At 45.5% G+C, this 70,984-nt stretch overlaps 4 protein-coding genes across 10 annotated transcripts; 2 read left to right on the top strand and 2 right to left on the bottom strand.

The window, feature by feature from the left end:
* The first annotated feature begins 9,414 nt into the window (after positions 1 to 9,414).
* On the top strand, positions 9,415 to 17,168 carry LOC131466379 (cytochrome P450 7B1). The gene is made up of 6 exons (XM_058639569.1): positions 9,415 to 9,552; positions 14,247 to 14,383; positions 14,502 to 15,113; positions 15,843 to 16,052; positions 16,123 to 16,301; positions 16,686 to 17,168. The coding sequence occupies exons 1-6, from the start codon at positions 9,476 to 9,478 to the stop codon at positions 16,986 to 16,988; spliced, it is 1,518 nt and encodes a 505-aa protein (XP_058495552.1). The 5' UTR covers positions 9,415 to 9,475; the 3' UTR covers positions 16,989 to 17,168.
* Positions 17,169 to 19,030: 1,862 nt separating this feature from the next.
* On the bottom strand, positions 19,031 to 25,188 carry si:ch1073-184j22.1 (adipolin). The gene is made up of 8 exons (XM_058639579.1): positions 24,687 to 25,188; positions 21,820 to 21,939; positions 21,621 to 21,744; positions 21,200 to 21,321; positions 21,008 to 21,119; positions 20,837 to 20,918; positions 19,712 to 19,790; positions 19,031 to 19,623 (listed from the first exon to the last, which is right to left on the bottom strand). Exons 1-8 carry the CDS (start codon positions 24,849 to 24,851, stop codon positions 19,525 to 19,527), a joined length of 903 nt encoding a protein of 300 aa, XP_058495562.1. The 5' UTR covers positions 24,852 to 25,188; the 3' UTR covers positions 19,031 to 19,524.
* A 1,567-nt stretch (positions 25,189 to 26,755) lies between these two features.
* Positions 26,756 to 39,178, bottom strand: pex5lb (peroxisomal biogenesis factor 5-like b). 3 transcript variants are annotated; one of them, XM_058633352.1, is made up of 15 exons: positions 39,086 to 39,177; positions 37,168 to 37,545; positions 34,992 to 35,087; positions 34,725 to 34,848; positions 34,074 to 34,250; positions 33,856 to 33,961; positions 33,704 to 33,782; positions 33,213 to 33,311; positions 32,758 to 32,877; positions 32,230 to 32,373; positions 31,803 to 31,873; positions 29,868 to 30,080; positions 29,598 to 29,763; positions 29,371 to 29,528; positions 26,756 to 28,961 (listed from the first exon to the last, which is right to left on the bottom strand). In XM_058633352.1, the coding sequence occupies exons 2-15, from the start codon at positions 37,180 to 37,182 to the stop codon at positions 28,763 to 28,765; spliced, it is 1,767 nt and encodes a 588-aa protein (XP_058489335.1). In that variant the 5' UTR covers positions 37,183 to 37,545; positions 39,086 to 39,177; the 3' UTR covers positions 26,756 to 28,762. The 3 variants fall into 3 exon arrangements, with proteins under 3 accessions (XP_058489335.1, XP_058489508.1, XP_058489418.1); XM_058633525.1 differs by lacking the exon at positions 33,213 to 33,311 and having other exon boundaries at positions 39,086 to 39,178; XM_058633435.1 differs by lacking the exon at positions 34,992 to 35,087.
* On the top strand, positions 39,068 to 58,533 carry smg7 (SMG7 nonsense mediated mRNA decay factor). Of its 5 annotated transcripts, none has more exons than XM_058632943.1 (23): positions 39,068 to 39,203; positions 39,926 to 39,957; positions 41,556 to 41,673; positions 42,033 to 42,165; positions 42,546 to 42,717; positions 42,800 to 42,871; positions 43,452 to 43,602; positions 43,685 to 43,820; positions 45,364 to 45,523; positions 46,832 to 46,991; positions 47,104 to 47,174; positions 49,359 to 49,443; positions 49,534 to 49,653; positions 49,730 to 50,150; positions 50,238 to 50,379; positions 50,677 to 51,083; positions 51,262 to 51,612; positions 52,585 to 52,731; positions 53,254 to 53,340; positions 53,490 to 53,640; positions 53,770 to 53,940; positions 56,418 to 56,578; positions 57,053 to 58,533. In XM_058632943.1, exons 1-23 carry the CDS (start codon positions 39,178 to 39,180, stop codon positions 57,164 to 57,166), a joined length of 3,588 nt encoding a protein of 1,195 aa, XP_058488926.1. In that variant the 5' UTR covers positions 39,068 to 39,177; the 3' UTR covers positions 57,167 to 58,533. The 5 variants fall into 5 exon arrangements, with proteins under 5 accessions (XP_058488926.1, XP_058488961.1, XP_058489137.1 ...); XM_058632978.1 differs by having other exon boundaries at positions 49,383 to 49,443; XM_058633154.1 differs by lacking the exon at positions 52,585 to 52,731.
* Positions 58,534 to 70,984: the final 12,451 nt, after the last annotated feature.

Here is a 70,984-nt window from a genome sequence, read left to right on the forward strand (position 1 = left end):
GTCACTTTTGGATGAAATCAAAGAGTTCATGCAGTCCAGAGGTGAGGACACCGTGCTGCTGGAGGACACTGAGTGGATACTTGACCTTGCATTTTTAACGGACATTACTGGAAAACTGAACAGTTTGAACTGTGAGCTGCAAGGCAAAGGTAAAACTGTCGCCGATATGATAAGTGCTTTAAATGCATTTAAAGCTAAGATGAACCTTTTCTCTGTGCATTTACAGAGAAAAAAAGTGCCGCACTTTCCCTCTGTGCAGATGGTGCTGAAAGACAATGCTTCTGCATCTGAGGCTTTTGACAAAGTTGCAGAAAAGTACTCTCAGGTCATAAACAGAGTTGGGCAAGAGTTTGAGAACAGGTTTTGTGACCTGGATCAGCTTGAGCCATGTGTGTCGTTCATTTCTAATCCGTTCATGAACGTGGACATATCATGCATTGCTGAGCAGTTAAGTGCAACATTCAGCCTGGATGCTGAACAGGTGGAGATTGAAATTGTAACACTGCAAAATGACCTCCACCTCAAAGCCCACCAGGCTGCACCAAACTTTTGGTGCCTTGTTGACACAGAAAAGTACAGTGGTGTATGCGCAGCAGCTATGAAGGTTGCAAGCCTGTTTGGTTCAACTTATCTTTGTGAATCAGCCTTTTCTGACATGAACTTCATCAAGAACAAACACAGAACAAGCCTCACTGATGCACATCTGCAAGACTCACTCAGAGTTGCAGTGTCAAGTTACACACCAGAGTACAACACACTAGTTGACAGCATGCAATGCCAGGCTTCCCACTAACTGACAAAGAAACAGATAACAGATTTGGTGTCCAGTTCAAAGTGTGACATGATTTATTTAAAAATTTGAGAGTTGACTTTTGTATTTTACATGAGTTATTATTTGTACAAACATGGTGCAAAGTAATTCATGATTTGTTAAAAAATGTTAGTGGCTAGCTGGTTAAAATGGGATATTGTGATTTCACAAGACTGTCTTAGAAGTGATCATTTGAAAATGTTCAATTTGAAAAATGTGCACTTAGAGAAAATATAAAAATAAAGTGTTGCATGTTGATATTTATCTGTTTCTATATATATTTATTGTGAGAAATCATTGAGATGATCAGTGTTTCCACAAAGATAAATATTAATTATTAATAATAACATAGAGTTAAAGGTAAATTGAGCAAATTGGCTATTTCTGGCAATTTATTTAAGTGTGTATCAAACTGGTAGCCCTTCGCATTAATCAGTACCCAAGAAGTAGCTCTTGGTTTCAAAAAGGTTGGTGACCCCTGCTGTAGACACTCTCTGTACTGTAGACACTCTCTGTACTGTAGACACTATCTGTTACTGTAGACACTCTCTGTATTGTAGACACTCTCTGTACTGTAGACACTCTCTGTATTGTAGACACTCTCTGTACTGTAGACAGTCTTTGTTATTGTAAACACTCTGTACTGTAGACACTCCGTGTTGTAGACACTCTCTGTACTGTAGACACTATCTGTAACTGTAGACACTCTCTGTATTGTAGACACTCTCTGTACTGTAGACACTCTCTGTTACTGTAGACACTCTCTGTACTGTAGACACTCTCTGTATTGTAGACATTCTCTGTTACTGTAGACACTCTCTGTACTGTAGACACTCTCTGTACTCTCTGTTACTGTAGACACTCTCTGTACTGTAAACACTCTCTGTTACTGTAGACACTCTCTGTACTCTCTGTTACTGTAGACACTCTCTGTACTCTCTGTACTGTAGACACTCTCTGTACTGTAGACACTCTCTGTACTGTAGCCACTCTCTGTTACTGTAGACACTCTCTGTTACTGTAGACACTCTCTGTACTGTAGACACTCTCTGTTACTGTAGACACTCTCTGTATTGTAGACACTCTCTGTTACTGTAGACACTCTCTGTACTCTCTGTACTGTAGACACTCTCTGTACTGTAGACACTCTCTGTTACTGTAGACACTCTCTGTACTGTAGACACTCTCTGTTACTGTAGACACTCTGTACTGTAGACACTCCGGTAATGTAGACCCTGTACTGTAGACACTCTCTGTGTTGTAGACACTCTGTTACTGTAGATACTCTCTGTACTGTAGACACTCTCTGTATTGTAGACACTCTCTGTTACTGTAGACACTCTCTGTATTGTAGATACTCTCTGTTACTGTAGGCACTCTCTGTACTGTAGACACTATCTGTAATGTAGAACCTCTCTGTACTGTAGACACACTCTGTACTGTAGACACTCTCTGTTACTGTAGACACTCTCTGTATTGTAGACCCTCTCCGTTACTGTAGACACTCTCTGTACTATAGACACTCTCTGTTACTGTAGACACTCTCTGTACTGTAAACACTATCTGTTACTGTAGACACTCTCCGTATTGTACACACTTTATGTATTGTAGACACTCTCTGTTACTGTAGACACTCTCTGTTATTGTAGACACTCTCTGTTACTGTAGACACTCTCTGTTACTGTAGACACTTTCTGTAATGTAGACACTCTCTGTACTGTAGACACTCTCTGTTACTGTAGACTCTCTCTGTTACTTTAGACACTCTCCGTATTGTAGACACTTTCTGTATTGTAGACACTCTCTGTACTGTAGACACTCTCTGTTACTGTAGACACTCTCTGTACTGTAGACACTCTCTGTATTGTAGACACTCTTTGTACTGTAGACTCTCTGTACTGTAGACACTCTCTGTTATTGTAGACACTCTGTACTGTAGACACTCTGTGTTGTAGACACTCTGTGTTGTAGACACTCTTTGTACTGTAGACACTCTCTGTATTGTAGACACTCTCTGTTACTGTAGACACTCTCTGTATTGTAGACACTCTCTGTTACTGTAGACACTCTCTGTACTCTCTGTACTGTAGACACTCTCTGAGTTGTAGACACTCTGTTACTGTAGATACTCTCTGTACTGTAGACACTCTCTGTTACTGTAGACACTCTGTACTGTAGACACTCTCTGTAATGTAGAACCTGTACTGTAGACACTCTCTGAGTTGTAGACACTCTGTTACTGTAGATACTCTCTGTACTGTAGACACTCTCTGTTACTGTAGACACTCTCTGTATTGTAGACACTCTCTGTACTGTAGACACTATCTGTAATGTAGACACTCTCTGTAATGTAGATACACTCTGTACTGTAGACACTCTCTGTTACTGTAGACACTCTCTGTTACTGTAGACACTCTCTGTACTGTAGACACTCTCTGTACTGTAGACACTATCTGTTACTGTAGACACTCTCCGTATTGTAGACACTTTCTGTATTGTAGACACTCTCTGTTACTGTAGACACTCTCTGTTATTGTAGACACTATCTGTTACTGTAGACACTCTCTGTTACTGTAGACACTCTCTGTAATGTAGACACTCTCTGTACTGTAGACACTCTCTGTTACTGTAGACACTCTCTGTTACTGTAGACATTTTCTGTATTGTAGACACTCTGTTACTGTAGACACTCCCTGTACTGTAGACACTCTCTGTAATGTAGAACCTGTACTGTAGACACTCTCTGTTACTGTAGACATTTTCTGTATTGTAGACACTCTCTGTTACTGTAGACACTCCCTGTACTGTAGACACTCTCTGTAATGTAGAACCTGTACTGTAGACACTCTCTGAGTTGTAGACACTCTGTTACTGTAGATACTCTCTGTACTGTAGACACTCTCTGTTACTGTAGACACTCTCTGTACTGTAGACACTCTCTGTATTGTAGACACTCTTTGTACTGTAGACTCTCTGTACTGTAGACACTCTCTGTTATTGTAGACACTCTGTACTGTAGACACTCTGTGTTGTAGACACTCTGTGTTGTAGACACTCTTTGTACTGTAGACACTCTCTGTATTGTAGACACTCTCTGTTACTGTAGACACTCTCTGTATTGTAGACACTCTCTGTTACTGTAGACACTCTCTGTACTCTCTGTACTGTAGACACTCTCTGAGTTGTAGACACTCTGTTACTGTAGATACTCTCTGTACTGTAGACACTCTCTGGTACTGTAGACACTCTGTACTGTAGACACTCTCTGTAATGTAGAACCTGTACTGTAGACACTCTCTGAGTTGTAGACACTCTGTTACTGTAGATACTCTCTGTACTGTAGACACTCTCTGTTACTGTAGACACTCTCTGTATTGTAGACACTCTCTGTACTGTAGACACTATCTGTAATGTAGACACTCTCTGTAATGTAGATACACTCTGTACTGTAGATACTCTCTGTTACTGTAGACACTCTCTGTTACTGTAGACACTCTCTGTACTGTAGACACTCTCTGTACTGTAGACACTATCTGTTACTGTAGACACTCTCCGTATTGTAGACACTTTCTGTATTGTAGACACTCTCTGTTACTGTAGACACTCTCTGTTATTGTAGACACTATCTGTTACTGTAGACACTCTCTGTTACTGTAGACACTCTCTGTAATGTAGACACTCTCTGTACTGTAGACACTCTCTGTTACTGTAGACACTCTCTGTTACTGTAGACATTTTCTGTATTGTAGACACTCTCTGTTACTGTAGACACTCCCTGTACTGTGGACACTCTCTGTACTGTAGACACTATCTGTTACTGTAGACACTCTCTGTTATTGTAGACACTCTGTACTGTAGACACTGTCTGTACTGTAGACACTCTGTATTGTAGACACTCTCTGTACTCACTGTTACTGTAGACACTCTCTGTATTGTAGACACTCTCTGTACTCACTGTTACTGTAGACACTCTCTGTACTGTAGACACTCTCTATTACTGTAGACACTCTCTGTTGATGTAGACACTATCTGTACTTTAGACACTCTCTGTTATTGTAGACACTCTCTGTTACTGTAGACACTCTCTGTACTGTAGACACTCTCTGTAATGTAGACACTCTCTGTATTGTAGACACTCTCTGTTATTGTAGACACTCTCTGTACTGTAGACACTCTCTGTATTGTAGACACTCTCTGTTACTGTAGACACGCTCTGTACTGTAGACACTCTCTGTTATTGTAGACACTCTGTTACTGTAGACACTCTCTGTATTGTAGACACTCTCTGTACTGTAGACACTCTCTGTTGATGTAGACACTATCTGTACAGTAGACACTCTCTGTTACTGTAGACACTCTCTGTACTGTAGACACTCTCTGTTACTGTAGACACTCTGTACTGTAGACACTCTCTGTAATGTAGACCCTGTACTGTAGACACTCTCTGTATTGTAGACACTCTCTGTACTGTAGACACTCTCTGTTACTGTAGACACTCTCTGTAATGTAGACACTCTCTGTACTGTAGACACTCTCTGTACTGTAGTCACTCTCTGTTATTGTAGACACTCTGTACTGTAGACACTCTCTGTTACTGTAGACACTCTCTGTATTGTAGACACTGTACTGTAGACACTCTCTGTATTGTAGACACTCTCTGTATTGTAGACACTCTCTGTTACTGTAGGCACTCTCTGTTACTGTAGACACTCTCTGTACTGTAGACACTATCTGTAATGTAGACACTCTCTGTACTGTAGACACACTCTGTACTGTAGACACTCTCTGTTACTGTAGACACTCTCTGTTACTGTAGACACTCTCTGTACTGTAGACACTCTCTGTTACTGTAGACACTCTCTGTTACTGTAGACACTCTCCGTATTGTAGACACTTTCTGTATTGTAGACACTCTGTTACTGTAGACACTCCCTGTACTGTAGACACTCTCTGTACTGTAGACACTCTCTGTTATTGTAGACACTCTGTGTTGTAGACACTCTCTGTACTGTAGATACTCTCTGTATTGTAGACACTCTCTGTACTCACTGTTACTGTAGACACTCTCTGTAATGTAGACACTCTCTGTACTGTAGACACTCTCTGTATTGTAGACACTCTCTGTTACTGTAGACACGCTCTGTACTGTAGACACTCTCTGTTATTGTAGACACTCTCTGTTACTGTAGACACTCTCTGTATTGTAGACACTCTCTGTACTGTAGACACGCTCTGTACTGTAGACACTCTCTGTTATTGTAGACACTCTCTGTTACTGTAGACACTGTCTGTATTGTAGACACTCTCTGTACTGTAGACACTCTCTGTTGATGTAGACACTATCTGTACAGTAGACACTCTCTGTTACTGTAGACACTCTCTGTACTGTAGACACTCTCTGTTACTGTAGACACTCTGTACTGTAGACACTCTCTGTAATGTAGACCCTGTACTGTAGACACTCTCTGTATTGTAGACACTCTCTGTACTGTAGACACTCTCTGTTACTGTAGACACTCTCTGTAATGTAGACACTCTCTGTACTGTAGACACTCTCTGTACTGTAGTCACTCTCTGTTATTGTAGACACTCTGTACTGTAGACACTCTCTGTTACTGTAGACACTCTCTGTATTGTAGACACTGTACTGTAGACACTCTCTGTATTGTAGACACTCTCTGTATTGTAGACACTCTCTGTTACTGTAGGCACTCTCTGTTACTGTAGACACTCTCTGTACTGTAGACACTATCTGTAATGTAGACACTCTCTGTACTGTAGACACACTCTGTACTGTAGACACTCTCTGTTACTGTAGACACTCTCTGTTACTGTAGACACTCTCTGTACTGTAGACACTCTCTGTTACTGTAGACACTCTCTGTTACTGTAGACACTCTCCGTATTGTAGACACTTTCTGTATTGTAGACACTCTGTTACTGTAGACACTCCCTGTACTGTAGACACTCTCTGTACTGTAGACACTCTCTGTTATTGTAGACACTCTGTGTTGTAGACACTCTCTGTACTGTAGATACTCTCTGTATTGTAGACACTCTCTGTACTCACTGTTACTGTAGACACTCTCTGTAATGTAGACACTCTCTGTACTGTAGACACTCTCTGTATTGTAGACACTCTCTGTTACTGTAGACACGCTCTGTACTGTAGACACTCTCTGTTATTGTAGACACTCTCTGTTACTGTAGACACTCTCTGTATTGTAGACACTCTCTGTACTGTAGACACGCTCTGTACTGTAGACACTCTCTGTTATTGTAGACACTCTCTGTTACTGTAGACACTCTCTGTATTGTAGACACTCTCTGTACTGTAGACACTCTCTGTTGATGTAGACACTATCTGTACAGTAGACACTCTCTGTTACTGTAGACACTCTCTGTACTGTAGACACTCTCTGTTACTGTAGACACTCTGTACTGTAGACACTCTCTGTAATGTAGACCCTGTACTGTAGACACTCTCTCTATTGTAGACACTCTCTGTACTGTAGACACTCTCTGTACTGTAGACACTCTCTGTACTGTAGTCACTCTCTGTTATTGTAGACACTCTGTACTGTAGACACTCTCTGTTACTGTAGACACTCTCTGTATTGTAGACACTGTACTGTAGACACTCTCTGTATTGTAGACACTCTCTGTATTGTAGACACTCTCTGTTACTGTAGGCACTCTCTGTTACTGTAGACACTCTCTGTACTGTAGACACTATCTGTAATGTAGACACTCTCTGTACTGTAGACACACTCTGTACTGTAGACACTCTCTGTTACTGTAGACACTCTCTGTTACTGTAGACACTCTCTGTACTGTAGACACTCTCTGTTACTGTAGACACTCTCTGTTACTGTAGACACTCTCCGTATTGTAGACACTTTCTGTATTGTAGACACTCTGTTACTGTAGACACTCCCTGTACTGTAGACACTCTCTGTACTGTAGACACTCTCTGTTATTGTAGACACTCTGTGTTGTAGACACTCTCTGTACTGTAGATACTCTCTGTATTGTAGACACTCTCTGTACTCACTGTTACTGTAGACACTCTCTGTAATGTAGACACTCTCTGTACTGTAGACACTCTCTGTATTGTAGACACTCTCTGTTACTGTAGACACGCTCTGTACTGTAGACACTCTCTGTTATTGTAGACACTCTCTGTTACTGTAGACACTCTCTGTATTGTAGACACTCTCTGTACTGTAGACACGCTCTGTACTGTAGACACTCTCTGTTATTGTAGACACTCTCTGTTACTGTAGACACTCTCTGTATTGTAGACACTCTCTGTACTGTAGACACTCTCTGTTGATGTAGACACTATCTGTACAGTAGACACTCTCTGTTACTGTAGACACTCTCTGTACTGTAGACACTCTCTGTTACTGTAGACACTCTGTACTGTAGACACTCTCTGTAATGTAGACCCTGTACTGTAGACACTCTCTCTATTGTAGACACTCTCTGTACTGTAGACACTCTCTGTTACTGTAGACACTCTCTGTACTGTAGACACTCTCTGTAATGTAGACACTCTCTGTTACTGTAGACACTCTCTGTTACTGTAGACACTCTCCGTATTGTAGACACTTTCTGTAATGTAGACCCTGTACTGTAGACACTCTCTGTATTGTAGACACTCTCTGTACTGTAGACACTCTCTGTTACTGTAGACACTCTCTGTAATGTAGACACTCTCTGTACTGTAGACACTCTCTGTACTGTAGTCACTCTCTGTATTGTAGACACTTTCTGTATTGTAGACACTCCCTGTACTGTAGACACTCTCTGTACTGTAGACACTCTCTGTTATTGTAGACACTCTGTGTTGTACACACTCTCTGTACTGTAGACACTCTCTGTATTGTAGACACTCTCTGTACTCACTGTTACTGTAGACACTCTCTGTATTGTAGACACTCTCTGTACTCACTGTTACTGTAGACACTCTCTGTAATGTAGACACTCTCTGTACTCACTGTTACTGTAGACACTCTCTGTAATGTAGACACTCTCTGTACTGTAGACACTCTCTATTACTGTAGACACTCTCTGTTGATGTAGACACTATCTGTACTTTAGACACTCTCTGTACAGTAGACACTCTCTGTAATGTAGACACTCTCTGTACTGTAGACACTCTGGTATTGTAGACACTCTCTGTACTGTAGACACTCTCTGTATTGTAGACACTCTCTGTAATGTAGTCTAACTGATGATATCACTGTGTTAAACAGCTGTTTTGTTATTTATTTAAGTGATCAAGAAAATAGAGACTGAATAGACCTTTGATAAACTTTGTGCTCTTAGTTCCACCTACCACACATGTTCAGACGATCTCATGTTCAAGGGACACTCACTCACTCACTCACTCACACACTCACTCACTCACTCACACACACACTCACACACACACTCACTTACACACTCATTCACTCACTCGTTCACTCACTCACTCACTCACTCTGTGGCTGTGTGTATCTCTGTGTGAGTGTGTGTTTCTGTGTGTGTGTGTGTGCGTGAGTGTGTGTGTCTGCGTGTGTTCCTCGTTGTTTCGCAACGATCTCATGAATATGAATGAGTGGGCGTGTCCTGCTGTGTATATAGAAGCGGAGTTTCCTCGCGGACTCAGAGTTAAAGATGTCTCCGCTGCTGCTGCTCGTGCTCGGCCTCGTGTTCCTGCTGCTCCTGATGATCCGGACCAGGACCAGGACCAGGTGAGTGTCTGTCCACCATACACACACACACACACTGCACGCGACCTCAATCACGTCCGCTGCACCGTCTGTTTGAAAGAGCAGCTGCGTCACTTCCTGTTTATACTTTCTTTACTTTTTTAAAAGGATGAAAACATGAATGACGACATTATTATTGATCCTTCCTTAAAGAACAACACGGAGGTGCAGGAAGAGAACATTATTAGTAACACTTTCAGCTCTGACGTGACTTTTTATAGCTTGTCTGACGTCACATTTGACCGCATTCACTGAAAAACGACCTGCGTCAGCTTCTTCTTCACGATCATCAATAATTCATTTATCTTCATTAACTTAATGTTAAGTTACATTAAGTTAATGACTGACACAGCTGTGAATGGCAGCAGCTTCATCATCAGGTCTTTCAATTGAACCCAAAGTATATGTCTCTCTGTCTGTGTCTGTGTCTCTGTCCGTCTGTGTCTCTCTGTCTGCTTCTGTCTCTGTCTGTCTGTCTGCGGTTTTTCTCAGGGCAGTTTAACTTCTTTACGTTGTCATGATTAATACGACAACAGTTAGTTTATTTGTGTCTCTTTGACAAACACACAAACTCCAGATACGACAACAGTTAGTTTATTTGTGTCTCTTTGACAAACACACAAACTCCAGATACGACATTAGTTCGTTTATTTGTGTCTCTTTGACAAACACACAAACTCCAGATACGACAACAGTTAGTTTATTTGTGTCTCTTTGACAAACACACAAACCCCAGGCTACAACTGTCCAAACCCATGATTAACCCTGTCATCATTTTAACACAGTCTGTGTTTGACATGAAAACATGAACAGTTCAGTGTATACATGTGAACGTGTTCTGTGACTCAGTGACATCACATAACCCCGCCCACAAAACCTGAAAAAGTCAGCATGCTCCTGAGGTTGACTGTGTTAACCACTGTGTTGTTATAGTACAGTAAAAATCAACGTCTTCAAATCTTAGTAACGATTTTTGAAAACCGGAAGTGATCTCACTCGGTGTCAAACTAGCGCTGACATTCTCAGTCGACTCCCAGCATTCACCGTAATTTTGACGACACAGGCGCAGGATGTGAAGACGAATGACGGCTCACCTGACCGCATTTTTCTGTCAAAACCAAAATAAGGGTTTGGGTTAATAAATAACCCTAACCCATAAGTAAAAAAAATACTTATTATCATGCATAATAAAGTAAAAAAACAACTTATCATTCATAATAAAGTAAAAAAATAACTCATTGTCATACATAATAAAGTAGAAAAATAACTCATTATCATACATAATAAAGTAGAAAAAGAACTAATTATCATACATAATAAAGTAAATAATAACTTATCGTGCATAATAAAGTAGAAAAATAACTCATTATCATACATAATAAAGTAAAAAAATAACTCTATCATACATAATAAAGTAAATAATAACTTATTATCATGCATAATGAAGTAGAAAAATAACTAATTATCATACATAATAAAGTAGAAAAATAACTCATTATCATACATAATAAAATAAAAAATAATAAAACTCACTGTAGTCTAGAGTCATAGGCACACCCAGCCTCACTTTCAACATAACACACACTCGTATTCTAAAATGGCCATTAAATAATATGAAAACAATATAAAACATCTTTCAAAAAGAGAAAAACAAGATGGCTGTTGATCTCGTTTATTTAGTTTAAATGGATAAAGGTTATTGTTCAGCTTTCAGAAATGAAAGGCTGGCCTCATCTCTTCCTCATCCTCACAGCTCTCCATTAAAGCAACCTCCAGTGACGTGAGCGCGCACAGAGCTCAGAGCCAGACAATAACACCAGTTAACTCTGTTGAGCCTCCCTCAGGTCTACTCTTCATGTAATAACTGCGCCCCCTTGTGGCCAAACATCAGCACTGAAGTCATAACTTCACAAGTTCTCATTTTCAATGATTATTAACACTATTGTGATTTGAAGCCGTGTCAGTGTTGACTGTGCGTGATGGGATTCTCTGGTGGCAGGACAGTGTGCATTCACACACTCGGCTAAAATAGTAATAATAATAATAATTATGTATCACGTTCTCCCAAAACAACCAGCTGTTATAGTTTCACTTGAGAATAAATGTCAGCGATACATGGCTGTAGAAAGAGAACGGTAGCCTATAATAGTGCATGATAATAAGTTATTATTTTACTTTATTATGTATGATAATAAGTAATTTTTTTTACTTTATTATGTATGATAATAAGTAATTTTTTTACTTTACGATGTATGATAATAAGTTTTTTTTCTTTATTATGCATGATAATAAGTTTTTTTTTACTTTATTATGTATGATAATAAGTTTTGTTTTTTACTTTATTATGCATGATAATAAGTTATTTTTATTCTTTATTATGTATGATAATAGGTTATTTTTATACTTTATGTATGATAATAAGTTATTTTTTACTTTATTATGCATGATAATAAGTTATTTTTTACTTTATTATGCATGATAATAAGTTATTTTTTTACTTTATTATGCATGATAAGTTATTTTTTTACTTTATTATGTATGATAATAAGTTATTTTTTTACTTTATTATGTATGATAATAAGTTATTTTATGCTTTATTATATATGTTAGCACACTACTTTTATTTTGAGGTTGTTACATGCCACTTCCACTTCCGGTCTGTCCGCCGTCATATTAATAAATGAGAAACAAAAAACGAAAGAAGGAATTTGCAAAAAACTAATTTGGGCCGTTAATTAATTGTTTTCGTTTTTTGATGTTGAGAGCAAAATCTGTTTTTCTGTATTTGATTTAAAACGGATTGGATTATACTTCAGTACCCTGACCATATGCTATATATGTATGATTTACATATATTTTTATGGTTTATTGTCCTTTCCACAGTTTCACATTATATACAATAGTTAAAGTGAATAACACACTGATTAACTACTGTTACAATAATATGCAGATATATTTGAATAGCTACATTATGTTGAGCTGTACTAAAGTGTTTGTCCATTTTTCAGATCTTGTTCAAACTTATATTCCACACGACTCCTCTACTTCTCTTGTCCAGGTTTGTGATAGGCAGCAGGCAGCTGTGTGATAATGAGTGATAAATAAACATTCTCCAGGATCCTTCTTAACAGCAACACACTGAATATTTATCATTTATTTATTCAAGGCTCCAGAATATAAAGGCATAGTGCTCAGTACAGTGGTGTTATTAAGGGCTTGTGTGTTTGTTTGTACATCAATGGGGCGAGTTGGCACAGTATCTACATGCGGATTATAGTGGACCAGTCTGGACCAAGTCCAGGGCCAAATGTTTGTCCCAGTCCACCCCTGGTCTCAGAAATGAATGTTCATCACATAACCAGAAACTGGCTGCAGTCTGGTACTGTCATTATGGGATTATGGGATTATGTAAACAAACGTGTGTCGTGTGTTTGTCTCAGTCTCTGTCTGTGTCTCTGTGTGTCTGTCACAGTTTTAAAGGTTCCTCTCTCTGCTGTTTGTCTCGGGGCAGTTTAACTTCTTTACGTTGTCATGATGGTAAATATGACAACAATCCATTTAATTGTGTTTGTCAAACAAACACACAAACTCTCCTGCAGAGAACAGGAGTTTGTGTGTTTGTGTTCTCTGCATGCTGATAGAAGTGTTTCTTCATGATTGATATAAAGTTTGCTTTGGTCGTTGTCGTGAATCTTGTCGTTTTAATAAGATTGGGATTTAGCTGATCTGTTAAACATGTTCTGTCTCAGTGAGAACAAGGAAATCAGTCAGAAATAATACAGGTCCTAATATGGATCCTTGAGGTGCACCCTAGGGCCCGATTGGCAGGGGGCCCAGACAGAGGGACAATCAAAACCTAAAAATTGGTCCGCGTTTCAAGACGATTTACGCTTCTCAGGGCGTTCTGAGGACAGTCTGCTCCGATCGACAGTCGTGCTGGGGGCAGGCGGGCGGGAGAAGCCGCAGCGAGTGCACATGATAAATAATCTACCAGCTGATCTTAATCTCTGCAACACTGAGAATAACTCCCATTCCACTGTGTAATATTCACAGGAATGTGAATGATAAAAATCTGAATATGATGTTTTTGTTGACTTCACATAGACTGAATAACATAACATACATGTTCTGTGACGCCTGCACCCATGGATGTTTGAACATTTCATATTTGTCTTTCTACTTTTTGTTTTGGTGACGCGACGTGTTTTTGTGTTAGCGCGATGACGATGATCTCAGATACAGGAGTGAGTTCTGAAGCCTTTATTCTGACAAACGTGACCATCGTCTGCCTTGTGGGCGTGGCCTCCTCAGTCTCCACATGCTTGTGGTCAAGTTTCAGCTTTTCTTTTTTTGGATTCTCTCCTCAGGATCAGATCACTTCTCAAAGACCGGTTCTCCAAATAATCAGCTGTTGGCTTCATGTCCTTGTGGGTGTGTTGTATACTGGAGTTCAGGTCCCACATGAGCAGGTTCTGCTGCAGGAGATCACATGTCTGTGCGAGCTGATAAACTCCTCAACACTTAATGGAACCTTTAAATGTTTAAAAGTCAACGTCCTGTTGTTGTTGTGGTTGTGGAGCTGAATATTCTTCAGATTATTCTGAACTTAATCTGGTGCTCGAGTCTGTAAACCACATCAAACCTCACACAGGGGTTTCCTCTCACGTGGGTTTCAGACGTGCTGGTGAACCACCGTTGATTGACAGCTGGATCCCGTTCTTGGGAAAAGCTCTGGAATATCGAGCAGATTCCCGGAAGTTTCTGGAAGAAAATTATAGAAAACATGGAGACGCGTTCACGGTGCATCTCGCCGGTGAGTCTTTAAACTCCGCCCACTCCTGATTGATTGATTGATGGATGGATGGATGGATGGATTGATTGATGGATGGATGGATGGATGGATTGATTGATTGACTGTGCTCTCCCTGCAGGTCGGTACATCACCTTCGTCATGAATCCTATACTGTATCCGTACATCATTAAACAAGACTCTCAGCTGGATTTCCACGAATTCTCCGACCAGATTTCTTCGTTTGCGTTCGGGTACACGCCGCTGTCTCACTGTGGCGTTCCCGGCCTGGAGGATGAGATTCAGCGAGGCTTCCAGTTACTGAAGGGAGAAAACCTGGACTCCACGTTAGAGGCCGTGAGCGCCAACCTCATGCAGGTGCTGCGGCAGGACCACCTGGGGGCGGGGCCTGTGGGGGCGGGCAGCTGGAGGACCTCCAATTTATACGAGTTCTGTGACTCCATCATGTTCGAAACCATCGCCCTCACGATGTTCGGGAAGCCGCCGGGCGCCGGTTACCGTGGCGACATCCAGGCTTTGAGAGAAGACTTCCACAAGTTTGACGACATGTTTCCGCTGCTTGTGGCGCGCGTTCCTGTGAGGCTGCTCGGAAATACCAAAGCCATCCGCGACAAGTTCCATAAGTACTTCCTGCCGCAGAGGATGAAGGCGTGGTCCAACGGCATGCGCTTCACGCAGACTCGAATGGAGCTGTTTGACGGCTGTGACTCCATGAAGGACACAGACAAAGCAGGTACAGTGAGGACTACACTACCCACAATCCCCAGCTGCTCCTGTTGGGGCACGAATGAAAATAGTTGAGTTCCCTGAGTGTTTTTACAAAATACAAGTGAACATGAGTGGATTCAAAAGATGAGTTCACAGAATTGTTCAGTGTTTCCTGCATGAGCACGGTCCCTGAACTAAAATACCACTGAACGTCTGACACTGAACTGAAATACCACTGAACGCCTGACGCTGAACTAAAATACCACTGAACGTCTGACACTGAACGTCTGACACTGAACTGAAATACCACTAACGCCTGACACTGAACTGAAATACCACTGAATGCCTGACACTGAACTAAAATACCACTGAACGTCTGACACTGAACGTCTGACACTGAACTGAAATACCACTGAATGCCTGACCCTGAACTAAAATACCACTGAACTTCTGACACTGAACTAAAATGCCACTGAATGCCTGACAATGAACGCCTAACACTGAACATCTGACAGTGAATACCTGACACTGAGCGCCTGACAGTGAGCGCCTGACACTGAGCGCCTGACACTGAACTGAAATACCACTGAACGTGTTTATATTGACATGTTTTTAGGTGGACACTGTTGGCTTTGATCCTTGTGTCGGACGTCACGCTCACATTAGCCAGTGTTAGCTTGTCCCTCGCTGTTGTCGTTGTTTATGTCATTCATGTCTCAGGATGTGAACAGCGCCCTCTTCTGTTTGTCCTCAGCTCATCACTTTGCCATGATGTGGGCGTCGGTGGCGAACACCATCCCCGCCATCTTCTGGAACTTGTACGGCGTGATGAGCGACCCGTCGGCGATGGCGGCTATTCGTGAGGAGATGCGTGACGTTCTGGGACTGAGCGAAGACCAAGTCAACAGACCTGACACTGACCTGACACTGACCAGAGAACAGCTGGACAAACTCGTCTGTATGGGTACGTGACGTTCACTGTCGCACACACACACACACACACACTAACCATAGGTCTGACCCCGTCCCCACAGAGAGCACCATCTCTGAGAGTCTCCGTATGTCCACGTCCTCTGTCACCCTGCGCCTGGCTACTGAAGACACCAAGATTCAGCTGGACGAGCGTCGCTGGTTTAACGTGAGGAAAGGAGACATGGTCGCGATGTTCCCTCAGACTCTGCACATGGACCCCGAGGTTTATGGCGATCCTGAGGTACGATCAGTCACCGATCAATCACCGATCAATCAGTCACCGATCAATCACTGATCAATCAGTCACTGATCAATCACCGATCAATCAGTCACCGATCACGTCTTTCTCTCACTGTTAGACTGCAGTTTGTAAACCACTCACTCCCCCCCCCCCACACACACTGCTGCCTCCATCACTGAGTTCTAATGTATGATTTTAATGAATTCGGCTTTTAAAATATTTTATTTAGACTTAACTCAGTGACACAAGTGCTGGTTCTCAGCAGCAGGGGGCACTCACAAAAACATGACAGGAAGTGAAGTAAAGTTCATATCCAGATATAATGTGTTAGTACGTAAGTAAACAATCTAAATGTGTTGTTGTTGATGTTGTTGTTTGTATCAGACGTACAAGTTTGACCGCTTCGTTAAAGACGGTAAAAAGAAGACGGACTTCTACAAATGCGGTCAGAAGCTGAAGTACTTCCTGTTGCCATTTGGTTACGGCTCGTCACGATGTCCGGGTCAGTACATGGCCACGTACCTGATGAAGCTGCTGCTCTGTGTGCTGCTGCTGCACTTTGACTTCCTGGTGGACCCGGGTCAGTCCACGCCGCCTCTGGACACCAGCAGAGCTGGGCTGGGGACGCTGCCACCCAGCAGCGACGTCCGCTTCAGATACAGGCCGAGGACACGCCCACCTCACTGATGCGTGTGTGTGTGTGTGTGTGTGTGTGTGTGTGTGTGTGTGTGTGTGTGGCCTTTTCCCAAACGACAGGACGCCGTCGACACTTCGCTGGGAAAAGGAAGTGAGCGTTACCACGGTGACTTGTGACAGCAGTCACCGTGGTAACTGTCCGCGACAAATAAACAAATCCATGAAACACAATCTCAGCACAAAGACTTTTATTTGTAGTGAATGCAGAGAATCAACTATACATCCCATAATAACCACAGGAGAGGAGGAGCTGAGGGAAGGAGAGTAAGAGGAGGATGAGCTGAGGGAAGGAGAGTTAGAGGGGGAGGAGCTGATGGAAGGAGAGTCAGAGGGGGAGGAGCTGAGGGAAGGAGAGTTAGAGGGGGAGGAGCTGAGGGAAGGAGAGTTAGAGGAGGAGCTGAGAGAAGGAGAGTAAGAGGAGGAGGAGCTGAGGGAAGGAGAGTTAGAGGGGGAGGAGCTCAGGGAAGGAGAGTTAGAGGAGGAGCTGAGGGAAGGAGAGTTAGAGGAGGAGGAGCTGAGGGAAGGAGAGTAAGAGGAGGAGGAGCTGAGGGAAGGAGAGTAAGAGGAGGAGGAGCTGAGGGAAGGAGAGTAAGAGGAGGAGGAGGAGCTGAGGGAAGGAGAGTTAGAGGGGGAGGAGCTGAGGAAAGGAGAGTTAGAGGAGGAGGAGCTGAGGGAAGGAGAGTTAGAGGAGGAGGAGCTGAGGGAAGGAGAGTTAGAGGGGGAGGAGCTGAGGTAAGGAAAGTTAGAGGGGGAGGAGCTGAGGGAAGGAGGTTAAAGTATAAATAACAATATAATAATAAAGACATTTAAGACGTTATTATCTGAACTCATGTCTGCTTTGTTTGAAGACAGATCAATTAGTGTATCAAATATTTAATGAATTAAATAATGATTTTTGATTTAAAAGAAACACTTCCTGTCAGTGACATCACTTCCTGTTTCACTGGAGAAGAAGAAAACATCCCTTTTTAAAATGTTTTTGTTTTTTCATGTGAAAACATTCATTCTTTATTTCTGTCAAATATGTTCTAAATTTAGCTTAGCCTAGCTTAAGCGCTAGCCTAGCATAAGCGTTGGCCTAGCATACGCATGTACAGTCATATTTATCATAATTAGTTTGATCAAACTTTTTCTGACAGTTTTTATTATTAATAACAATAATAATAATGATAATAATAATAATAACTGTTTGTTGTCTGGACTGGAACAGAAAATGTAGCGGTTACACAGAACCAAAGCTTTAAGCTCAGTTTTAACTCATGAAGGTGAGCTGGTTTAACTGAGCTAATATATGAATATTTTTATATTTTATATATTTTTATAATATATTTTTAGCAACTTAACTAAGTTTAATTTTAGGTTTAACTCTACTTCAAATGAGGTTTAACTCTGTAACTCGGGTTTAACTCTTCTTAAACTCAGGTTTAACTATTCTTAAACTCAGGTTTAACTCTTCTTTAAATGAGGTTTAACTCTTCTTTAACTCAGGTTTAACTCTTCTTTAAATGAGGTTTAACTCTTCTTTAACTCAGGTTTAACTCTTCTTTAAATGAGGTTTAACTCTTCTTTAACTCAGGTTTAACTCTTCTTTAAATGAGGTTTAACTCTAACTCAGGTTTAACTTATCTTTAAATTAGGTTTAACGCTTTAACTCAGGTTTAACTCTTCTTAAACTCAGGTTTAACTCTTTAAATGAGGTTTAACGCTTTAACTCAGGTTTAACTCTTCTTAAACTCAGGTTTAACTCTTCTTTAAATGAGGTTTAACGCTTTAACTCAGGTTTAACTCTTCTTAAACTCAGGTTTAACTCTTCTTAAACTCAGGTTTAACTCTTTAACTCAGGTTTAACGCTTCTTTAACTCAGGTTTAACTTGGGTTTATCTCAGGTTTAGGTTGTGGTTGAACTCGGGTTTAAGTTTAAGTCTGTGGAGGACGACTGACCCACTGGTGTTTGAGGGCTGAGCTTAACCAGCAGAAGACTCTGTGTGTTATTGTGTGTTTTATGTGTGTGTGAAGCTAAAGAAGCTAACGGCTAAAGACAACAGAATGTTTATTATAATTCATCACATGACACGGAATAAATATACTGCACACACGTAATAACATCATCAGGGAGTTCTGTTATTCCTCTGATGTCCACATGACCTTTGACCTCTGCACCACAACTCTGATCGACCTCTGTGTGTGTAAAATCTAAAACTTATACTTTATTAATCCCCTTAGGGAAATTATTTCTTTGCATTTGACTCATTCTAGAATTAGGAGCAGTGGGCAGCCACACTGAGTAGCGCCCGGGGAGCAATGGGGGTTGGGTACCCTAACCCTTTTCGACCTGGTGGGGACTTGAACTGGCCAGTTACAAGCCAAGTTCCCTTTCCACTTGGCTACAGGCTGCCCCAATATGATGATGTGTCTGTTATGATGACGTGTGTGTGTGAGAGAGTGTGTCTATGTGTGTGTGTGTGTGTGTGTGTGTGTGTGTTATGATGTGTGTGTATTATGGTGTGTGTGTGTGTGTGTGTGTGTGTCACACTCCCAGCAGGATCCCAGAGAACAGAGACTCGGGCAGAACACTGATGGACGATCCACTGGCATTGTCCACAAACACAGAGACGTACTCTTCAGTCTGTAACACACACGCGCACAGATTTCAAAATAAAAGCCCCAGCAGCATTTGTGCCTGATGATTAAACATGGAAATATGTTTGTTTTACCTGAAGAAACAAAGTTCCTGTTAATAAGATGCTGAAGGTCCCGCCTACTGCAGCCACGCCCACTACTGACTCTACAGAGCTACAGACAGAGAGAGAGACACACACACGCGCACATCATAACACAGATACACAGAGAGAGAGAGAGACACACACATACACAAAGAGAGAGAGAGAGACATGTACACACATCATAACATACACACACACACACACACACACAGAGAGAGAGACACACACAGAAAGACACACACAGACACCCACAACATAACACACACACACACACACACAGAGACACACACACACAGAGACAAAGACACACACACACACCATAACACAGAGAGAGAGAGAGAGAGAGAGAGAGACACACACACACACACACACACCATAAGACACACATCACAACACACACACACACACACACACACGCGTACACACACACACAGAGAGAGAGAGAGAGAGACACACACACAGAGAGACACACACAGGTTAATTTCAGGTTAAAGTCTGCTTAATCTCAGGTTAATCCCAGTTTAAAATCAGGTTAGGCTCAAATTAATCTCAGGTTAAACTCTGGTTAAAGTCAGGTTATTTTAGGCTAAAATCAGGTTAAAGTCCAGTTAATCCCAGGTTCAAGTCAGGTTAGTCCCAGGTTAATGTTAGGTTAAAGTCAGGTAAACTCAGGTTAATCTCAGGTTGAACTCAGGTTAGGATCAGGTTAATCTCAGGTTAATGTCAGGTTAGTCCCAGGTTAATCTCAGGTTAAAGTCAGGTTAAACTCTGGTTAGTCTCAGGTTAAACTCAGGTTAAAGTCAGGTTAATCTCAAATTAATGTCAGGTTAGTCCCAGGTTAATCTCAGGTTAAAGTCAGGTTAAACTCTGGTTAATCGCAGGTTAAAATCACGTTAATCTCAGGTTAATCTCAGGTTAATCTCATTTTAAAGTCAGGTTAATCTCAGGATAATCTCAGGTTAAACTCAGGTTAAACTCAGGTTATTCTCAGGTTATTTTTAGGATAATCCCAGGTTAATCTCAGGCGAAAGGCAGGTTAATCTCAGGTTGAAGTCAGGTTAAAGTCAAGTTAATCTCAGGTTGAATGAAGTCAGGTTAATCTCAGGTTAAACTCACAGGTTGTTCTGACACAGGGACTCGATGCAGATCGCAGCTCTCACGCTGTCTCTGAGACGAACCTGCAGCCTGTCACCTGACTCTGACACACACACACACACACACACACAGTTACAGTGTGTCGTGTGACTGGTAGCAGTGAGCTGATTGGCTGCTGCTGGTGTGTCTCACCTATCAGGAGGCTGGTGGTCAGTTGGTAGAATCCAGACACAGACGCTGTGAAACGACCGCTGCTGCTGTTGAAGCTCTGACCTCTCTGGAGGCTCCGCCCAGAATCAGGGGGCTGCACAGGTCAAAGGTCATGGACTGTGTGTGTGTGTGTGTGTGTGTGTGTGTGCGTGTGCGTGTGCATGTGTGTGTTACCTGGATGAATGGCTGCAGCTCCACCAGGCTGCGGCGTGGAATGTTGATTGGCTGCAGGAGGCGACTGAGGAAAGAGGCGGAGACACGAGGACGGTCACATGGTACACACACTCCTGCCAGGTCTGGGGGGGAGGGGGTTAAAATATTAAACTAAATGATTAAACTCCCTCACACACTCACTCACTCACACTCACTCACTCACTCACTCACTCCCTCACTCACACATTCACTGACACTCACTCACTCAGATACTCACTCACTCACTCACACACTCACTTACTCACTCACTGACACACTCACTCACTCACATTTTGAGATTTTTTGATTGGTCAGTAACTGGTCAGTGATTGGTCAGTAACTGGTCAGTGATTGGTCAGTGATTGGTCAGTAACTGGTCAGTAACTGGTCAGTGCATGGTCACCTCTCAGTTTAAGCTGCAGCTCCTGGATCAGCTCCTGCTGTTGGGGTAGGAGGGGGGTTGGGGGCCCTGGAGGCCCCTGAGGTCCTGGAGGTCCTGGAGGTCCTGGAGGTCCTGGAAGTCCATGCTGCAGTGATTGATAGAGATTTACAGATGTGCCAGCTGTTATCATGTGACCTCTTGTGGAGGTCGTGTCTCTGACCTTGGACGTGCGTCTGGACCCTCGGCTCCTCCTGCTGTTGTCTCCTCTGTGGGAGTTTCTCCTGAAGATCAGCCACGAGCTCAGAGGAGACACTCTGGACATGTCAGAGGACGGCGGCTCCTGGCGGACACGATGTGATTGATTAGTTAACAGGTAACCATGGCAATCATCCTGACCACACAGATCTGAGCCATGTCCATGTTTCACATGATCGCGTCTTTATCTCCTCCCTCATATTGGGACTGACTCATCTTTTAGCACAAGAGCTTTAGAAGCACCAGGTGCACAGTTAGACAGTTTCTCCCCTATAGATCTCCCTGAGTTAACATCATTAGTTTCATCATCCAAGCCATCAACCTGTCAGTTAGATCCTATCCCCACCAAACTGTTTAAAGATGTGTTTCCTTTAATTAACAGCTCTATATTAACTCAAATAATCTATCCTTATTAACTGGATATGTGCCCCAAACGTTTAAAATAGCAGTTATTAAACCCCTTCTCAAAAAAGCGACCCTTGACCCAGATATTTTGGCTAACTACCGACCTATATCTAATCTTCCCTTTGTTTCTAAGATCTCCTCTTGGCTTCAGATAATGGTCTGGTCTCTTTACTTGTCCTGTTAGATCTTAGTGCTGCATTTAATACCATTGATCACAAAATTCTACTGCAGAGATTGGAGCAGACTCTTGGTATCACAGGTGCTGCCCTCTGCTGGTTTAAATCATACTTATCTGATAGATTCAAGTTTGTTCATGTTAATGATAAAGCCTCACTACAAACAAAAGATAATTGTGGAGTTCCACAAGGCTCAGTGCTTGGGCCTATACTTTTTACCTTATATATGCTTCCTCTAGGGAACATTATTAGAAAGCACAACATACACTTTCATTGTTATCCAGATGACACACAGCTATATTTATCAATGAGGCCGGATGAAATAAATCAGGTTGTTCAACTCCAGGAATGTCTCCGAGACATTAAGTCCTGGATGACCTGTAACTTTCTACTTTTAAACTCAGAAAAAACTGAGGTCATTATACTCGGCTCTAAACACCTCAGAGAAAAACTTTCTGAGCACATTGTCACTTTAGATGACATCACCATGGCTTCCAGTTCTACTGTGAGGAACCTTGGAGTTACTTTTGACCAGGAAATGTCATTTGATTCACACATAAAACTAATTTCCAGAACAGCCTTCTTCCACCTGCGGAACATTATGAAAATTAGAAACATTCTGTCTTTACAGGATACTGAAACACTAGTTCATGCTTTTGTTACATCTAGATTAGATTACTGTAACTCCTTATTATCAGGATGTTCCAACAAGTCTGGTAGAACCCTTCAGTTAATTCAAAATGCTGCAGTACGAGTTCTGACAGGAACTAGAAAGAGAGACCATATAACTCCAGTGTTAGCTTCTCTACACTGGCTCCCCGTACAGTTTAGAATTCAATTTAAAATCCTCCTCCTCATGTACAAAGCACTTAATGGTCAGGCCCCTTCATACCTGAAAGACCTAGTCTTACCTTATCACCCTAACAGACCACTTAGGTCACAAAATACAGGTTTACTTGTGGTTCCCAGAGTCTGTAAGAGTAGAATGGGAGGCAGAGCCTTTAGTTACCAGGCTCCTCCTCTTCTGTGGAACCAGCTTCCAATGACAGTTCGGGAGGCGGAGCCTCTCTCTGTATTTAAAGTTAGACTTAAAACTTTCCTTTTTGATAAAGCTTATAGTTAGAGCTGGTTCAGGGAAACCTGGACCAGCTCTTAGTTATGCTGCTATAGAACTAGACTGCTGGTGGATTTTCAATTCAATTCAATTCAATTCAATTTTATTTGTATAGCGCCAAATCATAACATACATTATCTCAAGGCACTGTACATAGACAACATCAAAGAGAGCAGAGAACCCCAACAGTTCACACAATGAGCAAGCACTAGGCATCAGTGGAGAGAAAAAACTCCCTCTTAACAGGAAGAAATCTCTGGCAGAACCAGGCTCAGAAATGTGCAGTCATCTGCCTCGACCGGTTGGGGTGAAAGGAAAGGTGCCTCCTGTGGTGCCGCACATTCACTCTCTCACACTCAGAGTATGAATATGACTTTTTATGTCATTAACTTGAAACTGTCTCTTTCTCTCCCTAGTTTGTGTCTTTCCTTCCTTCCCTCTCTCTCTCTCTGTATTCTCATCATGCAGGTTGCGGGACCAAGATCCAGTTTTCGAGGCTACCCACATCATCACCATTATTATTGTGCTATAATTAAAAAGTCGATATCATTAACTGTATAAACTTGTAACCTGATACAGTTGTTGTGTATCTGCTCCTGGTCTCTCTCTCTCTTCTGTCTCTACCTCATCTCCCTCTTGTCCTTTCTCTCCCCCACCTCTCCGCTGTCCCCCATGTTTCCTTTCACCCCAACCGGTCGAGGCAGATGACTGCACTTCTCTGAGCCTGGTTCTGTCAGAGATTTCTTCTGTTAAGAGGGAGTTTTTTCTCTCCACTGATGCATAGTGCTTGCTCATTGTGTGAACTGTTGGGGTTCTCTGCTCTCCTTGATGTTGTCTATGTACAGTGCCTTGAGATAATGTATGTTATGATTTGGCGCTATAGAAATAAAATTGAATTGAATTGAATTATCTGCGTCACATGATCGCTTCTTTATCTGCGTCACATGATCGCTTCTCTATCTACGTCACATGATCGTGTCCTTATCTACGTCACATGATCACGTCTTTATCTACGTGTGAGTGTGTGAGTGTGTGAGTGAGTGAGTGAGTGTGAGTGAGTGAGTGAGTGAGTGAGTGAGTGTGTGAGTGAGTGTGTGAGTGAGTGAGTGTGAGTGAGTGAGTGTATTTTGATCTTACAGTCCCGTCCTCATCCAGGATCTCCTCGCTGTCTTCAATCTCTATGCCTTCGGCGCTCACTACCTCCACCGCCATCATCATCATCATCATCATCATCAGTGTGAGCAGCTGTAGCTCTCTGGCTCCGCCCACAGAGCTTCTTCTCTGTGAAAACCTGCCTATCATAATGAGTGGGTGTGGCACAGGTGGATGTGGACGAAAGAGAAGTTCAGGTGTGTCGTTATGAAGCTAAGACATTCCCATGATGCACCTGTGCAGGTCCGCTCCTCTCACATCAGCTGAGTTTGAAAAGGTAATATTTTAAGGTCCCACGTCGTCTCCGTGTCTTTGTCCTTGTCTGTCTCTCGTGTTAGTTTTCCGTTGTCAATGACTCAGTGAGTCTAAGGAAACTTTCTCTCTGTAGCTGCTTTGTTTCTTCGTCTCCTCCTCTTTTTCCAGCTCGTCCTCTCTCTCTCTCTCCCTCTCTCTCTCTTGGTCTCACTCTGAACGTTTCTTCTCAGTGAGTCTGTTTTTTTATCTGCCTTACTAACCCCTCCCCCTGTCCCTCAGGCTCCTCCCCCTCTGTCTCTGTCTCTGAAGCTGTCACTCTGTCTGTCTTCAGGTCTTTTCTAATGTCTCCACAGTGTCTGTCCGACTGTCTCTCACTCTGTTTTATCTCCTTTCCCATCATTTGTCCTTTTACACACACACACACACACCCTGTCTGATAAGGTGGGCGTGGCCTTCAGTCTGACAGGATGATGAAAGTTTGTGTGGTTGGCGTCTGTGTTGAAACCGTTTCCTGTGAATCTGATACACACACACACACACACACAGACACACGCAGAGACACAGACACATACACACACACACACACACAGACACACGCAGAGACAAAGACACATACACACACACACACATACCGCACACAGACAGACACACAGACACACAGATGCACACACACAGAGACACACACACACACACCTACATACACACACACACGCACACACACACGTTGGACATTCATGACTTGAGGGGACATTGCATTGACTTACATTCATTTCGTGGATACTTACTCTAACCCTTAACCACGATCACTACTGGCCTAATCCTAACCCTAACGTTAAAACATATCTTCACAAACAACAACAATAAACAACAACACACACACACACACACACCTGAGCAGCAGTGTTGTTGTTTATTTCTGCAGAGCTTAGATAAACTAATCAGTAAGTGACAAACGTGTCTGAGGCCGACAATGAATGATGATGAAAGTGATGATGTCATCACATGATGCAATGACACAAATGATGTAATGACTCGTCAGTTTCTCTGTAACAGTGATGAAATATTCATGAGTTCATCAAAAGCTGCAGGTGTCAACAATAAATGACACATAAATTCAACGTTGTAACAAGGTAAAAATAATGAATTCATCCCACTGAAAACAGGGAACCCTCTGAGAACAGGGAACCCATGGAGAACAGGGAACCCTAAGAGAACAATGAACCTGCAGAGAACAGGGAACCCTCGGACAACAGGGAACACTAGGAGAACAATGAACCTGCAGAGAACAGGGAACCCTCGGACAACAGGGAACACTAGGAGAACAATGAACCTGCAGAGAACAGGGAACCCTAGGAGAACAATGAACCTGCAGAGAACAGGGAACCCTCGGAGAACAATGAACCTGCAGAGAACAGGTACCCCTGGACAACAGGGAACACTTGGAGAACAGGGAACCCTCGGACTACAGGGAACACTAGGAGAACAATGAACCTGCAGAGAACAGGGAACCCTAGGAGAACAATGAACATGCAGACAACAGGGAACCCTCGGAGAACCATGAACCTGCAGAGAACAGGGAACCCTAGGAGAACAATGAACCTGCGGAGAACAGAGAACCTAGGTCAGAGGTCACACATCACAATCAAACTTCATGTTGAACATGGTATGTTGTTTAAAATGAGAAACACAATGTAAATGAGGAGGGAGGAGTCACAATGTGATTGGTTTATCAGTGACACGCCCAGTTTCACTTTGTTTATGTTTACATGATGAGTAAAAACCAACAACAGAGAGCCAAGTCAGTCTGATTGTAACGTATGGATTTAATAACAATATATGTTCTATATGTCACACATGTTCTCCATATTATACATGTTCTACAGTATATGTTGTATGTGTATGTTCTGTATGTTACATGCTGTTTATGTTCTGTATGTTACATTGGTATGTTCTATGTTACATGTTGTTTATGTTCTGTATGTTATATGTTTATGTTCTATGTTACACGTGTATGTTCTATAAGTTACATGTTTATGTTCTATGTTTAAGTTATATATGTTACATGTGTATGTTCTATATGTTACATGTTTGTGTTCTATATGTTACATGCGTATGCTCTATATGTTACATGTTGTTTGTTCTGTATGTTCTATGTTACATGTGTATGCTCTATATGTTACATGTTTATGTTCTATATGTTACATGTGTATGTTCTATATGTTACATGTTGTTTATGTTCTATGTTACATGTGTATGCTCTATATGTTACATGTTTATGTTCTTTATGTTCTATGTTTCAAGTGTACGTTCTGTAGGTTATATGTTTATGTTCTATATGTTATATGTTTAGGTTCTATATGTTACATGTCTATGTTCTGTGTGTTATATGTTTATGTGACATGTGTATGTTCTATATGTTACATGTTGTTTGTGTTATGTATGTTACATGTGTATGTTCTGTTACATGTTTATGTTCTGTATGTTACATGGAGTTTGTGTTATGTATGTTGCATGTGTATGTTCTATGTTACATGGGTATGTTCTGTATGTAACGTGTATGTTCTATATGTCACATGTGTATGTTGTGTATGTTACATGTGTATGTTCTATGTTACATGTTGTTTATGTTCTGTATGTTACATGGAGTTTGTGTTATGTATGTTCTATGTTACTTGGGTATGTTCTGTATGTAACGTGTATGTTCTGTCACATGTGTATGTTCTGTATGTTACATGTGTATGTTCTATGTCCCATGTGTATGTTCTATATGTCACATGTGTATGCTCTATATGTCACATGTGTGTTCTGTATGTTACATTCATATGTTCTATTGTTACATGTTGTTTATGTTGTGTATGTTACATGTTTACATTCTGTATGTTGTGTATGTTGTGTGTCACATGTGTATGTTGTGTATGTTACATGTGTATGTTCTATTGGTACATGTTTATGTTCTATGTCATACATGTTCCGTATATTATACATGATCCTTATGTTCTACATTATATGAGACACATTATGTTCTGTTACATCTTCTGTACCTTAAACATATATACATAAAATATACTTTATATGTTTAGATAAAATGATCACTCGTTTACAAACCTGAAATGATCAGATCAATAATCTGAGATCAATACATTCATTGATCATGTTCACACAGATGTTAAAATGTGCTTTTATATCTATCTATCTATAAACATACGTATATAGATATGACAGGAAGCAGGACACAGAAAAACCTTCAACAAACCTTCACAATAAAAGAACATTTCCAAAACAAAAAAGACCATCAAAATAAAACCAGTCTTTCAAAATAAAGAACAGACTGTCAAATAAAACGGAACTTTCCAAATAAAACCAAAAACTTGACTCAGTTGCTGTTCCTCTCTTCACCTGCAGGAAGCAAAACACTGACATATTTTGGTAAATCAGTGCAGGTGAGCTTCCTGTCTGCAGGTGATGAAGAACATCAGTAGCAGCTTCAGTGGTTGAGGGTTTGGGGACATCTAGTGGTGATGTTGTACATTACAACCAAACACTGCCATGAATATTGCTTTCTTTTTCCACAAAACTCAACCCTTTCACAATAAAAGTCATCAGTGCACTTTCTGGACTTTGTGAAATAATTCTGTTGACATGGTGCAAACAACAGGAAGTGGTCTGTGCTGCAGGTGGGTCATACACTATGACATCACTGCTGGGCGTGGCTAAAGGTGCTGTGAAGTTTTATGGCTTTAAATTTATGAGTGGTGTCATTAAAGGGTTGTGCTCTTCATCTCCACCGCCTGTGGCCCCGCCCACTGTCACACGTCGCCCCCGTCGAAGGCCCGCATCAGCAGGTCCAGGTCCCCGCTGTTGGCGGCCTGGAACAGCTCGGGTTGGTCCATCATGGAGACGGCGACGCGCAGAGCAGCCCAGATGTTGGCCGACATCTGCTGGTGGCTGCAGAGCTGACTCCGCCTCTGCTGGTTCAGGGCTGTTAGGAAGTTACTGACCGCCTCCCTGCAGGACCAGGACCAGGACCAGGAACAGAAACAGAAACAGAAACAGAAACAGGAACAGGAACAGGAACAGCACCAGCACCAGAACAAGGAACAGGAACAGGAACAGGAACAGGAGAAGAACCAGGACAAGAACCAGGAGCAGGAGCAGAACCAGGGATGGGACAAGAACCAGGACCAGGACCAGTACCAGGAACACAACCAGGGAAGGTTCAGAACCAGGACCAGGACCAGGAAAAAGACCAGGAGTAGGAGCAGGAGCAGAACCAGGGATGGGACAAGAACCAGGACAAGGACCAGGATGAGGACCAGGAGCAGGACATAAACACAAAGGTCTCCTGTTTAACAGTGCACTTGGTTGGTAGGTGGATAGAGAACAGGTCACATGACCCAGGTGTGTTTCCTGTTACCTGTGCGCCCCCAGGTTCATGCAGCTGATTCCCAGGTTGTACCTGGACCGGATGAATCCGGGCTGGAGCTCCAGAGCTCGCGTGTATGCCTCCACCGCCTCCTCGCTGCGGTTCCCGTTTGCCAGTGTCGCCCCAAGACGGTTCCACAGCAGGTAGTCCTGAAGAGACGGCAATGATGTCATCAGACCACACCTGTGACCGTGTGTGTGTGTGTGTGTGTGTGTTACCTGGGGTCTGACGCTCAGCGCCGCAGTAAACGCTGCCACTGCTTTGTTGAAGTCAGAGCTGAGGTTGAAGAGGACACCGAGTCCAGTCTGAAGGTCTGGATCCACAGAGTCTATGTTCTCCTGAGACGCTTCCTGAAAGAGGAGGAGCACATCCTGGAGCTCCGCCCTAAACACACACACACACACACACACACATATATTAACCTCAAATGAGATATGATATGACATGGTCTCCATGGTAACCACTGAGCGCCACAGTAACGTCTGTACCTGGGTGGTGTGAGCGTGTGGGGGTCCCTGCGTGGTGTGGCTGGGGAACCCTGTAGTGGACTCCTGTGGACCAGGACCAGTTGTTTGTACCGCGGGTTGTGACTGATCCAGCGCCGCAGGGAGTCACATGCCTCCTGCTGGAGACCGATGTTAGTGAAGCTGACGGCGAGCGCCATGAGAGCCTCAAGGCTGTTAGGGTGGAGCTCCACACACCTGAGAGAAAGACAGGTGAGACACACACCTGAGAGACAGACAGACAGGTGAGACACACACCTGACAGACAGACAGGTGAGACACACATCTGAGAGACAGACAGGTGAGACACACATCTGAGAGACAGACAAACAGGTGAGACACACACCTGAGAGACAGACAAACAGGTGAGACACACACCTGAGAGACAGACAGGTGAGACACACACCTGAGAGACGGACAGGTGAGACACACACCTGAGAGACAGACAGACAGTTGAGACACACACCTGAGAGACAGACAGGTGAGACACACACCTGAGAGACAGACAGACAGGTGAGACACACACCTGAGAGACAGACAGACAGGTGAGACAAACACCTGAGAGACAGACAGACAGGTGAGACACACACCTGAGAGACGGACAGGTGAGACACACACCTGAGAGACAGACAGACAGTTGAGACACACACCTGAGAGACAGACAGACAGGTGAGACACACACCTGAGAGACGGACAGGTGAGACACACACCTGAGAGAGAGACAGGTGAGACACACACCTGAGAGACAGACAGACAGTTGAGACACACACCTGAGAGACAGACAGACAGGTGAGACACACACCTGACAGACAGACAGGTGAGACACACATCTGAGAGACAGACAGGTGAGACACACACCTGAGAGACAGACAAACAGGTGAGACACACACCTGAGAGACAGACAAACAGGTGAGACACACACCTGAGAGACAGACAGGTGAGACACACACCTGAGAGACGGACAGGTGAGACACACACCTGAGAGACAGACAGACAGTTGAGACACACACCTGAGAGACAGACAGGTGAGACACACACCTGAGAGACAGACAGACAGGTGAGACACACACCTGAGAGACAGACAGACAGGTGAGACAAACACCTGAGAGACAGACAGACAGGTGAGACACACACCTGAGAGACGGACAGGTGAGACACACACCTGAGAGACAGACAAACAGGTGAGACACACACCTGAGAGACAGACAGGTGAGACACACACCTGAGAGACGGACAGGTGAGACACACACCTGAGAGACAGACAGACAGTTGAGACACACACCTGAGAGACAGACAGGTGAGACACACACCTGAGAGACAGACAGACAGGTGAGACACACACCTGAGAGACAGACAGACAGGTGAGACAAACACCTGAGAGACAGACGGACAGGTGAGACACACACCTGGGAGACGGACAGGTGAGACACACACCTGAGAGACAGACAGACAGTTGAGACACACACCTGAGAGACAGACAGACAGGTGAGACACACACCTGAGAGACGGACAGGTGAGACACACACCTGAGAGAGAGACAGGTGAGACACACACCTGAGAGACAGACAGACAGTTGAGACACACACCTGAGAGACAGACAGACAGGTGAGACACACACCTGAGAGACAGACAGGTGAGGCACACACCTGAGAGACGGACAGGTGAGACACACACCTGAGAGACGGACAGGTGAGACAAACACCTGAGAGACAAACAGGTGAGACACACACCTGAGAGACTGACAGGTGAGACAGAGACAGGTGAGACACACATCTGAGAGACGGACAGGTGAGACATACACCTGAGAGACAGACAGGTGAGACAAACACCTGAGAGACAAACAGGTGATACACACCTGAGAGACAGACAGGTGAGACAGAGACAAGTGAGACAGGTGCGTTGTGTTCTTCAGTGTCTCACCTCTGCAGAGACGTGATGGCCGCCTGCTCGTTCTCGTTCTCAGCCAGAGTTTTTCCCAGAAGCTGCCAGGCCTGAGGACACATGAAGAGACAATGTCCAACATAGCATCTGTGTGTGTGTGTGTCCATGTATTACTAATGTTGTGGGGACCTAAACCTGTTTCCACAGTCACATTATGGGGACTTGTCTTCCTTGTGGGGACAAAAATCAAGTCCCCACAACGTAAATGACTACATTTTAAGGTAAGGATATGTTTTAAGGTCAGGATGAGGATAAGGATTAGGTCAGTAGTGATTGTGGTTAAGGTTAGAGTAAGTCTCCAGGAAATGAATGTAAGTCAATGCAATGTCCCCTCAAGTCATGAATGTCGTACGTGTGTGCGCGCGCGTGTGTGCGCGTGTTTGTGTGTGTGTGTGTGCGTGTCCACCTCATGGTCCTGAGGGTCCTGTAAAATGGCCGCCTCCAGCAGCAGCACAGCAGCGTTCAGGTCTCCTTCTCGTGATTTCTCCTGACCCTCGGCAAAAGCATTAGGCCACTCCCTGTACGGGTTATCTGTGTTAAAGTGGTACACCTGCACAAAGGTCAGAGGTCAGAGGGATCAACCCTCTGTTAGCAGCTACATTAGCTTTCGCGTCTGATCTGTGATTGGCCTGAAATGTGTGAACAGATGTTCAATAACGTGTTGACGTCACAGTGTTGCCATGGTGATATGGGATTACTGAGTTAATCTGGAATCAGAGGATTAAGATCTGTGCTCTCACAGCAGAGGGTCTCTGGTTCAGGACCAGACGTGGGACGTGAGGTCGCTCCCAGTTGGAAATCTATGTCCACAGGAAGTAAAACAGGAAGTGACTGAATGCACCTCAGATATAAACTCATCCCAAAGAGACCGAGTGTGTCTGTGGACCAGGTTCTGTGGGCCAGGTTCTGTTGACCAGGGTTTGAATTCACTCACCTTCTCCACAGGTGAGACTGTGGGCGGGATCGGCTGCTGATCCTCAGACTCCTCGAGCCAATTCCTTCGAGCAAGCTCCTCCCACTCTGCCTGCATCTTATCCCAGAACTCAGTGTCTGACTGTAACACACACACACACACACACACACACACACACACACACACACACACACACACAGTCAGGCCTGGTCTGATCTGGTTCAGACCTTCAGGATCTAGTCTTGCTGCATGATCCTCCTCCTCCTCCTCACATGATTGGCTATTTTTTTCACAGCAGCCATTTTGAATTTACACCTGTGATGTCAAAATGGCTGCCATGGAGAAGGACCACTGATCTGAGTCAGAGGACAGGAAAGTGCCGTCTCACACACACACACACATGGAATATGATCGCCATCATCATAAGTGTGAGTGTGTGTGTGTGTGTGTGTGTGTGCGTGCGTGTGTGCGTGTACCTCCACAGCAGCCTTTGCTCTCACAAACTCGTCCTCCAGAGATTCGTTTCTGGTCAGACGTGAACGAGTCTGTCTGCGATGTTTGAACGCCGCAGACTCCTGAACACATGACCTCATTATAATAGTTTTACAGTACTACTATACTACTACAGTACTAGTACTGCAGTAGTACTGCGGTAGTACTAGTACAATACTACTACAGTAGTACTGCAGTAGTATTGTAGTAGTACTGCGGTAGTATTGTAGTAGTATTGTAGTAGTACTGTCATAGTACTGTAGTAGTACTGTAGTAGTATTGCAGTAGTACTGTAGTAGTACTGCAGTAGTACTGCAGCAGTACTTCAGTAGTATTGTAGTAGTATTGTAGTAGTACTGCAGTAGTACTGTAGTAGTATTGCAGTATTATTGTTGTAGTATTGTAGTAGTCATGCAGTATTATTGTAGTAGTACTGTGGTAGTACTGAAGTAGTACTGCAGTACTGTAGTCTGACCTGTGGTGACGTCTTAAAGACCAGGTCATCGTGGAGGTCAAAGGTCTTGCTCAGAGCATCTGTTTTAAAGTCTGCAGACCTGCAGGGAAACACAAACATGTGTCAGCGCCACCTGGAGGCTGCAGGCATCATTACACCACTGACATACACACCACAGCAGTTCACTGGACGAGTGGTGGGAGGAGCATCTCTTCTCAGGTGTCCTCGTGCGTCCTCCGTCCACCTCGTCCCAGTGGTCCAGAGGAGGCGACAGACTGACTGTAAACATGACAACACATCAACAGCATGAGATGACTGACAGCATGCTGATGCATCGCAGAATGAAAACAGTTGCCATGGAGACAGAGGAGAGACAGGAAGTTGTCTTTACCTGAGTCCAGATGCTCCGCCTCCACCCTGATCAGCTCTGTGTCCTCAAGTGTCACCCGGCGTCGAGGACTCATCGAGCTGCCCTTCCTCCTCAGAGGGCTCCGCCTCCGCTCCTTGTGACTCCACCCACTGCTATGTCCTGGCTCACTGAGGTCGACCAGGTCCAGAGAGGACACGCCTGTGGGAGGAGACACCAGGGGGCACACTTACAAAACATTTCTCCTTCAGTTCACCAGGAGGAGGAGACACGAGGAAACAGGAGGAGACGATAGGAGACGACAGGAGACGACAGGAGACGACAGGAGGAGAAAGGAGGAGATGACAGGAGAAAACAGGAGGAGACAGGAGGACACAGGAGGACACAGGAGGTCTGGTGTTTATTAATGACCTGCTGAGTTGGAGGACAGATGGAGCAGAGAAAAAAGGAGGACAGACAAGGTGAGTGGTGGGGGAGGAGTCACAGAGGAGGTCAGAAAATTAGAAAAGAACAATGAGAAGTGAAAGAGAGTAGGAGGCGGAGCAGGAGGAGGAGTCTTAGAGAGAAATGATTTAGATACTAAATACTGAGTAAAAATACAGCTGGGTCAAATGATGTTACCATGGCAACAGTGATATGACTTTTAACTACAACTTATCAGGGCGGGGAGGATACCTGCTGTGTTGGAGGTGGGGGGGCAGGCAGAGGAGGAGGAGGGGGCGTCGCTCCGACTCTCTGACAGGAAGTCGTCGATGGAAGGACTCAGCAGGGGGCGACTCTCCTGCTGTTCACCACCCAACTACAAGAAGAAGAGGAGGAGGTGATGAAGATGATCAAAAACATTATGTGACAATAACCAAATCAATCAATCAATCAATCAATCAATCAATCAATCAATCATCTGTATTTGTCTGAGCAGTGTGAGATGGTCGTCGTGCCAACCTTGGTTGTCACGGTGAGGAGGGTGTTTCCTTCACTGGACGTCTTTTTACCAGGAAGCTCCTTCAGCACCATGGCAACGACCCTCTCACCTTTGCCCTACAACAGGAAGTGATGTCACTGCGTTAAACAACAAACACGTCTGAGCACAAGGTCTCAGTCATCATTGTCACAAACATGAGTCATGTGACACACCCCCTCAGGGCGGAGCTAAGAGGCCATATGAAGATTGGTTTGGGGTTTTTTCAAACAGGAAGTGCCCATGTTTGGAAGTGTGGGGGTGGAGCCTGACTGAAACCTGGACTGTACCTGCTGTCAATCACAGGACATGTCTCCGCCCTAATGACTAACTCCTCCTAATTATCCGCCCACAATCAGATCAGACATTTACACACACACACACACATGCCTTGCTCAACCATCCTGGGATTGAGTCATCAACCTTTCAGTTACAAGCCCACTTCGTTTCCTGTTGACCATGACAAATCTAAATAAAATGATGTGAAATCTATTGATCTGTGACTCTTCCTGTTGTGATGCTGACTCAGCTGAAATCTAATGCTAACTCAGCAGCAGCAGCAGAGAACATTTCACCCTGGAGACTTCCAGATATTTATATCTGCAGCTGAGAGGGAGGGGGCGAAGCCAAACACCTCTGAACATCATATGGCGGGAGGGAGGGGGCGGAGCCCAACACCTCAGAACATTCTTTATCTGAGGACAGGAGGGAGTGGGCGGAGCCAAACACCTCAGAACATCATTTATCTGAGGACAGGAGGGAGTGGGTGGAGCCAAACACCTCAGAACATTGTTTATCAGAGGACAGGAGGGAGGGGGCGGAGCCAAACACCTCAGAACATTGTTTATCAGAGGACAGGAGGGAGGTTCTAGTTTCCTGCTGGTAAAGACCTGAGGATCTGTTTACACCTCATCAGACCATGACCTCTGGCCTCTGACCTCCTGACCCTGGCAGAGCAGCTGAGGTCAGAGGTCAGAGCAATGACAGCCATGATTCCAGACCAGGATCCTAAGATGAGTCTAAATTAAATGGAGATTGATGACATCATAGCAGGGAGGCGTGATGGACCCCTACCCCATCACATGTCTACCTGTGAGTGAGGACATAACTCCGCCCCCTCTCTAACTTTGATCTGCACATGTGAAAATGTCCACACACACAAATCTGGACAAACAAATCTTCACGCCTGGACAAACTAATAAGGAAGGCAGGCTCTGTTTTAGGCACAGAACTGGACAGCCTGACATCCATAGCTGAGCGACGCACACTCAACAGGCTCCTGTCCATCATAAACAATCCACACCATCCACTACACAGCACCATACACAGACAGAGGAGCAGCTTCAGTGACAGAATGCTGTCAATGTCCTGCTCCACAGACAGACTGAGGAGATCATTCCTCCCCCATGCCATTAGACTCTTCAACCTGCATCATACATATTTCATATTATATTTAGACTGTACTCTGCATGCCTCTGATGTTTCTATTTTGTACCATATTCTTTGAGCTGCTGGACTGTGAATTTCTCTGTGAGATGAATAAAGTATCTATCTGTCTGTCTGTCTGTCTTTTCTGACATGCCCTGAAGGATCCAGGGGGCGGAGCCGTCTTGAATTCACTGTGATGCTAATGCTAACAGGTTAGCTGTGCTGCAGTTAAGACATCATGACGTCTTCACGTCATCAAACCCTGTTTCACTTCATTCATTCATTCATTCATTCATCACAAGATTGATTATTGATTGATTCCTGGTCAGGACTGAACCCTGTGTGTGTCTGAGTTTATGTGTGTAAGTATGTGTATGCGTGTGTGTCTGCGTTTATGTGTGTGTCTGTGTCTTTCTGTCTATGTGTGTGTAAGCGTGCGTGTGCGTGTATGTATGTGCATGTGTTTGTGTGTGTGAACCTTTTCAAATGATGAATACATAATCTGCAGATTTAAACAGATTACTTTAGTTTTAAACAGATTAATCTGTGGGTTTTAATATAATAACTATCAATATTATTATTAGTATCAATAATACACCATCGATCAGTGACGTCATTGTCAACTTTTGATGTTAGTTTATTTTTATTGATGAACTTCTTCTTAGTGACCGACACAGTGACGTCATCATGGTGCGATCACGTGAGAGGTGGAGAAAAAAGGTAAAGGCTCACCTGGACCTGGTACATGTCAGCGGGACGCAGGTGGAGCTGGAGCCGCCGGGAGCGCACCGCAACCCGGCTGCGCTGCGTCCAACTGCCCGGTGACTGAGACCTGAGGCGACTGAGCACCACTCCGGGTCCTGGTTCTTAAACAGAGCGGGGTCCTGCTCTTGAGCGGGTCCAGATTCTGTGTGAAATCCTGATCTTGAGCAGGTCCCGGTTCTGTGTGAGGTCCTGGTCTTGAGCGGATCCCGGTCTTCTCTGTCCGATACTGAAAACTCCAGTCGCCTCGGGATTCGCTTTTCATCTCGCTCCGTTCGCAGGAGGGCGGGATGAAAACAAACCGAGCAGAGCCGAGCAGAGCCGAGCTGCTCCGAGTCTAGCTACTTCCTGTAGAGATTTTCAGAATAAAAGTTTTGGGGCAAACTTCAGAAGGTCAGAGGTCAAAACTCTGATAAAAATGAAATATAAACAGATGTTTAAAAAATGAAACACAGATTTGACTGATGACCTCTGACCTCTGATTGACCCCACCAAACTCAAGGTCAAAACTCCCAAAGCCGTCATTGATTTATTTTGCAAAAAACCCAACAACAAATAATTCATCAGTGACAGGAAGTGACATCACTGTTTTTTTTTTTTTTTACATAATAACGATCTTTTCTGAGGGTTAAATTTAAAATATATAATCAACATCAACATCGTTCAACAATGATTACTGAAGCTGTGAGCCAGTCTGACTATGTTATAATAAGAACATATTCACGTCTTTATCTCAATGTTAGACTTGATATTATTATATAAGCTGCCTGTGATCCTGACAATAATCACTTTAAAAAAGAGAAAAACATTAAAGGTAAAGTTCAACCATTTCAGTTATTATTACTCAATAATCACATGAAGTCTTCCAGTCTTATGTTAAGAGAGAGAAGACAGTCCACCTACTGGCTGTTCAAGGGAAATGTTTGTGTCCTGCAGTGGTGACAAAAAAGAAACAGAAAACAGAGAAACAGGCCGTTTCTCTGTATGTACTTGCTTACTTGGGAAGTATATACTTGAGAAATACACTGGGAGTATATACTTGCCAAGTACGATTATGAATATGGAATTTTGCCAATAGAATCAATAAATGTATAATGAAGTACATATTCTCTCTATTTTTAGTTCTATAAAAGCAATATACCACATTCTACCATAATAAAACAAAGTCTTTATAAATATGGTCAGTGAATCTGCTGAAGTTTTGCCAAAAATGATCTGGTGTGTGAACAATACCAATACCAAAACTGTTTCCTTCATGCGTGGCCGACGTTTTCCTGTTTTTGAACGATGCATCTGTGTATCCCAGAATTCTTTCAGCTGAACATGTGTTTATTTGAAACAATGCGAGACAAACCCGTGGAGACAAAGACCACAGTATTATTTTTCTACTCTTAGTAGTACTATTCTTTTATATTGGTAACATAGTATTAGTGTGCATCTATATTTTTATATTCTGTTCCTCTGTGTGCTCGTCTGCATATTGTGACAATATAATAATCTTTCATCTTTAAACAATGAATAAATAAATTTTTAGTTTTATCATCTTATATTGACATGTATGATCCAAAATTAATCTATAAACAAAAACAAATAAATGTTTGATAATCCTGACAAACACTGATCACACACGAGAGCTTCAAGTTTCAGAAAATGTTGATCAGTGTTTGTCAAACCTGGAGAGGTGATGTTCTCTAATGTCTTGTTTGATTTAGTTTGAATGATTTCTTTGTTTTATGGAGCAAAAAAAAAAATGTATTCACAGTCAAGAACCTGTTCTTATTTGGAATCGTTCGTTGCAGTTCTATTATCGTTACTATAGTAGTTGTATGCCCTAACCCCCCCCCCCCCCCCCCCCCACACACACACACACACACACACACTCACTCACTCAGTGTCAGACTGAAACAACATGGCGGCGGTAGCAGCGGTAGCTTCTTCCTCTGTGCCCGTCGTCGTGTGAGCCTCCGCGGTCTCGTCAGAATGAACCTCTGTGCTCAGTTGCTCCGGTGAGTTCACGACAGTCACCGCGCGGGGACCCGGGTTCACATGGAGGCCCGGGTTCACATGGATCCTCCGGGGGAACAGTTTGGTTTGGCTGTGGTGGCTAACGCTAACGCTAGCATGCGTGTGTGTGTGTGTGTGTGTGTGGGGGGCTAACAAACAGCTAGCTTCAGACGTCAACAAACCGCATTGTGCGGCTCCTCGCGCACACGCAGTCGATTTTCTGTGGATTTTGACTCCCGTGGCTTCAGTTTGTGTTCGTTTCGGATGTTATTTGTCTTTATTTTTCGGTGGATTTAACGTTAAAGTCGCGTTCACGCGGCACAGAGTCGCTGTGTTATTGCTAGTTAGCGCTAGCCTGCTAGCGTCTGTTTAGGTACGCACGTCAGGTTAGCATGAGCTAGCGGAGAACATGGACATCTGTTGTCCATGAAGACAGAAGACAGTTAATGTCAACGTTTGTGTCCAGGTGATAGTCAGAGCGATGTTAGTGACAAGTGTGTGTATGTGTCCAGGTGATAGTCAGAGCCATGTTAGTGACAGGTGTGTGTGTCCAGGTGATAGTCAGAGCCATGTTAGTGACAGGTGTGTGTGTGTCCAGGTGATAGTCGGAGCCATGTTAGTGACAGGTGTGTAAGTGCATCAGCTCTGTGGACTGTGAGTAATGAGGAAGTGTGAGCTGAAGCTGTCTAACTCCTCCTCTTCCTGTGTGTTTACTTGTGTGCAGACAGGCAGAGGCCCTGAAGGCTGACATGACAGGTAAGTGTAATGTCACGCCACTCTCTGCACGTGCACTAGATTAACATGTACACACTTTTTTTTAAGTGTAACTGAAACACTGTTTTCAGGTGCGTCATAACAGTTTGAATTTCCCAGATAAAAATGATGAAACATTCAAATATATTTAAATATTAAAGGGGACATATTATGCAAAATCAACTTTTTAATCATTTTAATACTTATATTTGGGACTCTGGAGGCCCTACCAGTCGCCAAAGTGTGGAAAAAGAATACTCAGTCATATTTTCGTGGTCCCCCTTAGTGTAAGTATAGGCGATAAAACACGCAATGTTGAATTCCCTGTGCGTTATGACGGCAGCATGCGCATTTCACCGCGAATGTTACCACCCCACCAGTAAGTTTACTTGGAGAGCTCCACCTTAGCTCCACCTTGTCCCGATAAAATGCGAGAGTGCAAGCGAGGGAGGAAGAGCGGTATTATGTCAACGCGGAGGGACAAGTGTGCTGTTGGTGGCTGCACAGTGGAGCACAGTGTTTTACACAAACTTCCAGCCTCAGAGGATTTTATATATGAAGCTAATGTGCCGGATAAAGTCAGCAAACGTGTGTTTGTGTGTTCGCACCACTTCACATCAGACTGCGGCCAGCGGTCGCTGTATTTAGTCAGCGACCGTATTTCACCGACGTACAAACACACACATTTTTAAGAAAAGGTCACATAGAGCTCATAACTGACCATTCTGACACGTCCTAATTAAAAATATTTGTTCAGTACGTCCTCCTAGGGACAGCCCGTGGCCAAGTGGAAAGGGAACTTGGCTTGTAACCGGAAGGTCGCCGGTTCAAGTCCCCACCAGGTCGAAAGGTCTGGGGTACCCCTGAGCAAGGTACCCAACCCCCATTGCTCCCCGGGCACTACTCAGTGTGGCAGCCAACTGCTGTCCTAATTCTGCTCCTAATTCTAGGATGGGTCTAGGATGGGTCAAATGCAGAGAAATAATTTCCCTAAGGGGATTAATAAAGTCTATTCTATTCTATGACCGGAGCACACACTCAGTCACATACAGTGGCAGTTTATGCAGCTCGGTGGCAATCAGCAGTGCTGTCCCTAAGTGTTTTTAACTGATTTACAGTTCGGCAGTGTTCAGCTTGATCCTTGTGTCGGACGTCTCTTCCTGTGACGGCACTCTCGCTGTTTTCCGCGCACGCTGCCATGTTGATATTGTCAGAGAACTAGTGGAGGGAGGGGGAGAGCAATGGAGCGGGGGGAACAGGAGCTGAGTGAGCGCAGTAAAAAGGACAAATCAGAAACCCCCTGGAAGAAGTGGGAGTGTGTTTGCCTGTGTCTCATTTGCATATAAAGGGACCATGCACGAAACCGACCGTTCTGAAAGTGGTGGTTTTGGCAGGGTTATTGAACTGCTATGGTGCTTCATCCTTATGGTATTTTGACCAAAGCATGTCACAGACATGTTCATTAGGACACCAGGGAACTATTTTAACTTGGGGAAATAGGGTATAATATGTCTCCTTTAAAGATATGGTGTGGGAGGTCTCAAACACAGACGTTTGAATGTGTTGAGGTCACTGTCTTCACTGTCTTCACTGTCCTGCAGATTCAAAGCTGGGCGTGGCAGAGGTGTGGACGTCTCGCCAGGCTCTGCAGGACGTCTACCAGAAGATGCTGGTCACTGACCTGGAGTACGCTCTGGACAAGAAGGTGGAGCAGGACCTGTAAGCTACGCATGCACACACACACATACACACGTTGGACATTCATGAATTGAGGGGACATTGCATTGACTTACATTAATTTCCTGGAGACTTACTCTAACCTAAGCCACAATTACTACTGGCTTAATCCTAATCCTGACCCTAACATCAACCAAACCTTAAAACATATCATCACCTTAAAATGTAGTCATTTACGTTGTTGGGACTTGTTTTTTGTCCCCACAAGGAAGACAAGTCCCCATAATGTGACTGTGTTTTAAACAGTTTTAAGTCCCCACAACATTAGTAATACCCACACACACATATATACACACACACACACACACACACTCGTCTCACTCCTGTGTCGCCCCCTGCAGGTGGAATCATGCTTTTAAGAACCAGATCACCACACTGCAGAGCCAGGCCAAGAACCGAGCCAACCCCAACCGCAGCGAGGTCCAGGCCAACCTGTCGCTGTTCCTGGAGGCAGCCAGTGGCTTCTACACACAGGTGAGAGTCATGTGACTGTCAGATGAGAGTCATGTGACTGATACCTGAACTCAAAGCATCACGATAGAACTTCCACTCGGTTTGTCTCTTTTTAAGATAACAGTAGCAAATAAATCAGATTAAAAGCGTCAACGTTGTCTTTCAGTAGCTGTGATAGTCCAGAGAGATTCAACATGGTCTCACACTGTGTTCACACCCAGAGCCATTTGTCTGTGTGCAAACGTCTGCAGAGAAGAAGCTGATGTGTGAAAAATATACTGAGAACATGATCATGGATGAGATCCACACGAGTCTCTCTGTAGATGAAGAGCTGCTTTCTTCAGCTCAGAGACTTCCAGGACGTGGTGTCTTCTCCTCACGTGTCCTCTTCTGTGTTTCAGTTACTGCAGGAGTTGTGCACCGTCTTCAACGTGGACCTGCCGTGTCGCGTCAAGTCGTCTCAGCTCGGCATCATCAGCAACAAACAGGACGGCAGCGGCACCATCGTCAAACCTCAGCCCAGCTCCTGCTCCTACATCTGCCAGCACTGCCTCGTCCACCTTGGAGACATTGGTGAGACACCGGGACCAGATCTGGACCACGTGTCCTTCACCAGCTGATTCTCACCGTCTCTTTATCTGTGTCCGTGTTTCAGCTCGTTATCGTAACCAGACCAGCCAGGCGGAGTCGTACTACCGTCACGCAGCTCAGCTGGTCCCTTCAAATGGTGAGTGTGACACACCTCCACTGACATCTGTCAGAGACACCAGTCCTCCTCTGTGAGTGTTTGTGTCAGATTATAATCTGAAGAAGTTACAAAGCAGACCAGAGAATAATCTCATCACTTTATTATATTCTCTCTGATTGTCTGTAAACTCTTGTGTGGTGTCTGACATCTATTGTGTGATTGGCCAGGAATGTGAAGTGGGCGTGGTTTATGCAGATATGTTGTTCTCAGGAGTTCTGCACAGGTCTCCTCCATCAGTGATTGACACCTGGTGTGTTTTTTTACTTCCTGCTCTGACATGTGACGTCATCAGACTGCCGGCCTCTGATTGGTCAGAGAGTGTCGTCGCTATAGAGTCATGAGTGTGACGTCAAAGCAACAATGTCCAACTGTGGATCAGAGTGAAAAAGACTTAAAAATGCTGTAACATGGTGGATTTAGAACCACGTTCACTGGTATTTCACTTCAGTGACTGAAGGACTGAAGGACTGAACTAATGATTCACTTTCATTGGAACGACAGCATTTTTGAGCATCGATTGTCGAGGCTAACGTGTCGAATTATTGTGTGTGTGCTGCAGGTCAGCCGTATAACCAGCTGGCGATCCTGGCCTCGTCTAAAGGAGACCACCTCACCACCATCTTCTACTACTGCCGCAGCATCGCAGTGAAGTTCCCGTTCCCCGCCGCCTCCACCAACCTGCAGAAGGCGCTGTCCAAGGCTCTGGAGAGGTGAGACCAGGAAGAGTCCACCTCTTTGTCCTCACTGCGGTAAAAAGTCACGTCTGACGGCGTTTCCTCTGTGTCTGTGCAGTCGTGACGAGGTGAAAACCAAGTGGAGCGTCTCTGATTTCATCAAGTCCTTCATCAAGTTTCACGGTCATGTGTACCTGAGCAAGAGTCTGGACAAGCTGGACTCACTGAGGGAGAGACTGGAGGACCAGTTTCAGGTAACAGGACACAAACCAGTGTGTGTGATTTTCCAGCTTCTTAATCCTTGTGTTACGTCCTGTCGTGTTCGTCACAAGCGTCCAATCACAGACAAGATTCACCGTCACACGTCAGGACTGAACGTTTGAATAACTGCCAGTGAAATGGAACAGCCACAGAATCTAAATAAATCCAAAGTGTCATGATGATCAGAAGAAGGTTTAATGTGAATATTTCCTGGTTTCTTTGCTCCATAAAACAAACGCGTGCATGCGTGCGTCCAGGTATTACTCTAAACCTGTTTACTCAGTCACATTATTGTCTTCCTTGTGGGGACAACAATCAAGTCCGCGCAATGTAGATGACTACATTTGAAGATGAAGATATGTTTTAAAGGGGACATATTATGCTAAATCAACTTTTTTATCATTTCAATACTTATATTTGGGACTCTGGAGGCCCTACCTTTTGCCAAAGTGTGGAAAAAGAATACTCAGTCAATGTACAATGTTACCACCCCACCAGTAAGTTTACGTGGAGAGCGCCACCTTAGCTCCACCTTGTCCCTATAAAATGCGAGAGTGCAAGCGAGGGAGGAAGAGCGGTATTATGTCAACGCGGAGGGACAAGTGTGCTGTTGGTGGCTGCACAGTGGAGCACAGTGTTTTACACAGACTTCCAGCCTCAGAGGATTTTATATATGAAGCTAATGTGCCTGATAAAGTCAGCAAACGCGTGTTCGTGTGTTCGCACCACTTCGCATCAGACTGTGGCCAGCGGTCGCCGTATTTAGTCAGCGACCGTATTTCACCGACGTACAAACACACATATTTTTAAGAAAAGGTCAAATAGAGCTCATAACTGACACGTCCTAATTAAAAATATTTGTTCAGTACGTCCTCCATGACCGGAGCGCAGACTCGGTCTGATACAGTCACATACAGCGGCAGTTTATGCAGCGATCAGCGTTGGCGATCAGCGGTGCTGTCCCTAAGTGTTTGTAACTGATTTACAGTTCGGCAGTGTTCGGCTTGATCCTTGTGTCGGACGTCTCTTCCTGTGATGGCACTCTCGCTGTTTTCCACGCATGCTGCCATATTGATGTTGTCAGAGAACTAGTGGAGGGAGGGGCAGAGGAATGGAGCGGAGAGCACAGGAGCTGAGTGAACACAGTAAAAAGGACAAATCAGAAACCCCCTTGAAGAAGTGGGTGTGTGTTTGCCTGTGTCTCATTTGCATATAAAGGGACCATGCACGAAACCGAGCGTTCTGAAAGGGGCGGGTTTAGCATGGTTATTGAACTGCTATGATGCTTCATCCTTATGGTATTTTGACCAAATCATGTCACTGACATGTTCATTAGGACAACAGGGAACTATTTTAACTTGGAGAAATAGGGTATAATATGTCTCCTTTAAGGTTAGTTTGAGGTCAGGGTTAGGATTAGGTCGTAATTATGGTTTAGAGTAAGTCTCCAGGAAATGAATGTAAGTCAATGCAATGTCCCTCAATTGTGTGTGTGTGTGTGTGTGTGTGTGTGTTCGTGTGTTCGTGTGCGTGCAGAGGCTGATCTTGCAGAAAGCCTTCAGTTCTCAGCAGCTCGTCCACATCACAGTCATAAACCTGTTTGAGCTTCACCACCTCAGAGACCTGAACACTGATGGAGAGCAGAGCTACAGCAGTGAGCAGCAGCTCAGCTGGTTCCAGCTGCTCGGACTCTTCAGTAAGACACACACACACACGTACACACACAGAGACAGACACAGATACACACAAACGCACGCACACAAACACACAGACACTGTTCAGCACCTGTGTGGTGCATTTGTGTCTTTATACACGGGGGAAGCTCTCTTCTGACAACCAGGCTCATATTTGTAATGTTTTAATGACAAAGAATGCAACATTAGTATTTGTAAATAAAGTAAATAATTATTTGTACATTGAGTACAAATGACCCCTAGCTATTTGATTTCCATAAACACTACACAGTGTGTGCCTGTACACTCATGTAGAATTGTACTTAACAGTTGTGCGTGGTCTTCATGTCACGTATTTGATGCGTAGTCCACCCGTCACGCACCTGCCAGGTAGGCGTATGTGCAACAACGCGTGTGCAGCGTCTGTGTGACGTGTATTTAATGAGTATTTAAAAACCTCAAGGTATCCCGAGGAGCGGATGTGCTAGGGCAGGTTGTTCCCGAGCCTGGGGCTGCCGCCGCAAAGGCTCAGTCACCTTTGGTATTTAGCCTCATTTTGGGGGTGGTCAGTAACAGCTGATTGGCAGATCTCAGTGTTCTGGCAGGGGCGTGAATACGGAGGAATTATTGGGGGGGGCTAAGCCATTAAGAGCTTTAAAAACAAGCAATAAAATTTTAAAATCTATTCTAAAAGCAACCGGGAGCCAGTGCAGCGAAGCTAAGACAGGGGATATGTTGTCACGTTTGCGTTTGCCAGTGAGGAGGCGGGCAGCTGCAGGCGGTGCAATAGAGAGTGGTCTAGGCCAGCATACAGTGAGTTGCAGTAATCCAGTCGTGAGTTAACAAAAGCATGGATTACACCTTCGAAATCTCTGTGCTTTACTTTCGATAAAATCTTTAAATGATAAAAGCAGTTTTTCACGACAGAACTAACCTGGCGATCAAATTTCTGCTTGTCATCAACACCAAGATTTTTTACTGAAGACCGGATGTTTGGTATAAGGGGGCCTAGAAAGCAAGCAGACAGACAGACAGACAGACACACACACAGACAGACAGACAGACAGACACACGTACATGCACACACACACACAGACAGACACACGCACACACTGACAGACACACATACACGGACACACGCACACACTGACTGACACACATACACGGACACACACTGACAGACACACATACACGGACACACACACACACACACAGACAGACAGACAGACACATGCACACACACACAGAGACACACGTACATGCACAGACAGACAGATGCACACCCCTGAAGGCTTCTACATGGCGTCTGATGTCACTTCCTGTCTCCTCAGTGTCCTTCCTGGGCGTCATGTGCAGCCGTGTCCTGCTCAATAAGAGCAGAGGAGAGGAGGTGATGGGGGAGTGTCCTCTGCCGGCCGTCAAAGTGTCCCTGGACTGGCTCAGACTGAGACCCAGCGTCTTCCACGAGGCTGCCGTCCACCAGAGGCAGCAGTGAGTATGACGTGTGTCTGTCACAGTTTGAATATGAGACTCTGTTGCTGAAACTATAGCTCCTCCTCTTCCTGCGTCTCTCTCTCTCTTTCTCTCTGTCTCTGTCTGTCAGTGTTTGGCCGTGGCTCGTCTCCATCCTCAACGGTTTTCATCCCAAAGAGGACAACGTGTCCTCGTCCTCAGGTAGGACACCTGCACTCACATTATTGATACACTTGGATCTGTGATCCCAGTCCTGATCAGGTTACAGTCTGGAAGAACCTGTCATCAGCTGTAAAGCTTAAAGGCAGAGTTCAGGTTTTTCACCGTGTTGTGAACCAGCCTGAGACACAGAGACTCAGCTGATTAAATCTATGTCAGTTTAAGTCTATGAGATCTACGTCACATGATCACGTCTTTATCTCTCTGTGAGACTGGAGTGTGTAAACCACTCACTGTCCCATACCAAACCTCATAGAGAAAATCAGTGATTTTAACATCACACACACAGGAGCTGCTGATCCACTGCTGCCTCCATCACTAAGTTCAAATGTCTTATTTTAATGAATTCGGCATTTGAAATACAGTCCCTGACAAAAGTCTTGTTGCTTGGGTACAAGTTGACCTTAAGTGCCCCTCAAATATATGTCTAATCAATTTTTTTTTGACAAGAAATGGCTAATTTCAATCCCAACAGCTTTTGAAATAATGTTTTGGTGCCAAACGAAAGTGCTGAAAAGTATTCTAACGTTCACAGCTTGGTAAAGCCCACTGAGTCCGTTTTTGCAAAGACAAAAGTCTTGTCGCCTCGTCATATGATGCACCCAATCCTAGATTACAGCCTCACCTGTGATCAATAATTGATCAATCAATTAGTGGGTGTGTATAAAAAGAACCTGCAACTTGACCTCTGACAACATGCCTAAGATTCACCCTGAGACCAAAGCGTTGTTTATCAAGAGGCTGAAGACCAGATCCACTGCTGAGGTGGCTGACACCTTCAATGTGTCTCAGCGTCAAGTACAAAGAATAAGAAAAAGATTTGAAGAGACTGGAGATGTTTTTGATAAGCCCAGGTCCGGCAGACCCCGCAAGACAACTGCTCGGGAGGACCGTTTGTTGGCTCGAAAATCCAAGGCCAGCCCCTTTTCCACTGCAGCAGAGCTCCACCTCAAGTCCCCGTGTCAACCAGAACAGTTTGTAGAATTCTGTCTCGAAAGGGCCTCCATGGTCGAATCAGTGCCCAGAAACCAGCACTAAACAAAAGGCAATTAAAAAACCGTGTGGCATTTGCCAAGGCCCACAGCCTGCCAAAAGGATGGATGCTGAAAAGGTGGATTTCTCAGATGAATCTTCGGTTTAATTACATCACAGCCGCCGCAAATATTGCAGGAGACCTACTGGAGCCCGCATGGATCCGAGATTCACCCAGAAATAAGGTAAAGTTTGGTGGTGGAAAAACCATGGTCTGGGGATACATCCAGTATGGGGGTGTGCGAGAGATTTGCAGGGTGGAGGGCAATATCAATAGCCTAAAATATCAAGAAGTATTAGCTACCTCTTACATTCCCAAACATAAAAGGGGTCAAATTTTGCAGCAGGATGGTGCTCCATTGGCGCATACTTCCATCTCTACATCAAAGTTCCTCAAGGCGAAGAAGATCTAAGTGCTCCAGGACTGGCCAGCCCAGTCACCAGACATGAACATCATTGAGCATGTCTGGGGTAGAATGAAATAGGTAGCATGGAAGACGAAACCAAAGACTCTTGATGAACTCTGGGAGGCATGTAAGACTGCTTTCTTTGCTATTCCTGATGACTTCATCAATAAATTGTATGAATCATTGTCGAACTGCATGGATGCAGTCCTTCAAGCTCATGGAAGTCATACAAGATATTAAATATGGATCTCACAGCACCACTACTTAATTCACTGATGTTATGCATCATATTTTTGTATTTGAAGTAAATTATTTGTTCAATTTTCACATTACTCTCTGTAGGTGACAAAACTTTTGTCTTGCCAAAATCTGACCTTCTGTGCTATTAAATGATCAATCTTTCTTCAGTGAAACAAATTTATTTTAGTATATTAAACATAATTTGGGAGGGTTTTAGCTTTCATATGAGCCATTTCTAAAACCAATGGATTAATTAAAAGTCAGGTTATAAGCTGTTGTTTCTAGCAGAGGACCAGCAGCTCCTGTGTTTGGTGTGCGAGAGCGAGTGCTTTACACACTTCAGTTTACTGTGTAACAGTGAGATAAAGACGTGATCATGTGACGTAAACATCGTACAAAGTTAAACTGAGTCACATTTTTTAGTCTTTTGTTAAGTGGATACAATCTGTGTGTGTGTGTGTGTGTGTGCGCGTGCGTGCGTGCTCAGTATGTGTGTTTATTTCCTCCACAGTTACACCGCTGCCTGAGGAGTTTGAGCTCCAGGGATTCTTGGCTCTCAGACCTGCTCTGAGGTACAGACCTGCTCCATCACTGTGTGTGTGTGTGTGTGTCTGTGCGCGCGCGTGCGTGTGTACACATGCTCATGTCTGCTGCTGTTTCAGGTCTCTGGACTTCACCAAAGGTCATCAGGGCATCCTGGTAGACAGAGCGGGCCCGCTGGTCCACGCCCGACACCAGAGACTCATCAGTCTGGGAAAATGGGTGGCGGACAACCAGCCATGGTGAGTGTGAACATGCAGCTGTGTCTGTGTGTGTGTGTGTGTGTGTACCTGACAGCCTCCTGTCTTCTCTCTACAGCCTGATTCAGTACAGAGTCATCAAGGACGGCCTCCTTCTCTTCATCACCGACATTCCTGAGCAGGCCATCGAGGAGCCGCAGGAGAAGGAGATGCCGGTGCTGCAGGAGTCATCCAACGGTGAACAGACGCCCAGCGATGGCGGGAATTCCGGTCTGAAGTCGGTGCTGTCGGCGGGGAAGACACAGAACTCGTGGCCCGATGGCAGCGACAGACCCGTCGTCACCTTCAAGGAGAACATCAAACCTCGAGAGCAGAGCCGGGACATGACACGGAGCCACCTTCAGAAAGACGGCAAAGAGCGCCGGGACTTCACCAAAGGCAACGGCGCGGCTGGGAAAGCAGAGCCGAAGAGAGACGGGAAGAGGAAGAGCGAGCCGAAGAAGGGCGCTCACGAGAAAACCAGCGATGCAGGAAAACAGGTAGAGACGAGCGAAGTTCACATACATGCTGAGGCTGTGAGTGTGGAAGCAGCTGACCACCAGGTGTCACTGTTTCCTGTGGTTCAGGTGAAGGCTCAGACCGAGCTGAGGAAGACTCCGGTGTCTGAGGCCAAGAAGATGCCTGTCACTCAAACTCAAACCACCTGCTCATCACAGTTTATCCCCATCCATCATCCTGGAGCCTTTCCCCCACTGCCCAGCAGACCAGGTACACACACACACACACACACACACACACACACACACACACACACAAACAGACACAGAGACACACACACACACACTGAGACACACAGACACACACACAAACAGACACAGCTCACACACACACTGAGACACAGACACACACACACACAGACACAGACACACAGAGACGCACACACACACAGAGACGCACACACAGAAACACACAGAAACACACGCACACACAGACAGAGAGAGACACACACACACACACACAGACATACATGTGTAAAATACTGGCTCTTGATTGGCTCTCCTGCAGGTTTCCCTCCAGCGTATGTGATTCCTCCTGCTGTGGCGTTCCCGGGGCTCCAGGTGAATCCGGGCTTCACCTTCTCCACCGGAGTGTCCATCCCTGGACCTTTCCTCCAGCCGGCCGTCCACGCCCAGGCCGGCACACAGGTGCAGGCCGGGAAGCAGTCCCACATTCCCTACAGTCAACAGAGGCCCTCCGGGCCGGGGCCGGGTCCAGGTCAGGGGTCTTCGGGTGGCATGAGCCAAAGCCCCTCCCAGGGTCAGCAGCCGCAGTCTCAGCCCTCTTCCCAGCAGCCTGTGCAGATGCAGGTGCAGTCGCCGACCAAACCAGTGCAGCAGCAGCAGCAGCAGCAGCAGCAGCAGCAGCAGGTGGGGATGGGGAAGAGTCCACCTCACCTCCCGGCCCTGCAGCAGGTCAGACCTCATGCTTCTGTTCTACACTGGACCATGACTCATCCATTTATCTGTTCATTCTTTTCTCAGTCAACATGATTCAGGCAAAGAAAAGCTGATGGACAGGTGAATGGAGGATGTGAATGAATGTTGCACAAACTAGTCCTCATGTCATATGTGTTTCCATCTGGACTCTCAGTACATGCAAGTCCAGGACTGGAGTCAGGCTCAGGCAGCTCTGCAGAAGCTCAGCCCCATCCCAGTGTCCATGAAGCAGCAGCAGCAGCAGCAGCAGCAGCAGCAGCAGACCTTCTACATGGCAGCACAGGATCCTCTGAAACTGTACGAGCACCAGCCGCCTCCTCCGCTCTCCAGCATGGACAAGAAGATCAAGTACGCTGACGTGAAGATGCAGGACTTCTACTGGGAGCCATCCTACAGGATGGGCGACGGCCTCGCCGTCATGGCAGACAGGATGAAGAGGCAGCCGGGCGGCATGTGCTCGGAGCAGGATGCCCCGCCCACTGGGCCCCGGGGACAGCAGTATGAGGTGAGGGAGGAGGTGGCTGACATAGGGAGTGAGGCGGAGTCGATTGATAGTTTTTGAGTCGTCTTAAGAGTTACAGTGAAGAGAAGGACACATTTCACTTCACTCAGTCGTAGTTTTCTGCTTCAGACAAGTTGAGCTTGAATTAGAGATGCACAACATCATCGTCCGATGTCCACGTGATAATGATCAGACAAACAAAGATCCTCCCATGTGACGAATAAGCTCTTCTCGAGGAGCGGTTCAGGGACAAAACTTTTTTGTCAGTAGTTGCTGGTGTCATCGGCATAATCCGGCATATTTTATATTCTTATCATGTTTGATAAGAGATTAAAAGTACAACTATCTTGACTTTGGTAATAGTTGAAGTCACTTTTTTTATAAAATAACTGAAGTAAAAGTCTTAAAGTTTATGAAGTTTACAAAGTATCATTTTCTGATTTAAAATGTGCTTAAGTTTTAGAACTAAAAGTATTAAAAAAGTCAACTGGAAGGTTGAGGGTTCAATTCCTGGCTCTGCTCGTCTGTATGTGTGAAAACTGTAGTGTGAAGCAGCTCATCACGACGAGAAAAGCTCTTCATGAATACAGACCATAATAGCAACTCTTCTTTTGATGTGTATTTATATATGTGTGTGTATATATGTATATATATATATATATATATGTATATATATATATGAACCAGTGCGCATATATATATATATATATAAAAATAATGTAAATAACGAAGTAAAGTAGAGAATTGTAGACTTGAATACACAGATGATTAAAAGTGAACCACAGCACCACCTTCAGGCTGCAGGTGGAAGTGCAGACAGTGATGTTGTCGCTGTAGCTCCTGCTCTCTCTGCATCTGTCCTCTGTGTCCGGGCTCTGTCGTTTATAGCCTTACTTTTCTTTTTCTCTTCTTCTGTTTCTTCACTCTCCTTCTCCTCCTTCTCCTCCTCCTTCTTCCTGCTTCTCCTCTCACTAGGACAACAAGAGCTCGCCTCTTCTCCCTCCTGACCTGTTAAAAACTCTAGCAGATTTTGAGGAGGAGGAGCTCGTCTTTTCTAAGCCTCCTGATTTCTTCCAGGCCATGGCTGCTCCTCTTAGCTCTGCTCCTGGACCAAATATATTTGTATGTAGCCCCTCCCTCCACATACAAGCCACCCCCCCCCACACACACTAGGGCTGGGCGATATGGACTAAAAGTCATATCTGGATATTTTTTCTGTCCCCCAAAGCATTATAGCATATTAGATCAAATGTTTACCCGTTGAAAAATAAACAAACAGTCCTTTATAAGCCACATGCTAAAGTTCAGTGGTCACTGAAATTAAAATTAAACAAATCTCTTTCCTGCATGACAATAATATACAGTCATTAATTCACCCACATCCCCTATGGGTGCGACGCCCCGGTGTGTGTGTGTGTGTGTGTGTGTGTGTGTGTGTGTGATATTCAAATATGGAGATATCCAAATATGGAGATATCGCCCAGCCCTGCCCCACACCACCCCCATGACCCCTGACCCCTGTAGTCACACTGCTAACACCATGTCTCAGCCCAACACAGAGACACTTTAACCTTCATGATGCTTTTACTGTGAAACTCCTGTCCATCTGTCTGTCCACATCCTGTCTGTCTTCTGTCTCTGCAGCTGTCCAACCAGACGAGGATGGACAGTGGTCCGGAGGTCATAGGTCAATCCTCTTCCCTCTTGCCCATGTCTGGGTTCCCCATGCAGGTGAGAGTAAAGTGGGCAGTTCCAGTGTAGTTCTGTGGGAAGTGAAGATGTGGGCGTGGCAGTGACAGTGTTTGTCCACCAGAGGGCAGAGTGTCTGTGTGGACACATGAATAATGTGTGTGTGTGTGTGTGTGTGTGTGTGTGTGTAGGAGTACAACCAAAACAGCATCTTCAGTCAGGCCTACGGTAAGAATCTGCCGCCCAATGCCAAGCCCGACGTTCCCATGATTCACCAGGAGCCGTCGCTCTACTCTCTGTTTGAAGGGACTCCGTGGTCACCCTCTCTCCCCGCCAGCTCAGGTTTGTGTGTGTGTGTGTGTGTGTGTGTGTGTGTGTGTGTGTGTGTGTGTGTGTGTCTCACCTGTAGTCACATGACACAAGCTCACGTCTGTCACATGTCTCTGATGTGAGTTGCACTCTCATTGGCAGATCACTCCACCCCAGCCAGCCAATCCCCTCACTCCTCCAACCCCAGCAGCCTGCCGTCGTCCCCGCCCACACACAACCACGGAGCCACGCCCTTCTCTAACTTTGGACCCATCGGCACGCCGGACAGCCGCGACCGCAGGGTGATGGACCGCTGGAAGGCCGACAAGACCGGTGAGGGGTGGGGCGGGGGAGAGAATTGGGGGTTGGGGGCAAATGCCTATTTATCTAAAGTGGATGTAGTTATGTTCTGTACTGTTTCATTTGAATTGTATATCTCTTTGTTAAAAAGGAGTGTTGTTAAGCAATAATTTTGCCTTCATAACATTTTTTTTAAATGAAAATAACGCTACTGTAAGCTTGTCACAGTACACTTAATGAACATCAGCAATTCTTATGTAATCTAATCATCTCAAAATCATCTAAAATTCATTAAACCAGGAAATATTTACATGTAGCTTGGCTTTATTAATAAAAACTGTTTATGCTGTTTGCAGTTGCAAGGCGACAGTGTGCTAATGCAGGATATTTAAAGGGGACATATTATACCCTATTTCCCCAATTAAAATAGTTCCCTGTTGTCCTAATGAACATGTCAGTGACATGATTTGGTCAAAATACCATAAGGATGAAGCATCATAGCAGTTCAATAACCCTGCTAAACCCGCCCCTTTCAGAACGCTCGGTTTCGTGCATGGTCCCTTTATATGCAAATGAGACACAGGCAAACACACACCCACTTCTTCAAGGGGGTTTCTGATTTTTCCTCTTTACAGTGCTCACTCGCTCAGGTCCTGTTCCCTCTGTTCCATTTGTCTCCCCCTCCCTCCACTAGTTCTCTGACAATATAAACATGGCAGCGTGAGCGGAAAACAGCGAGAGTGCCGTCATAGGAAGAGACCGCTGCCACCGCTGATCGCCAGCGGCAAGCTGCATAAACTGAGCATACAGTCACCGGTCTGATACAGTCACATACAGCGGCAGTTTAGCCGCTGGCAATCAGCGGTGGCGATCAGCGGTGCTGTCCCTTCTTAAAAATGTGTGTGTTTGTACGTCGGTGAAATACGTTCGCTGACTAAATACGGGGACCGCTGGCCGCAGTCTGATGCATTACATTACATTACATTACATGTCATTTAGCAGACGCTTTTATCCAAAGCGACTTACAATGGAATCAAGTACAATTAGCCAGGGGTGGAATCGAACTTGCAACCATGATGTCTTTCGTACACAAGGTAGGGTCTTAACCACTGAGCCTCTCCACCCCCCGCGAAGTGGTGCGAACACAGAACACACATTTCCTGACTTTATCCGGCACATTAGCTTCATATATAAAATCCTCTGAGGCTGGAAGTTTGTGTACACTAAGGGGGGACCATGAAAACATGACTGAGTATTCTTTTTCCACACTTTGGCGACTACTAGGGCCTCCAGAGTCCCAAATATAAGTATTAAAAGTTGATTTTGCATAATATGTCCCCTTTAATATGGACGTTAGTAAAGTTATGTTACTGTCGTCAACGGAGGTCGCAGTGGAGCTTTGACCAGAAACGTTAGCACTCATACGCAGGTGGTCAAACTCATGACATTCTTGGTATTTAATGCCATGCTGGGTTGACAAATCTTTCAACATGTTGCTAGTATTTGCACCCTTACACAATTGTACAGACTATAGGGATCTTAGGTGGCAGCAATCACTTCAGGGTGTCCGGTCAGGACACTGTTGTACTGTTCTGATGCGTGCATTAATAAGAGGCAGAGTCCTTTAATACAGTTCAAGCTATTTATCGAAGTTTGTGTGAGGGTGTGTGGTTGCTGCAATACAAGCACAACACAATATTGACTGATTACAAAATAAAGCACAACTTCGACATAGAAATACACCGAGCTATCCCGATAACAACAGAAATATAGCTACATATAAACAACAGGGATTAGCCATGCAGATTAGCAATACAGCAACATAAACTTATCTGATTATTGCTTGTTAGCAGCTAGCCCCACGTTACTCATTAGTGACTAATTACTCATCACACCACATAACTGATGGTAAAAAAACAACTGCCAGGTCATCAAACAGATCCATGGACAAACCCAAACACCAACACAGTGCAACACACAACCAAAACATTGCAACTCACGGCTTCATGGACGCACACACCACAGAGATCGTTCAGCAGACACTCACTCTGAGCCGAACAGCACGTCGACGGTGCGTTCAGAGACCTCAGCAGGGTGGGAATTCCCGTAAATGTACCGTAACGCAACATTTCGGGGAAACCGGAAAAAAACGGTGTCCAGTGAAATGAGAGAATCGTTAAGAACAATTGATAACGTTGGAGGCGTACAATTCCGATGGAATCGGTCAGTTGGAACTGGTTCCGACTCGGAACCGGTTCTCGATACCCATCCCTAGTTACAAGAGCATGGTATTTTTATTGTATGAGTTGAAAGAGGATCTGAAGTCACTGAGCTCTGTGTTGTTACATTTAGAACAAATTAAATTCTATTTTTATTTCTTATTTCTACTTGTATAGCGCCAAATCACAACATACCTGGTCTCTGTATGTGGACAACGTCATGGAGGACACACAAACCCAAACTCTAAAAAAAATTCCCTTAGTTAATGGTTGATGACCTGTGTGTTCCAGGTGCGGTCAGTGGCTTCGGTCTGGACTATCTGCCGGCCGCGGCCTCGACTGCTGCGTCCGACACCAGCTGGCACCAGACCGGACCAGGCGGCAGCTCCTGGACCAATCAGGAGTCTCCGATGGAGGAGTCGTCCTCCACTGTGCTGCTCGACAGCCTCAAGGTGTCACAAAGTTCTATTCACTTCACTTGTTAAAGGGACAGTTTATCTCACTGTTAGACATACTCTTCCGACAGGAAACTGAAGGTTGTGAACCACTCACTCTCCCACACCAAAGACCATAGAGAAAATCAGGTGTGGTCACTTTGTGTCACTGAGGTTAATTCAAACGTGGGTTTTCAAAAGCAGAAATCGCAAATCTGAGACATTTGAACTTAGTGATGGAGGCAGCTGTGTGTGTGTGTCTGTCTGTCTGTCTGTCTGTCTGTCTGTGTGTGTGTGATGTTAAAATCACTCATTTTCTCTATGAGGTTTGGTGTGGGAGAATAAACTTCCGTCTAACAGTGAGAGACTCAGGCTGGTTCTCAGCAACAGGGGGCACTCACAGCACAGTCACTACAAAAAAAACAAAACTATGCCTTTATTTTGACTCTTGTGTGTTGTTGTCCTCTGGCTCCGCCCCCTTCTTGTCTCCAGTCCATCTGGTCCAGTTCCATGATGCAGCCCGGCCCGTCGGCGCTGGAGCAGCTCCTCCTGCAGCAGAAGCAGAAGCAGCAGCGAGGTCACGGCGCCATGAACCCGCCTCACTGAACGTCAGCCCGAGGATGTGGAAACGACCTCCACCAGGAAAACCAACAGGAAGTTTGACGTGCTCCATAGGAAACGGTAAATTAAAGTGGCGAGAGGCGGTGGAGGCTTTGGAGGCGACGCGACCTCCAACGAGGCTGAAACACCAAACCCCACCCCCTCGGCTGTCGAGGAGTGGTGACGCCCCTCCTGGACCGGAGGGTGCGGGATCTCTTCAACCCGTGATGTTAGGCCACTGCCGGGTTTTCTTCAAACCCGCAAATCTGAAACATTGAGGAACACGCCCCCGCTCACCACGGCCCCACCCTTGTTTTGGACAGACACCACAGCGACCTCCTGACCTCCTGGACGTCTGAGCGGCCTGATGGACGAGCGCCAGTTTTTAGCGTTTCTGCCGCCGCCACGCTGTGAGAGAGCGAGGACGGTGTGGTGGTCGGGTTCAGGGAGAGGTCATGTGACTCAGCGGGGGACATATTAACAGACTTCATATTCTTTAGTGAGGAGGAAGAGGCTGTGATTGGCTGAATGAAGGACAGTTCTATAAATATATAAATAAAATGTAGTTGGACTTTGTGGTGCCGCAGGCGCTTCCTCGCCTGGACTGAGGGGGCGGAGCCGTGAGGCTCTAGCTGGCGGCGGTGCGGAGGAATGATGACGTAAAAAAAGGGAGGGCTAAGAACGGACAAGTCTGTCGGTCTTAGCGACATTAGCATTAGCTTGAAGAGAGTTTGTGATTTTGTTCGTAGCAAATTTAGCTTTTAGCCTCCGCGCAGAGAGAGAGAGAGAGAGAGAGAGAGGGAGGGAGAGAGAGACTGTATTGATCCCAGAGAAGATCAAACAGTGACTCAGCAAATCTAAAAATAATATTGACCTTTGACCTGGAGATGATTGGAATTTGAAGAAATAAGAATTTGTTTTTACGAAAACAGTAAATTGACGATCGACCGATACAGCTGCTGATCATTGATCTGCTTCAACAGGCTCCGCCCCCTGACGTCCTGTGCCGCCACGTTGGCTTCAGTTTCTGACAACATTCCTGTGCAGGAACTGGGCGGAGCCAATCATTGTCAGAGCCAATCAGAGCACAGCGAGTGACGGCGGTGTTTTTATTTCCTGTTGTTTGATAAACGTGTGATGGTGTTTTCATGTTCCATTTACAATCTATTAGAAAATAGCGACAGATGAAAGGGTGAATGTGAGGATGGAGACGCTGGTCCTGGTCCTGGTTCTGGTTCTGGTTCTGAGCTGGACGACTTCTTCTGTTGCCTGTTTTTTTTTTTGACGTTAAAGGACCGCCCTGTAGTTGTGGAAGGTTTGAAAGTGGGCGTGTCCTGACCTTTAAATAAAGGATTATTCTGTTCTCCTGACAACGGCGTCCATCTTGATTTTCTCTGTCTGCTTCATAAGATCATGTGACCTTCATTCTGTTTGTGATGTTGCGTCCCATCAGATAAGCCAAACCCCCCCCGCCCCAGCGGTTTGAAGGTGAAAACCTTAGACCACGTCCAGGTGCACTTTGTCTTCTCGCTATTGACAAACAATTCAACAGTTTTTGTACGAGTGTTTATCGCTGTGTCTCGACCACAGTGACACAACCAGACCTCACACTGCTATTAAAACCACCTCTGGTTCTGCACAGGGTTCCCACGTCCTCTCAGGGTCTCCACATCCTCTCAGGTTCTCCATGTCCTCTCAGGGGACCACATCCTCTCAGGGTCCACATCCTCTCAGTGTCCACATCCTCTCGGGGACCACATCCTCTCAGGGTCTCCACGTCCTCTTAGGGTCTCCACGTCCTCTCAGGGTCCAGGTCCAAGTCCTCTCAGGGTCTCCACGTCCTCTCATATCCATGTCCTCTCAGGGTCTCCACGTCTTCTCAGGATTTCCACGTCCTCTCAGTGTGTGTGTGTGTGTGTGTGTGACTGTGAGTGACAGGGTGTGTGTGTGAGACAGGGTGAGAGTGTATGACAGGGTGTGTGTGTGTGACAGGGTGAGAGTGTGTGGAGTGTGAGAATGTTCATATAACCTCTAACCACAAATAGAAAAGACAACAATAAATGCATATTAAGTTTCAAAGCCAAAGTTGATTTAATTACACTTAACACTGATGCTCCAGTATTTATGCACATAACAATGATAATCTATGATGTGAACTCCCAGTATTCAGTCACAAAATATTGATGATCCATAGTGCAAGCTAATACATTAGACACACATTTCTCTTGATAGCTATTATCTTATTGTGCACAAAGTATTTTACTGCCTTCCATTCTCTTCCTTCTTCCCGGAGAAACTGATTTTAAACATTGTCGACACTCCAATTTTCCAGGGACATTCATTTTTTGAAGGAAGTCATAGAAATGGTGTTCAATGATGAGTTTCTTGGGTCGGGACCAGGGATTTCTGAATTTCCCTATAAATAGAAAATAAATAAAAAAAAAAAAATGGCCACCATTAATTCTTAACAAATGTCAAGGTTTCCATGGATACAGAGTCAACAGAATGACCCGTTTTTATGTCCCCAAGTGCCTTTCTTGAGGTAGAAGCCCTTTCTTCAGACTGTTTTAGATATCGGCCCTTCCTCTAGAACAGAGTTAACACTCCTGGTCCTGCATGTTTGAGATGTTTCCCTGCTCCAAAACACCTGAGGGAAGGTCAGCACCGATGATCTTCTGTGCAGACCTGACTGGCCAGTCTGGTCCTGTCTTGTTTTGTGGCTGAGATGGATGTGCACAGGACAGACCAGCAGCTCCTGTGGCATGGTTTTACTTCCTGAGTTGCTGCAGGACGTACAGTCTCTGCTGGGCCTTCTTCCTGACAGTATCAGCACGTGAGGACCACCTCAGATCCCGTGAGAGGGTGGTTTCTAGGAATCTGTGGCACTCCACTGTTGACACTGTTGTTGAGGATGATGAGACGGTGAGGGGAGGGTTTCTCCTGAAGTTCACTGTCATCTCCACCGTCTTGAGCAAGTTCAGCTCCAGGTGGTTCTGACTGCACCAGTGGAAGGGCTGGTCCACCTCCTGCCTGTATGCGGACTCATCATCGTTGTGTAGAGGGAGAAGAGCAGTGGGGAGAGAACACATCCCTGGGGGGCGCAGGTGCTGATGGATTCTGGTGATGATGTGACGCTCCCTAGCTTCTGTCTGTAGCTCGTCTTAGCTCCCCTGATCTCCATGGTCAGTTTGTTCCTGGACTGCTTGTATTTTTTCTAAAACAAATGACAAGTAATATTTGAACATTACATTGTATTTACATATAATATGGGCTACATTAATGCTAGCTGCATCAAGTGTCAAACTTGACTAAGATTGGTTAGATAAATAATCTCACAATTCTTAGAGTTTACTTCTTCTTCAAGGATAGTTAGTCACAATTATTAAATAACACAATTGAATTAAGAAAAGGCTTGCTTTGAAAACAATTACTCTAGCCTATTAATATGATTACATTCTGTACATTATAATGACTAGTCATTTAAATGTTCATTTCTTCTTGAGGTTGTTATGAGAATATCAGTATCATTCTTACACAAACCAACCACAACACTATGCTGATAAACTATTGAATTCATATATTTAAAAAGTATCAACGTTTCAGTCATGAAGACCTTTCTCGTGAAGTGGCACAGCGCTTCAATAGGTAGGTCGTCATAGGAGGTTCATAGTCACATATACAGCAGTTTCCTCATGTAAATTCTTACTTTATACATTAGGCCTGCACGATTCGGGGAAAAATATGAATCACGTTTTTTTAGCTTAGAATTGATATCACGATTCTCTGGCACAAAGTTTATTGCACACGTGAACCGTGACAAAACAAAACAAATTGACAGTACCACTGATGGACAATGACAATGGAGATTCTGGATTCTGCATTCTGGATGAAATGGAAACTTTACAAGTTCAATTCAATTCAGTTTTATTTGTAAAGCGCCAAATCATAACATACATGATCTCAAGGCACTGTACTAAGACAACATCAAGGAGAGCAGATTGCCCCAACAGTTCACACAATGAGCAAACACTAGGCGTCAGTGGAGAGAAGAAGAAATCTGACATAACCAGGCTCAGAGATGTGCGGTCATCTGCCTCGACCGGTTGGGGTAAAAGGAAAATGGGGGACAGAGGAGAGGTGGGGGACAGAAAGGGGGGAGAGAAAGGACAAGATGGAGATGAGGTAGAGACAGAAGAGAGAGAGAGACCAGGAGCAGATACACAACAACTGTATCAAGTTACAAGTTTATAGTCAATGATATAGACAAGTGTTGCAAGTAACCGTCTTGTCGTCTTTTGGTGAGAATATAACCACACTTTAGAGCACTTCTGCCTCAGTGCCATGTTTGATGCCTTCTGAACCAAAACAGCGCAGCTCATGTGTGACGTCATGACGCATTTGCAACGAAACACAAAGCAAGTGGTGTGTGTGTGTTGTCCTCTCTTTATCTTACCAATGACAGTCACACATATGATACCATGCTTCATATATTGTAACAATATACCACTTCCTGCCTAACAATTATCAGAATTCATCCGAGTTTCTTTTCTATGACATTTTGTACTAACAAGCAGTATTGATAAGATAACCCTTTATTCTAAAAACATACCTTTTTCCTTGTTGATGAATTTCTTCTGAAATGTGTCTTTATCTTGTCCAGAGGCAATGAAGTGCAGGATAAAGTGTTTTCAGGATAAACCCTCCTGGGTCTCATTTTTCTGCGAAACATTTGAGAACATACATAATACACTGTCTTGACCAACAACCATTTAATTTAAAATGGTACATGATGAAAAACAGGATAATTTGAGTAACTCTGGGAAAGGCCATGACGCTACCAGTATTTTTCAACATAGTTATACCAACACACTGAATTGACAGATCCATACAAGGGTAATTTGTAAAGATTTGGAACTTACCTCTTGTTTTAAAGATTGAAGACAGAAATCGAGAAGATGTAGTACAAGGTTGAGTTTCCGTCTCCAAAAACTTGCAGTGGTCAAAATGTTGCACCAAAGCTTGCTGTGAACCTTCTGTGAGGAGTATACATACTCAGTCCTTGGCTGTCAGGATCAGACATCAACTGCTGTCTATTGATGAAACAGGAATGCAAATGTTCTCTGGCCATGGAATTGTGAAGCTTCCTCCATGTAAATGAACGGTGCATCAGAGCAGGTCAGACATGCTGCTCTCAGCTCTGTTGTTCTGAAATGGGCCGTTATCTGGCCAGACATATGACAGTTTCCTCTGCACGAGACAGAGACGCTGAAAATTCTTCAATTTACTGAGACTGTTAACAAGTAGTGGAAAAGTTAGAGACTGAAACACTTAATCCGACCAATAAATTGCTGCAGCATAAGATATTCTGTGGCTGATGTGGGCAATTGGAATAAAAATGTATGATTCAAGACAGAAGGGCTTGCATGGCCACCATGAGCATATTACTTATGTCTTAATATTAACCTGAAAACTTAAATCCCACTCTTAAAAGAAATGTGTCTCTTAAAGTAGTAATGTAAATGTTATTTAGTTGGTTGTTTTTTGTAAATAGAGTAAAATATGATTTATCCTCTTTGTTTATGTTTCATATAATTACTTACTGTAGTTAATTGTGGATAGAAAAAAAACTACATAGAAACAGTGAAGTGACTCTAATCTTTAATGTTGAATTGTGGTGAGTGCTGTAATGTATGCAGCTATACATGTTTCCAGCCTGCTCTGATCTGTCCTATTGAATCACTTACAATCTGTCAGAGCTGGTACAACTGTAAAGACGACTCTTCATGGAGAATTCTGTTAGAACTCAAACTCGGAAATAGTTAAGATGATTAAGAGTAACTCCTCTTTTTGTTAGGACAAAATGACACAGGTCCCCTGTTAGATGGTAAAGAGCAACATTCACACTCCTATAGTACAGAAAAAGACATATACGATCCTATCTTACACATTACATTTTAATCAAGTTTGAAATGTAACTGAGAATTATTGTGAATTGTTATAAATCCCAGATAAAAGTCAGTGTTGCTGCTAATACTGCAGTACTTGAGATTAGTGCGTACTTCTAATTAAAAAAAACTTAAATAAACATTGTTTTATTCTTATAATTCCAGTGGCCATGATTATTTAATATTTGTATATTATAGAACGACAGTCCCGTTAGCCTGGTAAACGTGTATGTGTGTGTGTGTGATGGGGTGTGTGTGTGTGTGTGTGTGGCAGTTGCCTGTGGTTTCCTCTTGATCGCATGTTTTTGTGCGACTCTTTTTCACTGTGTTACGGTGGGGTTCCACAGTGACTGAGGATCTGCAGAGACCTGAACAAGAACCTGAGGAGCAACCGCTGAGACCACCACAGACGTCCGCGGTCAGCAGGACCACACACACGCACACACACACACACACACACACACACACCACGTCCTCTCTGGGTCCACGTCCTCTCTGGGTCCACGTCCTCTCATGGACCACGTCCTCTCAGAGTCTCCACGTCCTCCCATGTCCACGTCCTCTCAGGGTCTCCACGTCCTCTCAGGGTGAGAGTGTGTGACGGTGGTTATGTGTGACAGGGTGAGAGAGTGTGACAGGGTGACTGTGTGTGTGTGACAGGGTGAGTGTGCGTGCGTGTGTGTGACAGGGTGAGTGTGTGTGTGACAGGGTGAGTGAGTGTGTGTGTGTGTGTGTGACAGGGTGCGTGTGTGTGTGACAGGGTGAGTGTGTGACAGGGTGACTGTGTGTGTGTGACAGGGTGAGTGAGTGTGTGTGTGTGTGTGTGTGTGTGTGACAGGGTGAGTGTGCGTGTGTGTGTGTGTGTGTGTGTGTGTGTGAGAGACAGGGTCAGTGTGTAACAGGGTGAGAGTGTATATATGACAGGGTGAGTGTGTGTGTCAGGGTGAGTGTGTGTGAGACAGGGTGACTGTGTGTATGTGTGACAGGGTGAGAGTGTGACTGTTGAGTGTGTGTGTGACAGGGTGAGTGTGTGTGTGAGACAGGGTGACTGTGTGTGTGTGACAGGGTGAGAGTGTGTGACAGGGTGAGTGTGTATGACAGGGTGAGTGTGTGACAGGGTGAGAGTGTGTGACTGTTGAGTGTGTGTGTGACAGGGTGAGTGTGCGTGTGTATGTGTGTGTGTGGGAGACAGGGTCAGTGTGTAACAGGGTGAGAGTGTATGTATGACAGGGTGAGTGTGTGTGTCAGGGTGAGTGTGTGTGTCAGTGTGAGTGTGTGAGACAGGGTGACTGTGTGTATGTGTGACAGGGTGAGAGTGTGACTGTTGAGTGTGTGTGTGACAGGGTGAGTGTGTGTGTGAGACAGGGTGACTGTGTGTGTGTGACAGGGTGAGAGTGTGTGACAGGGTGAGTGTGTATGACAGGGTGAGTGTGTGACAGGGTGAGAGTGTGTGACTGTTGAGTGTGTGTGTGACAGGGTGAGTGTGTATGACAGGGTGAGTGTGTGACAGGGTGAGAGTGTGTGACTGGGTGAGTGGGTGACAGGGTGAGAGTGTGTGACAGGGTAAGAGTGTGTGACAGGGTGAAGGTGTGACAGGGAGAGTGTGTGTGACAGGGTGAGTGTGTGACAGGGTGAGAGTGTGACAGGAAGAGTGTGTGACAGGGTGAGAGTGTGTGACAGGGTGAGAGTGTGACTGGTGAGTGTATGTTTGTCAGGGTGAGTGTGTGAGACAGTGTAACTGTGTGTGTGTGACAGGGTGAGAGTGTGACAGGGTGAGAGTGTGACTGTTGAGTGTGTGTGACAGGTTGAGTGTGTGTGTGAGACAGGGTGACTGCGTGTGTGTGACAGGGTGAGAGTGTGTGTGACAGGTTGAGTGTGTGTGTGAGACAGGGTGACTGCGTGTGTGTGACAGGGTGAGAGTGTGTGTGACAGGTTGAGTGTGTGTGTGAGACAGGGTGACTGCGTGTGTGTGACAGGGTGAGAGTGTGTGACGGGTGAGAGTGTATGACAGGGTTAGTGTGTGTGATGCTGAGTGTGTGACAGGGTGAGTGTGTGTGACAGGGAGAGTGTGTGACAGGGTGAGAGTGTATGACAGGGTGAGTGTGTGTGACAGGGTGAGTGTGTGACAGGGTGAGAGTGTATGACAGGGTGAGTGTGTGACAGGGAGAGTGTGTGTGACAGGGTGAGAGTGTGACAGGAAGAGTGTGTGACAGGGTGAGAGTGTGACAAGAAGAGTGTGTGACAGGGTGAGAGTGTGACAGGAAGAGTGTGTGACAGGGTGAGAGTGTGTGACGGGGTAAGAGTGTGACAGGGTGAGAGTGTGACAGGAAGAGTGTGTGACAGGGTGAGAGTGTGTGATAGGGTGAGAGTGTGACAGGAAGAGTGTGCGACAGGGTGAGTGTGTGACAGGGTAAGAGTGTGACAGGGTGAGAGTGTGACTGGTGAGTGTATGTTTGTCAGGGTGAGTGTGTGTGAGACAGTGTAACTGTGTGTGTGTGACAGGGTGAGAGTGTGTGACAGGGTGAGAGTGTGACTGTTGAGTGTGTGTGTGACAGGTTGAGTGTGTGTGTGAGACAGGGTGACTGCGTGTGTGTGACAGGGTGAGAGTGTGTGACGGGTGAGAGTGTATGACAGGGTGAGTGTGTGTGATGCTGAGTGTGTGACAGGGTGAGTGTGTGTGACAGGGTGAGTGTGTGACAGGGAGAGTGTGTGTGACAGGGTGTGTGTGTGTGTGACAGGGTGTCTGTGTGACAGAGTGGGTGTGTGTGTGACAGGGAGAGTGTGACAGGGTGAGAGTGTATGACAGGGTGAGTATGTGACAGGGTGAGAGTGTATGACAGGGTGAGTGTGTGACAGGGAGAGTGTGTGTGACAGGGTGAGAGTGTGACAGGAAGAGTGTGTGACAGGGTGAGAGTGTGTGACGGGGTAAGAGTGTGACAGGAAGAGTGTGTGACAGGGTGAGAGTGTGACAGGAAGAGTGTGTGACAGGGTGAGAGTGTGACAGGAAGAGTGTGTGACAGGGTGAGAGTGTGTGACGGGGTAAGAGTGTGACAGGAAGAGTGTGTGACAGGGTGAGAGTGTGACAGGAAGAGTGTGTGACAGGGTGAGAGTGTGACAGGAAGAGTGTGTGACAGGGAGAGTGTGTGACAGGGTGAGAGTGTATGACAGGGTGAGTGTGTGTGACAGGGTGAGTGTCTGACAGGGTAAGAGTGTGTGATAGGGTGACAGTGTGTGTCAGGGTGTGTGTGTGTGACAGGGAGAGTGTGTGTGACAGGGTGAGAGTGTGTGACAGGGTGAGTGTGTGTGACAGGGAGAGTGTCTGACAGGGTGAGTGTGTGACAGGGTGAGAGTTTGACTGATGAGTGTGTGTGACAGGGTGAGAGTGTGTGTGTGAGACAGGGTGACTGTGTGTATGTGACAGGGTGACTGTGAGTGTGTGACAGGGTGAGAGTGTGTGACAGGGTGAGTGTGTGACAGGGTGAGAGTGTGTGATAGGGTGACAGTGTGTGTCAGGGTGTGTGTGTGTGTGTGACGGGGAGAGTGTGTGTGACAGGGTGAGAGTGTGTGACAGGGTGAGTGTGTGTGACAGGGAGAGTGTCTGACAGGGTGAGTGTGTGACAGGGTGAGAGTGTGACAGGGAGAGTGTGTGACAGGGTGAGTGTGTGACAGGGTGAGAGTGTCACAGGGAGAGTGTGTGACAGGCTGAGTGTGTGACAGGGTGAGAGTGTGTGACAGGGTGAGTGTGTGACAGCATGAGAGTCTGTGACAGGGCGAGTGTGTGTGACAGGGTGACTGTGTGTGTGTGACAGGGTGAGTGTGTGACAGGGTGAGTGTGTGTGACGGTGAGTGTGTGACCGGGTGAGAGTGTGTGACAGGGTGAGTGTGTGACAGGGTGAGAGTGTGACAGGAAGAGTGTGTGACAGGGTGAAAGTGTGACAGGGAGAGTGTGTGTAACAGGGTGAGAGTGTGTGATAGGGTGAGAGTGTGACAGGGTGAGAGTGAGAGACAGGGAGAGTGTGTGTGACAGGGTGAGAGTGAGAGACAGGGAGAGTGTGTGTGACAGGGTGAGAGTGTGTGACAGGGTGAGAGTGTGACAGGGTGAGAGTGTGTGACAGGGTGAGAGTGTGTGACAGCGTGAGAGTGTGTGACAGGGCGAGTGTGTGTGACAGGGTGACTGTGTGTGTGTGACAGGGTGACAGGGTGAGTGTGTGACAGGGTGAGTGTGTGTGACGGTGAGTGTGTGACCGGGTGAGAGTGTGTGACAGGGTGAGTGTGTGACAGGGTGAGAGTGTGACAGGAAGAGTGTGTGACAGGGTGAGAGTGTGACAGGAAGAGTGTGTGACAGGGTGAGAGTGTGACAGGAAGAGTGTGTGACAGGGTGAGAGTGTGTGACGGGGTAAGAGTGTGACAGGAAGAGTGTGTGACAGGGTGAGAGTGTGACAGGAAGAGTGTGTGACAGGGTGAGAGTGTGACAGGAAGAGTGTGTGACAGGGAGAGTGTGTGACAGGGTGAGAGTGTATGACAGGGTGAGTGTGTGTGACAGGGTGAGTGTCTGACAGGGTAAGAGTGTGTGATAGGGTGACAGTGTGTGTCAGGGTGTGTGTGTGTGTGACAGGGAGAGTGTGTGTGACAGGGTGAGAGTGTGTGACAGGGTGAGTGTGTGTGACAGGGAGAGTGTCTGACAGGGTGAGTGTGTGACAGGGTGAGAGTTTGACTGGTGAGTGTGTGTGACAGGGTGAGAGTGTGTGTGTGAGACAGGGTGACTGTGTGTATGTGACAGGGTGACTGTGAGTGTGTGACAGGGTGAGAGTGTGTGACAGGGTGAGTGTGTGACAGGGTGAGAGTGTGTGATAGGGTGACAGTGTGTGTCAGGGTGTGTGTGTGTGTGTGACGGGGAGAGTGTGTGTGACAGGGTGAGAGTGTGTGACAGGGTGAGTGTGTGTGACAGGGAGAGTGTCTGACAGGGTGAGTGTGTGACAGGGTGAGAGTGTGACAGGGAGAGTGTGTGACAGGGTGAGTGTGTGACAGGGTGAGAGTGTCACAGGGAGAGTGTGTGACAGGCTGAGTGTGTGACAGGGTGAGAGTGTGTGACAGCATGAGAGTGTGTGACAGGGCGAGTGTGTGTGACAGGGTGACTGTGTGTGTGTGACAGGGTGAGTGTGTGACAGGGTGAGTGTGTGACAGGGTGAGTGTGTGTGACGGTGAGTGTGTGACCGGGTGAGAGTGTGTGACAGGGTGAGTGTGTGACAGGGTGAGAGTGTGACAGGAAGAGTGTATGACAGGGTGAAATTGTGACAGGGAGAGTGTGTGTAACAGGGTGAGAGTGTGTGATAGGGTGAGAGTGTGACAGGGTGAGAGTGAGAGACAGGGAGAGTGTGTGTGACAGGGTGAGAGTGTGTGACAGGGTGAGAGTGTCACAGGGAGAGTGTGTGACAGGGTGAGTGTGTGACAGGGTGAGAGTGTGTGACAGGGTGAGTGTGTGTGACAGGGTGAGTGTGTGACAGCGTGAGAGTGTGTGACAGGGCGAGTGTGTGTGACAGGGTGACTGTGTGTGTGTGACAGGGTGACAGGGTGAGTGTGTGACAGGGTGAGTGTGTGTGACGGTGAGTGTGTGACCGGGTGAGAGTGTGTGACAGGGTGAGTGTGTGACAGGGTGAGAGTGTGACAGGAAGAGTGTGTGACAGGGTGAGAGTGTGACAGGAAGAGTGTGTGACAGGGTGAAAGTGTGACAGGGAGAGTGTGTGTAACAGGGTGAGTGTGTGACAGGGAGAGTGTGTGTGACAGGGTGAGTGTGTGACAGGGTGAGAGTGTGACAGGGAGAGTGTGTGTGACAGGAAGAGTGTGTGACAGGGTGAAAGTGTGACAGGGAGAGTGTGTGTAACAGGGTGAGTGTGTGACAGGGAGAGTGTGTGTGACAGGGTGAGTGTGTGACAGGGTGAGAGTGTGACAGGGAGAGTGTGTGTGACAGGGTGAGTGTGTGACAGGGTGAGAGTGTGACAGGAAGAGTGTGTGACAGGGTGAGAGTGTGTGACAGGGTGAGAGTGTGACAGGAAGAGTGAGTGACAGGGAGAGTGTGTGACAGGGTGAGAGTGTATGACAGGGTGAGTGTGTGACAGGGAGAGTGTGTGTGACAGGGTGAGAGTGTGACAGGAAGAGTGTGTGACAGGGTGAGAGTGTGTGACGGGGTAAGAGTGTGACAGGAAGAGTGTGTGACAGGGTGAGAGTGTGACAGGAAGAGTGTGTGACAGGGTGAGAGTGTGACAGGAAGAGTGTGTGACAGGGTGAGAGTGTGTGACGGGGTAAGAGTGTGACAGGAAGAGTGTGTGACAGGGTGAGAGTGTGACAGGAAGAGTGTGTGACAGGGTGAGAGTGTGACAGGAAGAGTGTGTGACAGGGTGAGAGTGTGACAGGAAGAGTGTGTGACAGGGAGAGTGTGTGACAGGGTGAGAGTGTATGACAGGGTGAGTGTGTGTGACAGGGTGAGTGTCTGACAGGGTAAGAGTGTGTGATAGGGTGACAGTGTGTGTCAGGGTGTGTGTGTGTGTGACAGGGAGAGTGTGTGTGACAGGGTGAGAGTGTGTGACAGGGTGAGTGTGTGTGACAGGGAGAGTGTCTGACAGGGTGAGTGTGTGACAGGGTGAGAGTTTGACTGGTGAGTGTGTGTGACAGGGTGAGAGTGTGTGTGTGAGACAGGGTGACTGTGTGTATGTGACAGGGTGAGAGTGTGTGATAGGGTGACAGTGTGTGTCAGGGTGTGTGTGTGTGTGTGACAGGGAGAGTGTGTGTGACAGGGTGAGAGTGTGTGACAGGGTGAGAGTGTGTGACAGGGTGAGTGTGTGTGACAGGGAGAGTGTCTGACAGGGTGAGTGTGTGACAGGGTGAGAGTGTGACAGGGAGAGTGTGTGACAGGGTGAGTGTGTGACAGGGTGAGAGTGTCACAGGGAGAGTGTGTGACAGGCTGAGTGTGTGACAGGGTGAGAGTGTGTGACAGGGTGAGTGTGTGACAGCATGAGAGTGTGTGACAGGGCGAGTGTGTGTGACAGGGTGACTGTGTGTGTGTGACAGGGTGAGTGTGTGACAGGGTGAGTGTGTGTGACGGTGAGTGTGTGACCGGGTGAGAGTGTGTGACAGGGTGAGTGTGTGACAGGGTGAGAGTGTGACAGGAAGAGTGTGTGACAGGGTGAGAGTGTGACAGGAAGAGTGTGTGACAGGGTGAAAGTGTGACAGGGAGAGTGTGTGTAACAGGGTGAGAGTGTGTGATAGGGTGAGAGTGTGACAGGGTGAGAGTGAGAGACAGGGAGAGTGTGTGTGACAGGGTGAGAGTGTGTGACAGGGTGAGAGTGTCACAGGGAGAGTGTGTGACAGGGTGAGTGTGTGACAGGGTGAAAGTGTGTGACAGGGTGAGTGTGTGTGACAGGGTGAGTGTGTGACAGCGTGAGAGTGTGTGACAGGGCGAGTGTGTGTGACAGGGTGACTGTGTGTGTGTGACAGGGTGACAGGGTGAGTGTGTGACAGGGTGAGTGTGTGTGACAGTGAGTGTGTGACCGGGTGAGAGTGTGTGACAGGGTGAGTGTGTGACAGGGTGAGAGTGTGACAGGAAGAGTGTGTGACAGGGTGAGAGTGTGACAGGAAGAGTGTGTGACAGGGTGAGAGTGTGACAGGAAGAGTGTGTGACAGGGAGAGTGTGTGACAGGGTGAGAGTGTATGACAGGGTGAGTGTGTGTGACAGGGTGAGTGTCTGACAGGGTAAGAGTGTGTGATAGGGTGACAGTGTGTGTCAGGGTGTGTGTGTGTGTGACAGGGAGAGTGTGTGTGACAGGGTGAGAGTGTGTGACAGGGTGAGTGTGTGTGACAGGGAGAGTGTCTGACAGGGTGAGTG

The sequence above is a fragment of the Solea solea genome, chromosome 1, assembly GCF_958295425.1.
Source record: "Solea solea chromosome 1, fSolSol10.1, whole genome shotgun sequence".
In the NCBI taxonomy this organism is placed as follows: domain Eukaryota; kingdom Metazoa; phylum Chordata; class Actinopteri; order Pleuronectiformes; family Soleidae; genus Solea; species Solea solea.

Bases quoted from the DNA above. Each gene is read 5' to 3' on its own strand.
- LOC131466379 (XM_058639569.1), top strand. From the start codon at position 9,476: ATGTCTCCGCTGCTGCTGCTCGTGCTCGGCCTCGTGTTCCTGCTGCTC. The intron at 14,384-14,501 runs GTGAGTCTTTAA...CTCTCCCTGCAG, and splicing joins GTTCACGGTGCATCTCGCCG to GTCGGTACATCACCTTCGTC. The intron at 15,114-15,842 runs GTACAGTGAGGA...GTTTGTCCTCAG, and splicing joins GAAGGACACAGACAAAGCAG to CTCATCACTTTGCCATGATG.
- si:ch1073-184j22.1 (XM_058639579.1), bottom strand. From the start codon at position 24,851: ATGATAGGCAGGTTTTCACAGAGAAGAAGCTCTGTGGGCGGAGCCAGA. The intron at 21,745-21,819 runs GTCAGAGACACG...CAATCACTGCAG, and splicing joins GGTCCAGACGCACGTCCAAG to CATGGACTTCCAGGACCTCC. The intron at 21,322-21,620 runs GTGACCATGCAC...CCTCCCCCCCAG, and splicing joins GCTGCAGCTTAAACTGAGAG to ACCTGGCAGGAGTGTGTGTA.
- pex5lb (XM_058633352.1), bottom strand. The intron at 33,783-33,855 runs GTGTGTATGTCA...GTTTCCCTGCAG, and splicing joins TCGTCCAGTGAACTGCTGTG to GTCTGCAGACTTTAAAACAG. The intron at 33,312-33,703 runs GTCAGACTACAG...TCATGTGTTCAG, and splicing joins TCTTTAAGACGTCACCACAG to GAGTCTGCGGCGTTCAAACA.
- smg7 (XM_058632943.1), top strand. From the start codon at position 39,178: ATGAACCTCTGTGCTCAGTTGCTCCG. The intron at 42,718-42,799 runs GTGAGACACCGG...TCCGTGTTTCAG, and splicing joins CGTCCACCTTGGAGACATTG to CTCGTTATCGTAACCAGACC. The intron at 53,941-56,417 runs GTGAGGGGTGGG...TGTGTGTTCCAG, and splicing joins CTGGAAGGCCGACAAGACCG to GTGCGGTCAGTGGCTTCGGT.